Source organism: Muscardinus avellanarius (genome assembly GCF_963383645.1).
Source record: "Muscardinus avellanarius genome assembly, chromosome: 14".
NCBI lineage: Eukaryota > Metazoa > Chordata > Mammalia > Rodentia > Gliridae > Muscardinus > Muscardinus avellanarius.
In genome coordinates this window covers 34,621,776-34,693,864 of record NC_137800.1, presented here as the reverse complement: position 1 = coordinate 34,693,864, position 72,089 = coordinate 34,621,776, and the positions used below count along the sequence as shown (strand labels likewise).

The 72,089-nt window shown below is 37.9% G+C and overlaps 2 protein-coding genes across 2 annotated transcripts in view; one reads left to right on the top strand and one right to left on the bottom strand.

Annotated features, from left to right (window-relative positions):
* Positions 1 to 15,967: 15,967 nt before the first annotated feature.
* TRAPPC11 (trafficking protein particle complex subunit 11) lies at positions 15,968 to 67,282 on the bottom strand (the record flags this gene model as incomplete). Its single annotated transcript, XM_080710797.1, has 29 exons — positions 15,968 to 16,012; positions 23,775 to 23,942; positions 26,020 to 26,153; positions 27,375 to 27,466; positions 32,956 to 33,067; positions 37,174 to 37,330; positions 37,443 to 37,508; positions 39,682 to 39,801; positions 41,801 to 41,922; positions 42,493 to 42,641; positions 42,983 to 43,170; positions 45,711 to 45,866; positions 47,907 to 48,037; positions 48,627 to 48,759; positions 48,891 to 48,952; positions 49,192 to 49,337; positions 49,672 to 49,726; positions 49,811 to 49,889; positions 49,980 to 50,059; positions 50,979 to 51,072; positions 53,023 to 53,170; positions 53,845 to 53,978; positions 54,604 to 54,700; positions 55,587 to 55,660; positions 57,428 to 57,527; positions 62,830 to 62,944; positions 63,382 to 63,452; positions 64,243 to 64,412; positions 67,079 to 67,282. 29 exons carry the CDS (start codon positions 67,280 to 67,282, stop codon positions 15,968 to 15,970), a joined length of 3,402 nt encoding a protein of 1,133 aa, XP_080566923.1.
* Positions 67,283 to 71,116: 3,834 nt separating this feature from the next.
* RWDD4 (RWD domain containing 4) overlaps positions 71,117 to 72,089 on the top strand; it is a gene marked incomplete at both ends in the record, with an annotated part of 17,520 nt that continues 16,547 nt past the window's right edge. The window contains one exon of the mRNA XM_080710001.1: positions 71,117 to 71,140. Coding sequence (XP_080566127.1) covers positions 71,117 to 71,140 — 24 coding nt within the window. The remainder of the gene's footprint in view (positions 71,141 to 72,089) is intronic.

The window sequence follows — 72,089 nt, the reverse complement described above, 5'->3', positions numbered from 1 at the left end:
GAGCTACATCCCCAGCCCTTTAGTTTTTGTTTTGAAACAGGGGCTCTATAGGTTGCTGAGAATCTTGCTAAATAGCTGAGACTGGTCTTGAACCTGCAATCCTCTTGCCTCAGCCTCCCAAGTACTGGGATTACAGGTGTGCACCACTATGCGCCGCTGCAAAAATTCTTAAAAGAATGAAAAGACAGGTTACAGACTGTCCAGTGTCCAATGTTATTCAGTGTGATTTCCCAGACATTCATCTGAGTTGTAAGTATCAATAGTCTATTCCTTTTTATTGCTGAGTTCTATTATGTGATGAATATACCACCATTTCTTTGTCCATTTATGTCCTGGAGGTATACAATTCACCCACATGATCAATAAGAAGTGGTATCTAAGCCAGGTGTGGGGTGCACACTTGTAATCCCAGTTGCCGAATTTATAGAGCCTCTCAGTAACCTAGTTCGATCCTGTTTCCAAATAATATATAATAAAATCAGACTAGGGGGTATAGCTTGGAGGTAGAATGCCTCTGGGTTCAATTCCCAGTACCAAAAAAAAAAAAAAAAAAAAAAAAAGAAAAAAGAACTGGTATCTAAAATACATAAAGAACTAGGCATGGTAGCACATACCTCTAATTTTAGTTCTTGGAGGGCTGAGACAGGAGGATCTCAGCTTGAAGGACAGCCTCAGCAACTTAATGAGACTCCCAGCAATATAGTGAGACCCTATGTCAAAACAAAGGTAAAAAACGGCCGGATTGTAGTTTGGAGGTATTATGCCCCTGGGTTCAATCCCTAGTACTCCCCCCCCACACACACACACACATATGAAAAAATAAAAAATATAAAGAGCTCTCAAAACTTGGCAGCTTAAAAATTAGAATCATAAACCAGGCATGGTGGCGCACACTTGTAATCCCTGCACTTGGGAGGCGGAGACAGGAGGATCACGCAGGTTTGAAACCAGCCGCGCTGGCTTAAGAGACCCTGTTTCCAGATAAAAATATAAAAATGGGTCTGGGAGTGCAGCCCGGAGGTGGAAGGGTTTCCAGGAACCCCAGTACCACCAAAAAAATAAAAAAAAAATCTAATCATAAAATGGGCAAAAGTCATAAACAGGCATTTATTGCACTGAAGAGAATATACAGAAGAAAAGTAAGGATATGAAAAGATGTTTGACACCATTAGCTACTAGGGGAATACAAATTAAAACTTGTAGGTATATTACTCCACACCTATAAGAATGACTAAAATAAAAACTAGTGGCAATACTAAATGCTGGCAGGGATACAGAGAAACTAGGTCACTCATACGTTGCTGGTGGAAATATAAAGTGGTTCAGTCACTCTTGAAAACATTGGCAGATTATTGTAAAACTAAACATGTAATTACCAGATGATCCATAATTGCACTTGGGAAGTTACTTCAGAGAAATTAAAGCCATGTTCACACCAAAATGTGTACAGAACTGGAATCAACGTAGAAGGGAGAGTGGGTAGGTGGTTAGTGTGGTACATTCATCATGTATGCCTCTAGTAAGTGAATGGGTAAATGAACACTGGTATATCCATCATGTTATAGAACTCTGCAAGAGAAAGGGAAGGACTGTTGACATACACAACAACTTGGGTGAATCTCTGGAGAATTGCACTATGTGAAAAATGCCAAGCTGGGCATGGTGGTGCACGCTTATAATCCCAGCACTTGGGAGGCTGAGACAGGAGAATTGCACAGGTTCGAACCCAGCCTCAGCTATATAGTGAGGCTCTCAGCAACTCAGTGAGACCCTGTTATAAAATAAAGTATAAAATAGGTCTGGGAGTGTAGCCCAGAGGTAAAAAAAAAAAAAAAGCCTGTGGGTTCAACCTCCAGTACTACCAAAAAAGAGAAAGGAAGAAAGAAAGAAAGAAAGAAAGAAAGAAAGAAAGAAAGAAAGAAAGAAAGAAAGAAAGAAAGAAAGAAAGAAAGAAAATGAAAAATGCCAATCCCCTAAGTTACATATTATATAAACCTATTTTATTTACATAACATCCTTCGAATAATAAAAATATTGAAATAGAGGACAGATTAATTGTTGCCAGAAGTTAAGTACCCCATGGGAGTTAGGAATTAGACATAGTTAAAAACGGACAGCATGAGAAATCTGTAGAGATAGGTCTATCCTGTCTTTTAATTGTGATGGCGGATACCTGCATAGGTGACAAAATTACCTAGAACTAAACACGTGTGCGCACGTGCGCGCACACACACACACACGGGAAATCTGAATATCAATGTCAATATCCTGCTGGAATCTTGTGCTCTTATTGATTTGTAAGATTTTACCACTGGGAAAAGGTTCAAAAGATCTCTCTGTAATATTTCTTACAAAGGCGTGCGAATCTATAACTGTCTCAAAAATAAAAAGTGTAATTTAGAAAATGCACCGGTCTGGGCTAATCCATGTTCTTAAATTAATATTTAACATAAAAGAAATTTCACCAATGATGACAAAGTCGACGGTGGTGGTGATGGTGATATGATGCTAATTACCTTTACTGAGCAGTCACTATGGGCTCCAAGAGAGTGAGAATTGATATTATTATTATTCACTACTAATATTCAAAGGCTCTCTAATAAAAGTATTTGTTGGAAAGTTGACATTGAGCAAATACTTGCTGAGTAAATAAACAGTTCTTCAAGATAACTATTATTATTCTCATGTTTCAGATGAGAAAATGGAAACTCATGAAATTTAAGTTACAGCCAAAGGTCAAACAACTAACAAGCAGAAAAGCCAGCATCGATGGATCTCAAAGTCTACAGTATTAAGAGCTACGTGATAGTCTCCCAACCCAGCATGAATATTCTTTATTTTAGCAATAATCACTTTGCTGCCTAGCACCTCTCAGCTGAACCTCATGACAGTTCCTACTTTAGTTCTTATTTATAGCAACGCAGGCTCAGCTCTCCTCCCTGCCTTATTGTTCTCAGAACGTCATTGTGAGATATTATTAAGGCCACTGTATTGGAACAGAAAAAGAATGGTAAGAAGGGAAAAAGAAATGGTAATTTTACGTACCTTCAGAAAATCTGCCAATGACTACAGCATGTCTAAAGCATGTTAGGCACATTGGGAATTCTCATTAACTTCTGAGACTATGCTTAGAAATCTTACCCAATGGGTTTCTATTATTCCAATTGAAGTAGGCCACATAGAAATCAAATGGGTCTACTGTCTGGCATGAGAGGTAGTTTGAAAATAATAGATCTGACAGCTTTGTGGAAAGACTACTTAGAAAATAAATAATCACGGGCTGGGATTAACTCAGTGGTGGAGCAATTGCCTAGCATGCAGAAGGCCCTGGGTGTTCAATCCCTAGCAACACACACAGTCATATATATGTGCGTGCACACACACACGCACACACACACATGCACGCATGCACACACACATTGGCTCTTGATGTAAAGGATATAAACTGGAAAGGAAATTCTCTAGAATATTGAAAGTCTTTGGATTAGAAGTTTCATTTTATCTTTATATTTTTCTGCACATTTCCAAATTTTCTATTATGAGCATATATTGCTTCCATAAATAACATAGTAAAGATAAGAAAATAAATGATGTAGGTAAAAAATGTTAAAAGTTTTTAACTTGACAAAAGAATTCAGGTTAATCTGAAATAAACCTATCTTATCCTGGTTCTCTAGTTACCAGAACTAAAGACAAAGCATCTGTGTCACTATTTTACTTGGGGAGGAGACAATCCTAAGAAATAGTGAGAGGGAAAGAGGCAAGGAAGGAGAGCTAATACAAGGGCTCTACTGAGTGGGTCACATGCACAGCTGACTTCTGTCTTACAGGATGTCTTCAGAGAAGCTGAATAAACTATATGTTATGCAACCTGAGGAAGGAAGAAATAATTTATTCCTCAACTCCTACCTTTGACTAAAGCTTGCCCATGGGATGCCAACTCCTCATCTGCTCTCTCAGAGGGGTGTCACTAGACAGCCACCAGGAAATCAGATCCCAAGATAGTTGCAGGCAGCCCCCTCTGCCCACCTGCAGCCTGAGCATCAGAAGCCTGACCAGGTGAGACAGTGGATGCTAAGAAGTTCCCTGAAGCCCCTGCCCCTGCTTCAACAGAGAAGTGTCAAGCAGGAGGCAGGAGGCAGGAGGCAGGCCAGCTGCTGTCTACTGGTTGCTAGGAACACCAGAAACACTCAGAGCACTGCTCCAGCCCTTTTTGGCTACGTGAGCAGAGAAGATGCTTGGGATAATGCTGACATCGAGAAGCTCAACATGCCTCCCTCCAGCAGAGATGGACAAGTGGGTCGTTTAGAGATCCTGGACAGAGTGGATCCTCATGCAAGACTCCCCTGGTATCTGCTTGGGCACATCCTGCCCAAAATGGTGCCTCTTGGGAGCTTCAAAGGCATGGATGGTGAGGAGTCAGAAACACAATGTTCCATGTACCTGTGACTGATAAATCCTCGATCACATCCTTGTCCCTTGTTTTTAATGAGAAAACAGAGTTCATCCACCATCCCTCAGCATCTTTCCAAAGTAATTAAAGTCAGAATATCAAAACAGTACACTGGTACTCATATTTATAGCAAAACAACCCACTGTAGCCAAGACATGGAACCAACAGGGATGTCTGTCAACAGGAAAATGGATAAAATAAATGCGGTATATATGTAAAATTTACTCGGCCAGAGAGAAGAACAACATCATGCCATTTGCAGGAAAATAAATGAAACTGGAGAATACCATGCAAAGTGAGATCAGACAGACTCAGAAAATCAGGGGCCACAGTTTTTCTCTCCTGTGTGGGAGCTAGAGAGGAAAAAGGAAAGAAAGGGGACCTCGTGCAAATGAGGAGAGAGGCCAGGGGAGTCGTGGACAGCGATGCGGAAAGGGGAGATGGGAGAGGTACAGGGAAGGAAGCAGACCAAATGATGTTATGCACATGTATGCGTGCATTACAGTGAATCTCACTACCATGAACACTTATAAAATTTATTTTTAAAAAGAAAATATAAGGCATCCCCTTGTTTGCTGCAGAGAAAATAAGAGCAAAGTCTTGTAAGTGGTTTTCACTGAAAGGGTACCAGTCCAGCAAAGATGCTCATGGATGTGGCTCAGATGGACGTGTGCCAGCCTCTGCCTCTCCAAGGCCTCTCCAGTGTGACCACCAGCCCGGGGATTCAGTGCACATAGCACGTGCAGCGTGCAGTCCCCTCTGCACCTCCTTCTATCAATAGGGGACATCAACACTTCAAATGTGGGAAACACAATTTCCTCGTAGACTGGAGCTCCGGAGACACGAACAGAAAGAGCACAGAAGAGAAGGAAGAGTCGGTCTCATCTGTCAAAGCCTTTGTCCAGCTCCTGCTACAACTGTCCCAGTGCTTTAGGCCGTGGCCATGTGACTTGATGCCCATTTTTTGTGATCAATGAAAATGCCATGGGGGGTTTTAAAAAGTCTCCAAAAAGCAAAATAGTACCTGTATCATACTGTATCTTATCTGAAGTGCCCTTCATGTCACTCTTGTCTCCAGAAGCAGAGACTGCAGCTGAGGTTATCACTGGTGCAAGATACATAAGCAGAGCTTGGTGGAAGACAAAGGATTGTGGTGAAGGGAAATGGGATTAATCAGCCTGTGGGGTCTGAATTACACAATAACACAGCTCTGTGTGTCCAAGGGGTCTGGCAAAACTTTTCATGTTCATGGTTTGATAGAAATCACTGATGTCTTTGAGGCTGATTACTTAGAGGTCACAGTAAATCTCAAATTTATAACAAGCTGGTGATGAGAAGAAAGGGTGCACATAGGATCGTTTGTGTCTCGGTTTCTGCTCTCAAAGAAGCTGCAAGACTTTGTTGTAATGGCACATGGAAGCTTCTAGGTATTATATATGGCAGTGGCCTATAGTTTTACTCATCATTTGAATGGGAAATTCTGGAAAGCAGAGTTTCCCTGAAAAGTGAAGTTTCTCCACTTCCATCAGGCATCTAAGCCAGGTGAACAGGAAAGTGCTGGGGGTAAGGACGGGGAAATGTTTGAGAGGAAAGTGGATGGAGGGGCCTGCTCAGGTGGCAGACACCTTTGGATGGCAGGGAAATTCATATCCTTTTCTTTCTGGACCATGTTTCCTTATGGAGAGAAAAGGTACACATGATACCACTTCTCCTGTGTTAGTCAGCTTTCAGCCACTCTGACAAAATGCCTGAGGCAACCAATGTATAAGGAGGAAAGGTTCATTTTGATTCACAGTTTCAGTCCATGGCCACTTCGCCTGTAGCCTTTGGGCCTGTGGCAGCATGGGGTATCAAGATGGGAGTGCATGGCACAGGGGAAGAACTGTTCACAATCACCTTCTGGCAGCCAGGAAACAAAGAGATACTCAGGAAAGGGCCAGTCTCTCAATATCTCCCTTCAGGACACACCCCCATGACCTAACTTTCTCGCCCTAGGACCCACCTTCTAGAAATTCCACCACCTCCCCATAGGCCAGAGTCTGGGGGCCAGGCATGCAAAACACTGGACTTTGGGGCACTTTTTGCATCCAAATTATAATAACCTCCTAGAGAAATTGTGCAAAACCCTTACAAAACACCTTGTATCATGCCTGGGAAACGTAGCTGGCAGCTGCATCCTGTGCTAGGAAGTTGTCACAAGCAGTGTCCCTGTGCCTCCTGGACTTCCCCTGTATAATTGTTGTGGGGGAAGGTGAGAGGCTTTTGGGGTCCCATCACCCTGGCAGCAAGCCACATCCAGGCTCAGAGGCCCTGCAGAGCTGACCTGAGGCCAGGAGAAAGTGAACCCCAGGGGGTGCACAGCAGGAACCCACTCACTCAGCCTGCACAAGTTTCTGCAGGTTTTTTTCAGCCAAGTACAAGCAACCTTTTTTCATTTATCACAGCTGGGTTCCTATTTTAAAACATAGGAGCTCATTGTCCCAAAGTTGCCCAGCCTGTCCGACCACTTTGGAAATTTCATTAAGCTCCACAGAACTTGGAACCGGTCACCCCACATTGTCCTGGGTGGTGAGACACTGTATTTATTATTATTGCAGGATGGCCATGCTTTTCAAAGAGACCATGGCTAGTTTAATTTTCTGAGTGAAAAAGAAGTGACACTTGAAAGGTCTTACTTACCCAGCGCCTCAGGTAGAGGGAACTGTAATAGCACTGAACACTACTGCCCATGGAGAAGGGTAATGCACCCGCGAAACAAAATATTCCAGGTAGTCCTTATGTTTATTATTAGCCTGGTGTGTGGTCAAAAAGCCATCATTCAGCCATTACCTGCTTTCAAAAAATTAACGCAAAATGTATTTATTAAATATAACCTTTCTCCCATGTCAAGCGCTTGTACTGATTTCTCGTGGCAATTATTGGGAAGAGGCGTAAGTTAATATTGATTTTAAGTGTATGGTGGGTAAAGGTTTTTGTTTACAGAAGCCATCTTGTTGATTTGATCCTGCCAGCTGAAGATGTCTCCTAAACTGTTTTTCTAAGAAGGAGGGCACTGGCTGTCTTTCAAAGAAGGCAAGAGGTGCTACAAAGGGTGCCAAAAAGCCTGCCAGCCCGGGTTTTCAACCACCAGTCATTCGTGTACAGTATTTCTTAGGGATAGGGAAGAAGGAGAGGACACAGAAAGCAAATACTAAATCTCTGCATAACTTGAGAGAAGGGGAGCCAACTCTTTTTTGTGGTACTGGGGGTGGAACCCAGGGGCTTTTCTTCCTCCGGGCTGTACGCCCAGACCTATTTTATGCTTTATTTGGAAACAGGGTGTCACTAAGTTGCTGAGAGCCTCACTCAGTAGCTGAGGCTGGCTTTGAACCTGTGTGATCCTCCTGTCTCAGCCTCCCAAGTGTGAGGATTACAAGTGTGCGCCACCACGCCTGGCAGGAGCCAACTCTTCACCCTGAAAACTGTGGGGGGAAAACTTAGGAAAAGTGTCTTTCCTAAAGGAACTATATTTTAAGGTAATTAAAGACATCTAGGGAGTAAAGGAAAAAGTCAATGGAATTCCAATCAATAAATGCAGAATAACACCTTTTTTTTTTTTTTTTTTTAGTCTGGGGATAGAACCTGGGGCATTCAACCCCCAAGATACAACCCCTGGCCTATTTTTTTATTCTTTATTTTGAAACAGGGTCTCACTAAGTAGCTGAGGCTGGCCACGAACCGCAATCCTCCAGTCTCAGCCTCCCAAATGCTGGGATTACAAGTGTACGCAATCATGCCCGGCTGCAGGATAACACTTTTAAATTACATTTTGCAACTCTGGCTTAAATCTCCGATTCAGATACTTGCTACTGATGGATGCTTAACTGAACCTTATAATGATGGGATTAGGCTGTCATCCATCAGTTTTAGCAACAATAAACGTAAGACAACCAGAAGGGAGGGAAGGGGTGTGGAGGAGCGGAGGGGAACCTGAATTTAAGCACGTTTGTAACTCTTAATTTCCAGCACTTTGGAAATATTGGAGGCAGAGAAACAAACTCAACACCCTGGGGAAGTAATTAGCCAAATCTGAAAAGTGGGATACAAAGAGGGAAAGAACTGCTCTACATTAAGGTTAAGATTTGAGATGTAACTAAATATGATGACAGGCTTTATTTGGATCCTGATTCAAAGAGATGAGCTGTAAAAAGACTGCTTAGTCATTTGGGGGGGAAATGCAAGTATACTTCAAACATTGTATATAATTTCAAGGAATTTTTGTTGATGTTATTAGATGTAATAATGCTTTGTGGTTTCTTTTTAAGTCTATTTGTGGGTGAAATAATTTGAGAGGGCTGAATGTGGATGGTGAAGTATGAATGGCTGAAACCGAGTAGAAGCTTGAAAGCTCGTTAGTGCCTACTTTTGTGGATGTGTGGAAAACTTTACAATAATAACATAAAATGAAAGCTGGGCGTGGCGGCGCACACTTGTAATCCCAGGATTCGGGAGGCTGAGACAGGAGGATCGTGGTTCGCGGACAGCCTCAGCTACTTAGTGAGGCCCTCTGCAACTCAGTGAGACCCTGTTTCAAAATAAAGAATAAAATAGAACTGGGGGTGTAGCTCAGAGGTAGAATGCCCCTGGGTTCCATTCCCAATACTGCAAAACAAAAACAAAAACAAAAAACAAAAAAGAAAAAGAAAAAGGATGGCTATCTGAAGTAGAGAAAATAAAGCCGGGCGTGGTGGCACACACCTGTAATCCCAGTACTTGGGAGGCTGAGACAGGAAGATCACAGATTTGAGGCCAGCCTCAGTAACTTAGTGAGTCTCTGTTAAAATAATAATAAGAAGACTAGGGTGTAGCTCAGAGGTAGAAAGCCCCTGGGTTCAATCCCCAGTATAGGGGGGTAAAAAAGTAGAGAAAATATAGCCTGCCCAGCTGGTGGTCTTGAACACCTCTAATAAAGCACCATGAGCCATAAAAAGTCATCCTGGAGCTCCTACCATCCTGTGCTTAAATAACTCAGTATTTCAACTTGAGCGGAGGGCATCTTCATTTCTCCCATTAGATTTGGCATATGGATTCAATCCTTTGTTAAGATAATGGTTGTTGAATTACTAGCTGAGTTCAGATATTTTTCAAAGTACAATTGTTCAATCTAATGAACATTACCAAACAGAAGACAAACGTTGTCCCTGAAGCCTAGACTTCCAGGAGTATAAAAGCCCTGCTCTCCTCTAAGGTAAGAAAAGCACTAGCTTTGGCCAAGGATGGACAAGTCTGTCTATGCTGGAGGCCGGCGCGCCAGGGTGCAGGCAGGGGCGGATGCCAGGATTCCCTGTCATCACCTGAAAGGTTCTTCTTGCTCTGTTTATTTTGCAAGCATCTATCTGCCCTCCCATTGCAGCTCACATAATGCTATCTGTTCATGGATGATGGAAATGCATTCTCATACAGCAAAACACGGGATAACTTAATTTTGAATATGAAAACAGAAACAGTTTCTATGTCACTCCTTGATGAAGGGCTACCTCCCTGCTGCTCCCTCTGCAAAGGGAACCAGTTCCCTCTCCCTCTGGGCTTTCTATCTGCTTGTGTCTTTTATTTTGGTTATGGAAATTTTCCAACATAGCTGAAAGGAGAGTGAACTGTTGTAATGTACCTCTAGGTACCCTTCATCTTTGATGACTATCAACATTTTCCAAATCTTATTCCATCCATTTCTCTCTCCACCTGGTTTTTGTTTGTCTTTGTTTTGGGGTTTATTTATTTATTTATTTAGGTGGTACTGGGGTTCCTGGAAACCCTTCTACCTCCGGGCTACACTCCCAGACCTATTTTATATTTTTATTTGGAAACAGGGTCTCTTAAGCCAGTGAGGCTGGCTTCGAACCAGCGCCATCCTCCTGTCTCCGCCTCCCAAGCGCGGGGATTACAAGCGTGCGCCACCGTGTCCAGTTTGGGGGCTTATTTTAAAGCAAATCCCAGATATTCCCATCAGCTCACAAGTCTTGCACTCACTTTGTCACTTTTATCACATTGGATTGGACTTTGGTTACATGGCCATTTCTTCTACTGGACATTGCTCTTCGGAATAGGATTCTCTTTAGCAACCAGCGAAGAAACTGGGCCATGGTAGGTGCTTAAGAAATACTTATGCACCTTAGAATCAATGTATAATTAAGGGCAATAGTTTTATTGCTATAGACTTAAGAACAGATCTTAATTCATGCAATGCATGCATAGCTAGCCTAAGACTCATTCATTTAGGCCTGGGCACTGGCTGAGTTAGAATGGTGGCTGTGTGGTGCAGTGGTTAGGCACTCCACTCAGCAGATAGCATCTCTGATAGAAGCCCAGCCCTTGAACCCTCACTAAGTCACTGGGTATGGCAGATTTTGTTTTCCAAAGAGGGATACAACGTCTGTTATCCCACACCTTCTAGGAAGAGAGAATTTATATATTTTTTCTCTCTTGAATCTGGGTGGACTTGTGACCATAGAGAAAGTAATATTGTGTGACAGCAGATGCAAAAAAGTCCATGCTGGTCCTTCTTGCTGGTTCCATTCTCACTGGAGCTCCACACAGTCACACAAGTAGTTCTACTATCCTGCCATGCTGTGAGGAAGCCCAAGCATCCCTTGGACAGGTTCTAAGACTTGATGAACAGAGGGTTTACCAGCCCAAGCTGTTCAGGTCTCCCTACCCCTGGTTCCTACATTCTAACTTCAGGTATTGTCTGACTAGAACTGTGTGAGTGACTCCAAACCTGACGGCTCAGCTGAGCTCTTCCCCAATGCCTGACCCACCAAAACCATTTTAAAAAAGATTGTTTTAAGCCATTAAGCATTGGGATGATTTGTATTGAAGCAATAACCAGAATACTGGGAAAGTTAGCTCTTTGTGCCTCAACTTGTCAGGTGTGGTCACACCTGACTGTAATCCCAGTACTTTTGAGACTGAGTTAGGAAGATGTAGGCTCAAGGCCAACCTCAGCAACTTAGTAAGATCCTATTTCAAAATAGAAAGTAAAATGGGGCTGGGGGTGTAGCTGTTAGGTAGAATATCCTTGGGTTCAGTCCCTAGTACCACAAAATAATTAGCATAATAAGAGTACCTATGCCACATTGGACCATGGAATATTTATGAGTATCAAATGAGATTAAAACACACACACACACACACACACACACACACACACACACACACACACTTGCCTGCACATTGCAGCACTCAATAAATGCTTGTAATTGTCATTTGGGAAAGGTATGTAATTTAGAAACCAACTTCACAAAGATAATATTTGTAGGTTTTCATTTGCCACGCATGCTGATACAATGTGGATAAGGGTGTTTTCTGTAAATGAAAGATCAACTTCAAAGTTGCTGAGTTTAACATTCTTTCATTGATGAAAAAAAGGAGAGTTCTACCAGTTGCTCAGGGTATAATTTGCATGGAACATGCTCCCTGAGATGCAGGCGTACTTGGCAGTTCTGACTTTGGTTCTAATTCCTCCGCTAGTAAAACATGCTTCAGAAAGCAGAAACAATAAGGCCTTGTGATCACTTGCTTTTTTTCCTCAGGCATAAGTAAATTGAGTGGAAGGGAAAGTTTCCCACAAATTTGATCTTTAAGAGAAATTTGAATATAGCTATGAGGTTTTTTTTTTAATGCAAATGTGATACTGTGTGTGTGTGTGTGTGTGTGTGTGTGTGTGTGTGTGTGTAACTAGGGACTGAACCTGAAGGCTACCTCCCAGCTACACCCTCAGGCTTATTATTATTATTGTTAATACTTCTAGCGGTGCATTATAGGTTACTGAGAGTCTTGTTGAGGCTGGTCTCCAACCTGTGATCCTCCTGTCTCAGACTTCCAAGTACTGGGATTATAGGAGTGCCCAGCTGATTTTGTACTCATTTATAGTCAGTTTCATGTAACTCTTTAGTAGACAGTCTGAGAATGGCAGTTTGCTAAAAGAAAGAATAAGATTGTTACGGAACTCACCACAGGACAGTATTGAGTATCACTCTCTAGAAATGCTTCAAATTAATGCTTAAGAGTCTACTTAATCCATAAATTAAAAAAAAAGTAAATACTGGGAGAATGAAACAAAGTATGGATTTCTTATATATCTTAATGCACAAGGCAGTGGTTTTTACTTTGCAGTCATTCATAAATGCAGAAGAGGATTTAGCTACAGGCTGAATTCTTGTGGCGTGAAGAAATGGAGAAGCATTGGTACATTCCTTTTGGTAGCATATATTTCAGTTGACAGTATCAAGTCACTAATGATGCACATAACTGTTTCTTGAAAATCACAGCTAATATTTAATTCACATCAGTTATGAATACAACCCATCACTAAGTGTTATGGTTTGGGCTTAGAATGCCCCTCCCTACAATGTCATGTGTTGAAAGCATGGTACCCAATGCCGGAAGGTTCAGAGGTGGGCATAGCTGGAGGAGGTGGGTCACTGCGGATGCCACCACGTATGTCCTTAGTTCCCCCCTCTCGCTCTCTGCCCCTGGCCGCCATGATTAAAAGCAGCTTTTCTTTTTAATGCACCCTGCCACTGTGGTTTCTGCTTTGGGGCTGGCTGATCATGGACTGAAACCTCTGAAATCATGAGCCCAAGCAAATCGTTCCTCCTCAAAATTGTGCCTGTTAGGTATTTTGGTCATAGCAATGAAAAAGCTGACTAAAAGAGCAATTTATAAACTAGGAGCTGGGACATTTTGGGTTCCCTTTCTGGATTTTGAGAGGGAGCGCTAGGTGTTTGCTAGGACCACATGGACCCTCCCCTTTAAAAGGGTGAGATTAACTTCCCATCTGCTGTGTTTTTGCCTTAAAAGCATTCCCTCTCCATGGCAGTGCCAACATGGAAATTATAGCTCAGAATTTTTAAAGCTATCATTAGGGAGAGTATCAGCTGGGAGACTTTATACTCTGGGTGAAGACAATATTGGCCAGGAAAGAAACAACTGAATTAAAACAAAAGTAATCTTTTCTTCAAGTAATAGAAAAGATTTTTTTTTAACTTAGAATTTATTCTTAGAATTCAAGGATAAGGAAACTTTGACCTTATTAGAACAACTGAGTTTAGAGAATCAAAGTTACAAGTTGATCTATGGATCACAACTATATAAAATTAAGAAAATTATGAAGTATTTTCCTTCCCAAAGACATCATTCTCAACTTCTTGATAATGTTTGGATTAACCATCAGTGCTTAACTTGTGCCCAGGAGTCAAACACTTATACATCCCCTCCCCCAGTATATAATGCCCCATTTAAAAATCTATATCCCCGAATGGTATGTATATACGCTAGGAGACAGCAATGTTGAAGACCCAATGGTGACACAGCACTATTAGACAGCAGGGAGAGAGTGTCACAAGGACAGATGATTGTGGTTGGTGGGACAGAGGAAGAGGAGAAAGACTGGGGTCCTCCCAGATGCTTCTGACCCAGGTGAACCAACAGCTCCTGCACCACTGTGATAGTTTAGGGTTTTTTTTGAAACTGAAAGTAGATCATGATTTTGTGTATTTTTTTAGTTAAAACTTTCAAATTCCAAATTAATAAGCAGAATATATTCATAGAATTTATATGGTATGGGAGAATTCCTGGTTAGGCAAGATTACTCTTATCACCAACTCTAAGATCAAGAAAAACACTGAATTTGTTTATTTAGTTTATTTACAATAGCAGACAGAGTTAAACAAATCACATTAATATCAATGTTAATTTTCAAATATACATCAGTGACATTTGTACAAACACATACTTCACATTTGCCAATGGCCATGTTAACATGAGATTTCTATTATGTACACACTGCATCAACCATCTCAGAATTCAAAGGGATCTTAAAGATCTTTTACCAGTATTCTTTGAACTGGAGTTTACAACCTACTAGTAGGTCAATAAATCAATTTAATAAGTCACAATGAGAGATTTTTTTTAATGAAACACAAGTAGAATACAAAATAGAGGAGGACACAGAATAGAATTATTTAATGAAACTTGTTTACAGTTTTATTTACATACATACATACTTCTAAATATACATGTATAGACTCATATTTGTATTACATTATATAAAATGTTAAACAAAATCTGATAATGTAGCTCTTTTCAGGAGATGCATGAATACCCTACTCAGCCTTCCCATCAAAAGTAATACAGATGGCAACTGGATAAGCATGAACTTTAGGTCAGGCATTGTCCTGAACTCTTCTTATATATTAATCTATATCATCATAAAAAGCCTGACACAGGTCTTATTATAATTTACACCTCACACATGAGAAAACCAAGATATGCAGAGGCTAAGAAACTTGAACAAGTCAGCTGCCAGTAAGAAGAGAGGTGGTATTTGACTCCAGTCAACTCCAGTCAGGTTCCCATGGCCTCTACCTAAAAAGCTGATACACAACAGGGAAGCTCATGCCCTCCTAACACAGCCTAATCCACCGTGCAAGGCTTAGTGAAAGTTGGCAGAGCCAGTTCTGAAATCTGTATACCCATTTCCCAATCCTATGCTTTCTACCACACTTCAAAGACAGTGTTCTCAGTAAAAGCTGTTTCATGAAGCTGAAATGAAACAAACTCAAAATAAATAAAAGATATATAGAAGCATACGTGAAAAAGAACATATTTATTTACACCACGATTTCCTTTTTACAATGCTTCCACTTTTTAAATAGTAAATTTTTCCAAGAAATCAGGCAGTTCTAAATTATTAAGATACTGTAACAAAGAAAAATTTTACCCTATGATTTGTATTTACATGAATTTTTAAGAGTTTATAGTTCTTTTACAACTGTACAGCATAATTGAGACATTTATTCAAACTTTGCATCATTCTTAAAAACTAATCTTAGTTTGGAAAATTATGCTTATAATCATATTCTTGCAAACGGATCCTTTCAGAAATATAAACCTGCTTCATAAGTGATCACATTTTTGTTGTAAGCTGAACATGACACTTTTTGATGTAAGCAAAAATATTTTGATATCTTTAAATTGCTTTGATTAAAGCTTTTGGGAGGTTTTCTGTATCTGTTATACACTGCATATGCTGCTGTGTATATGTTCTAAGTATACCCTGAATTTATGAGGATAAATTATCTCCAGTTTGGCCAACTCTGAAAGAGAATCATGAGGGATTCAGAACTTCACCGGTGCAGATATTTCCTTTCTTTGGTCATATTTGAGATGCTTAACTTTCCTCTGATACTGTACATATGAATCGCTTAATTTGAAAGAATTTACTGTTCATAAAATGGCTTTCAGGGTCTGACATCCTTTCTCACCATACTGACAGATTTCAAATATTTATTAGTGAAACTATAAGAGGATGATTTTACTAATATTTTAAGAATGAATTCCTCTGAATAGTTGGTATAACATCCATTAAAAAATAGAATTAACTTTTTACCATGATCAAAGCTACAGGTCCCAAAGAAACATCTATATAGCTCTGTCAGATTCCTCTGTAAGAACAGCCAAGGGCTGGCCTTGACATCATGCAGCAGCAATAGAGGTATCATCCACGAGTCGACCCTGTGGCTATGAAGTAAAAGAAACAAAATAGGATTACAAAGTCATAATGACAACAAAAGCTCTAGCAGATGAAAGTTGAAAGTTCCAAACTGAAGTTCTTGGAACTACTATGCAACTATCTTTAAAAACACTGTTACTCTCCTTCATCCCCCTTTCTTTCTTCACGTGAACGGAGGGTGGCAACTGCTCAGCCTGGTGCTGCCCCTCTTCCCTCTGGCGCAATGGTGGACACCACCAGCCCACCTGTACCTCCACCTGCTGGATCCACTCCAGTAAGCACTCCTCTCATTCCCGTGTTCTAGAGCTCCTGTGAACCGGAACCTAGTTACCATTCCTACCTAATTTTTATTCTCTCTCTTGCTTAAGGTCCTCCTGTGTCTCAAGCTCTATTTCCAAAACCTGAACTAATAATTCCTTTTGAGAATTCAAGAACTACCAATCTCCTATTTGGGAAGAAAGTGACTTGCAAGAAACTCTAGAGAATCTAACAGTGTATAGTACAAGGACAGAAGCAGGACACAAAACCAAAAATTTCTCTTCTCTGCCAACCAAACAAAATACCAAAAAGTCATGACTAGGAATGATAAAAGGTATTATAATCTGTTTTGTTTTGTGGTACAGGGGATCAACATTAATGATGTATAGCTACAAAATTTCTGATAAATGAGCAACAGTCCAGAGAATTATCCAGTAGTTAAAAGAAAAGTCTTGCAAGCAATTTTACCATACAAATATATAATAGCAAACTTTTACAGGAGAAACCATGAGCGATGGTGACCAGGAATCTGAAGAGAATAATTACAACTTCACAATCAAAAGCCATTTGCTATGCTTTAAGCAGAATGATTCCTGAGGAATTCCATGAGGTAGTGAATATCTGTGTATGCATGAGTATACATGTACATGTACATATGAGTAGAGGTCTCTAACATTCAAAGCAGGAATGGAATGAGTGAAATAATAGGTTCTTAGGCCTTTTATTCTTCCCTTAATTTTTTTTTACTACTGATGGAAGTTACTTAGTTTTAGAAACAAAATAATTGCTTCATATAGTTAAATCCTTACTCAATGTAGTATTACAAGCAGGGGCAGAAGGTAAATATATGATGCAATTAAAAAACTAAATTTAAGCCAGGCGTGGTGGTGCACACTTGTAATTCCAGCATTTGGGAGGCTGAGACTGGGGGATCGTGGTTCACGGACAGCCTCAGCTACTTAGTGAGGCCATTTGCAACTCAGTGAGACTCTGTTTCAAAATAAAAAATAAAAAATAGGACAGGGGGTGTAGCTCAGAGGTCGAATGGCCCTAGGTTCCATCCCTAGACCCGCAAACACAAAAACAAAAACAAAAAAAACAAAAAAACTAAATTTAAGCCAGGTATGGTGGTGCATGCTTGTAATCCTAGTACTTGGGAGGCTGAGACAGAAAGATTGCAGGTTCATGGCCAACCTCAGCTACTTAATGAGGCCCTCCGCAATTTAGTGAGACCCTGTTTCAAAATAAAAAATAAAAAATATGGCTAGGGGTGTAGCTTAGAGGTAGAATGTCCCTGGGTTCAATTTCCAGTTCTGAAAAAAAACCACCTAAATTTAATTATTCAAATATTGATCCAACCATGCTCTAAGACAGCACTGTCAACATAGTAGCCACTAATCACACATAGCTACTGAGCTCTGAATTGTGACTTGTGAACCAAATAATTTTAAATTTTAATTTAATTTCAATTAATTTCAATTTAAGTCTTAATAGTTGCAAGAGGCTACTACATTGGACAGACTAGCTGCAGAGTTGCATAAAGGTGTGCTGGGATGTAAATTTGGTCAGTGATTGTTTAGTAAGTAGGAAGGGGTAAATCTTTAGTCACTCTCCATACTGTGACAAAAAATTTTTAATTGATAAAAAGTATATATATTTATGATGTACAAGATGTTTTAAAACATGTATATGCTGGGAAATGGCAAAAAAATTTAAGATTCTCTAATGGAATCCAGCCTACTCTTGTGGCAGCAGTTACTAGAAGTTACTATGAGGTGGCACTTGTATTTAGAGAAAAGGTTTTGGCAGTTGGAAAAGAGGCATACTTGGTGGGCATAATGACATACTTCTGTAAATACCAGCTACTCAGGAGGCTGAGCAGGAGGATTGCAAGTTTGAGGCCAGCTGGGCAACGTAGATCCTGTCTCAAAATAAAACTTTAAGAAAGAAGTGGGTATGAAGTTCAGCAGCAGAGCACTTGCCGTGCATGTGTGAAGCCCTAGGAACAATCCCCAGAACCACAAAGAAAAGAAAAAGGCATATTTGTTATGTGAAAATTTATGTGTGTGTTTTTTCTGGAACCTGTCCTTGATAAACACTAGCCAGAAGAGGTTAGCCATGAAAATTTAAAAACTGAACTAGCATTAATTGGGATTAGATATGGTGCCTGGGCACTGCAGAGAAGGAAGTGAAAGAGATTAATCAATGGAATCTAACTCTCTTATTTCTTAGTCTAAGTAACTGTCAAATCTCAAATAAGTTATCTCTGTATAGCTTGAATATAGTAAAGTCTGTGCACTGATGCATAGCTTCACAAAGGTCAAACTAGGACTTTTGAGTTTAGAAATAGCAAACTTCAAAAAGTCCAAGAGCTAAAAGGACTTAGAGACCCACCCATCCCGTTCTTGCCCAGGTTGTGAGATTTTCTGGAGGACTCCGGAAACGACAGTGAGTGGCAAGGGAAGTGTCGGGGGACCATGCTACTTTGAAACACTGGGAAATCAAGACTGAAATTTTTCTTTTGTAATTCAAAAGTATGGTGTGAAATAAAAAATTTGGAAAAATTACTAAAATCACTCTTTGTAGAGGCAAAAAACTTTAAGCCTGAAGAGGTAAGACAAGCAAAGTATAGAGGATACATTAACACAGGCTAGTTTATATAAACTTATTAAAGTTTATATAATTAATCAAGCCCTGAATTACATAAACAAGGAAAATACCCTCAAAATTTGAATAAGAAAAAGGTAGTGAGCAAAGTTAACCCATCATTCCAAACGGGAGTATGTATTAGAACCATCTTCAGGGAAAGCCCTAGCTTTAGGCATTTGTGAATTATTTAAGCAAAACTATTTTTTGTTTGTTGTTTGTTTGTTTGTTTTTGTGGTACTGGAAATGGAATCCAGGGGACTTCTGCCTCTGGGGTACAGTCCCAGACCTATTTTATTTATTTGGAAACAGGGTCTCACTAATGTGCTGAAAGTCTAAGTTGCTGAAGTTGACTTCGAACCTGTGCGATTCTCTTGTCTCAGCCTCCCAAGCACTGGGATTACAAGTGTGCAACACTATGCCCAGCACTTAAGCAGAACTAAATAAACCAACACTTGTCTTATCCAATTCACTTTTACATGCAGACTATGCCCATCATATGCATTCTTTTACTGCAGGAACCTGAAAATTGCATAATTCTTTAAAATCAAAATACTAAACCAGAGTCTAGTTTATGATATGATAATTTCAGAAGAGATCCATATCCAGTATTAAGTTATTGGAGGCCAGGCATGATGATGCATGCTTGTAATCCCAGCATTCGGAAGGCTGAAACAGGAGGATCATGGTTCGTGGACAGCCTCAACTAATACTTAGTGAGGCCTGCACAACTCAGTAAGATCCTGTTTCAAAATAAAGAATAAAAATAAGGGAACTTCTGGGAAGATGGCAACGGAGGAAAGTGGGGCTTATGAGCCCCGCTAACAACCAATCTCTATTAACACAAAATCAGCGTCTTTCATAGCCAGAAAACACCATCAGCAGAGAAACAAAAAATGTAATTACAAGGGACAGAGAAAAAGAGGGCTGGAAAAACGAGACACCAGAAAGAAACCAGACCGAAGTGCTACGGCCGGAGATGTGGTACGGAACGGCACGGGTGCCATCTTTTCTTGCAGCACCAGGCCCCAGAGAGGAGGGGAACTCAGAACGGAGATCAGAGCCACAGAGGAGATACGCCGGCCTCATGCCTGAGGATGCGGCAGCAGCGCCTTACTGCCGGTGGCAGCGGTGAGTTCACCGGATGGCACCAGACCAACATACTCAACAGCCCACCAGGCTCCAGAGAGGAGCGGTGGACAGCGAGCCAAGGTGAGCCGCTGCGGATCAGTTGGAAGGAATTCGGCAGATTTTTCGGCGCAGGGAGCATCTAAAGCTCCCAGGGGCTGGGCTCAGCACACCCTGCAGGGACAGAGAGCGGAGTTCAAAAACAGAGAAGAAATACGCCAGCCTCACGGCCGAGGGCATAACAGTGGTGCCATATTGACACCGGCGGTGGAAGCAACAGCGAATTTACCGAGTCCACTACAGCTCCATCAGTGCACTCAACAACTGTGAGTCAAACTGCGGCCCCTAGAGGAGAAAACCCACTACTGTACTCCCAGGGACTTGACCCAGTGGGGGAGTGGCGGTGGCAGAGATATCATACCATAGGAGAACGCCCAATCTGGCACCCCCCATGGTCTAAAGCAGCCTCCATTGACTCCCTGGGTCTGAGACTCTGCGATACAACCCAGTAAAGGAGTAGTGGGGACCGAGATACCACAGACTCGAGATCCAGAGCACCTTAAGTGAAGTCGTAGTGACCCAAGGGAAGAACCCAGAGAAGGCATAAACTTCCGAAATCATGGGAAAGAGGAATAACAATGGAGCAATGAATGCCCATAACCCCACAACATCAGAACCTGATAAAACAGAAATTCAGAGATTTCTAGAAGATCAAATCAGGAAAATAACTGTAGAAATAATAGAGGTGTTTCGAAAAGAATTCAGAGAGAGCCAAAGAGAGATAAAGGATGCAATGAATGAAGTAAAGGCCTCAATTCAAAGTACAAACAACTGACTAGCCCACATGGAGTATAGAATCTTGATCTTAAAAGATCATTCAAAAAATGAATGTATAGTTTCTAATTTAGAAAAAAAAATCCGACAGCAGGAATCTGACATTGAAGAAATATGGGCCCATTTTAAGAGAGCTAACCTAAGAATAATTGGAATAGAGGAGGGAAAAGAAGGTGAAACCAAAGGGATAAGTAATATCTTCAAAGAAATAATAGCAGAAAATTTTCCAAAAACAGAGCAAGAGGTCAATACACAGGTCCAGGAAACTTATAGAACTCCCTTTAGACAGGATCAGAGAAGAGGATCCCCATGCCACATAATTGTCAAAATGACCAATGTGGAAGCCAAGCAGAGAATCTTAAAGGCAACAAAAACAAAGGGCCAAGTGACATTCAGAGGCAACCCAATTAGAATCACTCCAGACTTCCCAAACCAAGTCATGAGAGCCAGAAGGGCTTGGAGTAACATATTCCAAACTCTGAAAGAAAACAACTTCCAGCCAAAAATTTCCTACCCAGCAAAACTTTCTATCAAATTAGATGGGGAAATAAGAAGCTTCCACGATAAACAGAAACTGAAGGAATTTATGTCTTCAAAACCAGCACTAGAGAAAATACTCAAAGAGATTAACTACAAAGAAGAAATAGGTAACACACACCAGAACCAGAGAAACAAGATTATCCATCCAAGAGACAACTAAGATTGGTTTTCTGTGGAGATTCATTATTTATGTTAGTCTTTTACCTATCTCTAAATTGTATTGTTTGCTTTTATTGTTGCTCATTTTTAGGATTTCTAGTTGGAATATTAATATACCTTCAGATATAGCATTTGGAAATATTTTATCCCATTCTATCAGTAACTTTTAACTCTGTTTACATTGTCTTTGGATATACAATATATTTTTATTTTTTAGGGAGTTTGTTTACCCTCTTGTTACCTTTGCCATTGAAATCATATCTAAGAAATCACTGCCAATTTCAATGTTGTGAGGTTTTATGACCCAGATTTTCTTCTAAAAGTTTATAGTCTTAAGATTTATATTTAGGTCTTTTATCTATTTTGAGTTAATATTTGTATATGGTGTTAGGTAAGGGTCTGATTTTATTCTTTTTCATGTAAGTATTATTTTTCAACAATATTTAGTGAAAAGATTATTATTTCCTCCACCAAATGTTCATGGAAACCTTGTCAAAAATAACTTGACAATATATGGAAGAATTTATCTCTAGGCTTTTATTTAACTCCAATGGTTTATATATCTGCCTTTATAACAGTACTACACTGTTTCAATTATTGTAGCTTAATATGGTTTGAAATCAGAAAATATACATCTTCTAGCTTTGTTCTTTTTTGAGATCGTTTTGGGTATCTAGAGTCCATATTCCATATTAGGATAGATTTTTTGTGAAAAATAAATAAATAAATATATGATAGTTTCACCTTAAAAAAGAAAAAGAAAGAAATATTCTTTGGTTAGAAAGAAAGCAAAAAGGCAAAAAGAAATATTGAAATGTTATCTTTAAGCCATCAAAAGCATGGTATCAGACAAATCAAACTGTTATGTGAGATTATCAATGTTAATATTGGATAAATTGCTATAATACTAGATGCTAGATGTCAACCACTAAGCCAAGCATGGGAAGGAGGGATGGGGAGGGAACGGTGTGGGGATCGGGTAGGGGCTAACTGGGCGATATGTGCATGTATGTCTACAAAAGTATTATTTTTATCCCATTATGATGTATGAATACAGTGCATCAATAAAAAAATAAAAAATAAAAAAAAATAAAAATAGGGCTAGGGGTATACCTTGGAGGTAGAATGCCCCTGAGTTCCATCCTCAGTACTGCCAAAAAAAAAATTAAATAAATAAAGGAAAGGCTTAATGTTTAAGTATATCTAGAAAGTTAACCCATTTGATTAAAAATGATTTACAAGTCAGGCATGGTGGCAAAATCTGTAATTATAATACTTATGTGACTGACACAGGAGGACTGCAGGTTAGAGGACACCATTAGCAACTTAGTGACACTCTTAGGAACCTAGGTAATATCCTGTTTCAAAACAAAACATAAAAAGAGATGGGGATGAAGTTTGGAAGTAGCATGTCCCTGAGTTTAATCCCCAGTACCACAAAAAAAAAAAAAAAAAAAAAAAAACCTATAACAGAATAAAACAAAAAAGCTAGTTACACACTACATTTTTTTTTTTTTTTTTTGTCCTGGGGATGGAACCCAGGGGCATTCTAACTCCGAGCTACAGCTCCAGCCCTATTTTTTATTCTCTATTTTGAGACAGGGTCTCACTGAGTTACAAAGGGCTTCACTAAGTAGCTGAGGCTGCCCATGAACCGCCTGTCTCAGCCTCCCAAATGCTGGGATTACAAGTATGTATCACCATGCCCAGCTTACAAACTAAAAATTTTAAAATATGCTTTACTAAACCAAAGAGCAAGTATGTTCAAGGCTATCCTAAGACTAAATCATTAATTATATAATGCAATAAAATATTTAAAATCAGATGCTATAAAACAGCAGCAACTTTATAGAAATGAATACCAAAATTGCCAAGTTCATATAAAGAAGACAAAACATTCACTGCTAGTCCCAAAATATTCTTCAGTGACATTTACACAAAAAATGTCTTATTGTCTGCTTTTTTTTGGGGGGGGGGGTGATACTGGGAATGGAACCTTTCTACCTCCGGGCTACACTCCCAGACCTATTTTATATTTTATTTGGAAATAGGGTCTCTTAAGCCAGCAAGGCTGGCTTCGAACCTGCATGATCCTCCTGTCTCCGCCTACCAAGTGCGTTGATTACAAGCATGAGCCACCACGCCCTGCTGATTGTCTGCTTTAAAGAGAGTGAATTTAAATGGCGGAAAATTCCTAAGCCTTACCTTTACAAAAATACTGGTGGGTATAAAACGCCTGAGCAGCTGGTTTGCGAAGTTAGGAAATCTCAGCAAGTTGATGTTGAGAGATGGCAGTTGCTGGTACCCAGCCATTAGAGGATAGTAATTATATAACATTTCCTGTTCAGTGCCTGGTAGAATACGTAACCGAATCTAATCAAAAGACGATATAGAGAAAAATAGTCAAACACACATACTTGCAATGTTTATGTTGTTACTCCTCTTTTATTTACAAAAGATGAATACCCAAATCCTTCTAGAAAATATTCACTCTCTCTTCTATCCCATCTTCCAGACAAATTCCAAAATGTAGGGCTTATTAATGAGTTAGGACGAGGCAGATAGAAAACGTATAAAAAGATATGTACATGATTCTACCAAGATCTAAAAGGCAAATTATATTTGCTTAAGAATAAGAACAATAGTCAGGTTACTATTTTATGCCTTAGATCTTGTAGATTTCATGTTCATAATATGTTATAGAATGATTTATTAAAGAAAGTGTCTAATTGTGGATATTATGTCAATATAACATAAACTTGTTGTCTCTAGTATTTTACCATTTGTATTGGGATAATTTCAGAAGCCAAGAAGTGTTTGAAAATCTTTAACAATACTTTTGAAAAGAATACAAACTTGTAAAACTTTAGTATATTTCTATTTCCTAAGCATTTACAAGCAAATACCTGGAAAGATCAAGACACTCAAAGTTTATTCATTTGTAAATGAGAAATGAGTACACATATGTCATGAGATGTCAGGGATAATATATGTACAGACATACCAATATGCTATAGCTGATATTTGTGTCAAAAACTTAAAATGGTACATGAATATATAGTATATGTCATGTATAATTCTATTTGCATTTAACAACAAACATAGCAGCCAAAATCAATATAGCAAAGCTGATTAGACGGTGCATTAAGACATGTTTGTTCTCTAGTTATAATTATGCACTTATTAACAAAAGGTATTAACAACTGAGTGGTATCTCAATTATCCCTCTGACAGTGAAGGACAATACTTTCATTGGAATATAATTTTGTCTGAATGTTATGTTTATTAACTTATTTATTTATTTATTTATTGTACTGGGGATAGAACTAAGGGGCATTCTACTCTGAGCTACACCTTAAGCCCTATTTTTTTTTTAATTAAAAAATTTTTTTGCGAGTCTGGGGATGGAACCCAGGGGCATTCGACCTCTGAGCCACGACCTCTGCCCTATTTTTTATTCTTTATTTTGAACAGGGTCTCACTAAGTTGCAGAGGGCTTTACTAAGTAGCTAAGGCTGTCTGTGAACGACGATCCTCCATCTCAGCTTCCCAAATGCTGGAATAACAAGCGTATGCCACCACACCCAGCTTTATTTTTTATTTTGAAACATGTCTCAGTAAGTTGTCAGGGGTCTCACTAAGTAGCTGAGGCTGGCCACGAACGTTGATCCTCCTGTCTCAGCCTCCCAAGTATTAGGATTAAAAGCATGTGCCACTATACTCGGCTATTAACTTTAAAGCTTGATAAACTTTCTCACCTGATTTGACTGGAAAAAAATAACCTAGATAATTTATTTTTAAGTGTAGACACAAAACTGTATCTAAATATACCAAATATAAGCAAATTCTATGTAAGGTTAAAAATTTTACAAAAGTTCACTGATGATTCCAAAGAAAAACAGCCTTGTAATACTGTCTTCAGGCCTCAAATCTTTCTCTCACTTTATGCCTTACTCTCTCTCACACATACATGTAAACTTATCAGTAGACAAAAAGACTTAAGATTTTTAGAAATTCTAACATAATATATAGTCCAAGGATCTATCAAATTTTATTTATTAGACATAGAATATCCAGAAGCCTTAGCTGGGCGTGGTGGCGCACACTTGTAATCCCCGCTGGCTTAAGAGACCCTCTTTCCAAATTTAAGAAAAGTATAAAATAGGTCTGGGAGTGTAGCCTGGAGGTAGAAGGGTTTCCAGGAACCCCAGTACCACCAAAAAAAAAAAAAAAAAAGAATATCCACAAGCCTGATTTTGATAACGTGAAAAGGGTAACACACCTGTACAGAAAGGTGAACTTAATCATCTTTAAACGTACTTAAAAATTTACTCCTGCCAGAATAGGATCCATTGCCTTAATCAGTTCATTGATAAAAACTAGATGTCCAGCTCTCTTTTCCTAGTCCCGCTTTTATGTCTACACAATCACCATGAAAGATGACCTGTACCTGTTTGAGACCTGAGAACATGAAGGCATCACTGGGCTCCACAGAGATTTCCACATCTTGAACTAAGTCAGTCTTATTCTGTAGGTGATACTTGACAGGTAAGGACTCTCTGACCCGCCCAAACGATGGCAGATCTACAGAAAAAGATGACACATTTCTCTTGGTTGAAAAAATAATTAGCTCATCATTTATGAGTTTTTTTTCTTAAAGTAAGTATCATTTTGGAGACATAGTAATATTTAAATTTTTAATGATATTGTGATATTCTTGCCAGATAAGAAAATTATTTGATTGGGTAATAGCTATTAGACTATGACAAAACAGGCTAAGAAAATAAATCTTCTAAAAATGATTGACTTAGGAAGGAGTTAGCCAACAGGAACTAAATTATAATTTACAAATAATTTAAAAACTCTTATTTCTCAAAATATCATGGTTCCTAAGCTAGAAAAGACAAAAGTTGTGTTTTAGTAAAACTTCCATTCACTCTTCCATATATATATTAAGTGCTGCTTGTGTGCGTGTGTGTTTGTGTATGTGTGTGTGTGCGCGCTCATGCGCTTTACAGATCTGCCATTTTATTTTTTCTTGGATATACAATGTAGAATGCTTCATGAATTTGTGTATTATCCTTGGATGGGGGCATTCTAACTTTCCCCATGTCTTTCCAATTTTAGTACAGGTGCTGATGAAGCAGACCCTATGCAACCAGCATACCATGTTATCATATGTAATCATCAGAATCCAAATCCAGGCTGTGGGAAGCTTTACAAGACAAATGACATAGTCTGACAAACAGCAAAGAGGAGGGAGAGGCAGTGGAGGATGGTGGTGGAGAAAGTAGTATTGGAAGAAAGAAAATAGAAGGGTAATATTGGAAGGGAGAAGAATGCGTAAGGGCGACAGAGTCAGCCTACTTATACATTTAGTATGAGGATAATGAGATTTACTCATAAGTTGTAGTTTATAAGACCTTAAATTGAACATTCAGGGTAAACCAGAAAAACTTCAACATTGGAATTTGATGATATTCAGAATATATTGCAGATACTTAAGTCACAATAATGGTATCAGGTTAGAAATTTTCAAAATGGAAAGTTAAAAAACCATAGGAGCTAAAATATATATTATCATGAAATTCTTTTTTATTTTTTTTTGGTGCTGGAGATTAAACACAGGGGCACTCTAACCTCCAAGCTGCATCCCCAGCCCTATTTTACTTTTATATTTGGATATAGAGTCTCACTAAGTTGCTGAGGCTGGCTTTGAACCTTTGATCATCTTGTGTCAGCCTCCTAAGGGCCATCATGCACAGCTTTTCAAATCCTTCTAAGTCAACTTTGAATTCCTGTTACCTGCATTCACATGAAGAGGGATATTTTCTACAATTACATGTGGCAGCGTGATGACAGTACTGATGACAGGGATGTTTTCCATGGCCGAAGTCCTATGGAAGAAAAGTCCATCTTTTAAACTTACATTTTCTATAAGAAGTCAATAAATTCAATACAGGGAACATGTGTATTCACCTACATGCTTCAAAGGAAATATAAATTATTCTTTCCCAAGACTTTATTAATAGAAGTAGTACTGTAAGAGCTTTTAGAATACTACTTTTGTTCTAAATATTTCTGATGAATAAATGATAGCATCTATGGCTACTATTTGTGGCCAGAAGTTGTGTCAGACTGTCAATCACAAAGCCCACCATTTATTTCAGTGTTGTGACAGAAATTTCTCAATGCAGGAAGGAGTGTGGCAATTTACATTATGATACAAACTCCTTGTCTCATTGAGGTGCTTCATAGATGGCCCCAGACCACTTCAAAAGGCACAGTTAGAACTAACTACAAGTAGATGGTGGGAACTGAAGAATTAAAACATAGCTCACTATTAGTCAAAAGACATTTACTGAAATAAAGTAACATTATGAAACTGTTCAAGATTTCCCTACATCATGCTTAGGGGAGCACTAGGAGTCACTGGCAGCTACATGACTGCCAGGGATATCCCTCATGAGGGGTCTTCATCTGGAAAGGAACAGTTGACATTAGTGCAAATGACTACAGAGAAAAGCAACAGGCAAAGCATCTAAGCCTCCATCGATAATAAGTTTACCTTTATTATATTACAGAAGCATGCTAGAATAAGTAAGCAGTGCCTTTGATGTGTTATTTTAACTCTTATAAACATACAAAATAAACTAAACATCAGTATGATAAATTCAGAAGTACAGAAAAGAAAAAGCAAGTTAGATTAGTTTTTATTTCTTAGTAAAATTATATAAAGAAGACTTCCGGGAAGATGGTGACCGAGAAAAGTAGCGTTTACAAGTCCTACTAACATTCGATCCCTATTGCCACAAAATCAGTACTTTTCATAGCCAGAAAACACTATCAGCAGAGAAATAAAAAATGTAAACCCAAAGGACAGAGAAAAGGAAGACTAGAAGAACCGGAAACCAGAAACCAACCTGCATTGCAGTGGCAGAGCTACACGGCGCCATCTTCCCTCACAGCACCAGGCTCCAGAGAGGAAAGGTAAACAAGGAGCTTAAGTGAGCAGCTGCAGATCATTTGGGTGAAATTCAGCAGTTCTTTCAGTGCAAAGAATGCCTAAAACTCCCAGTGGCCAAGCTCATCACACCTTCCAGGGACTCAGAACGGAGATCAAAACCAGAAAAGAAATACACCAGCCTCATGGCTGAGGGCATGGCAGCAGCGCCATATTCCCAGCAGCAGTGGCGTGTTCACCACACCCGGGACAGCTCCAGATCAGCGCGCACAATAACCGTAAGTGAAATTGTGGCTCCTACAGGAGGAATTCCAGCACTGCACCCCCAGGGATTTGCACAGCTTTGATAAATCTCCCTGGGTCTGAGATTTTGCAGTCCAACCCAGTGAAGGAGTAGCGGTGGCAAAGATACCACACCCTAGTTGCAGCTCCCCATGGGAAAACGCCCAGCCCAGCACCCCCCACTGTCTCATGCAGCCTCGATTAACTCCTTGGGTCTGAGACTTTGCCAAACAAACCAGTAAAGGAGTTGTGGCGGCTGAGATTACCCAAAACTCGAGATTCAGAGCACCCTCAGTAAAGTCATGGTGACCCAGGGAAGAACCCAGAGAAGGTACCAACTTCTGAAATCATGGGAAAGAGGAACAACAATAGAGCACTGAATGCCCACAACCCCATAATATCAGAACCTGATAACACAGAAATTCAGAGATCTCCAGAAGATCAAATCAGGAATATAACTAGAAATAATACAGAACCTTCAAAAAGAATTTAGAGAGAGTCTAAAAGAAATAAAGGATGCATTCATTGAAGAAAAGGCATCAATTCAAACTATAAACAATCAATTAGACTACATGGAGAATAGAATCTCGCTCCTACAAGATGATCACTCCAAAAACGAATGCATAATTTATATTTATTTATTTATTTATATATATATTTATATATTTATTTTGGTGGGCCTGGGGGTGGAACCCAGGGGCTTTCTACCTCTGGGCTATCCTCCCAGACCTATTTTATATTTTATTTGAAAACAGGGTCTCACTAAGTTGCTGAGAGCCTCACTCAGTAGCTGAGGCTGGCTTTGAACCTGTGTGATCCTCCTGTCTCAGCCTCTCAAGCGCTGGGATTACAAGCATGCACCACCACGTCCAACTGAACGCATAATTTATAACTTAGAAAAAAAATCAGACAGCAGGAATCTGATATTGAAGAAATATGGGCCCATTTTAAGAGAGCTCTAACCTAAGAATAACAGGAATAGAAGAGGGAAAAGAAGGTGAAACCAAAGGGATCAATAATCTCTTCAAAGAAAAAATAGCAGAAAAATTTCCAAACATAGAGCAAGAGGTCGATACACAGGTCCAGGAAACTTATAGAACTCCCTTTAGACAGGATCAGAGAAAAGGTTCCCCATGGCACATAATTGTCAAAATGATCAATGTGGAAGCCAAGCAGAGAATCTTAAAGGCAACAAAAACAAAAGGCCAAGTGACATTCAGAGGTAAACCAATTAGAATCACTAGACTTCCCAAACCAAGTCATGAAAGCCAGAAGGGCCTGGAGTAACATATTCCAAACTCTGAAAGAAAACAACTTCCAGCCAAAAATTTCCTACCCAGAAAAACTATCTATCAAATTAGATGGGGAAATAAGAAGCTTCCATGACAAACAGAAACTGAAGGAATTTATGTCTTCAAAACCAGCGCTAGAGAAAATACTCAAAGAGATTAACTACAAAGAAGAAATAGGTAATACACACCAGAACCAGAGAAACAAGATTTTCCATCCACCAGACAACTAAGTAAAGAAGAATAAACAATAATTCAAACAAAAATAAAATCTTAACATGTTAGGAATTAAAAGTTATCTCTCAACAATCACACTGAATGTAAATGGCCTCAATTCCCCAATAAAAAGACATAAAGTGGCAAAATGGATTAAAAACCAGAATCTATTCATGTGTTGCTACATCTGTAAAGAAACACACTTTACAGGTAAAGAGAATACCAAACTCAAGGTAAAGGGCTGGAGCAAGGTAATTCATGTTAAGTAGCCATCCTAACAAATGTGAAGTAGTATTTCACTATAGTTTTTATTTGTATTTCCTTAATGATTAGTTATATTATGATGATGATGAATGATATACATGTGTTTATTGATCATATAAAAATCTTTGGAGATTCATTATCTATTTTAGTCTTTTACCTATTTCTAAATTGTATTGTTTGCTTTTATTGTTGCTAATTTTTAGGATTTATATTTGGAATATTAATATATCTTCAGATATAGCATTTGGAAATATTTTATCCCATTCTATCAGTAACTTTTAATTCTGTTTACATTGTCTTTGGATGTACAATTTTTTTTATTTTTTTATGAAGTCTGTTTATTCTTTTGTTGCCTGTGCCTTTGGAATCATATCTAAGAAATCACTGCCAATGTCAATGTTGTGAAGTTTTATGACCCAGGTTTTCTTCTAAAAGTTTATAGTCTTAAGATTTACATTTAGTTCTTTTATCTATTTTGAGTTAATATTTATATATGGTATTAGGTAAGGGTCTAATTTTATTCTTTTTCATGTAATTGTTATTTTTCAACAACAATTAGTGAAGATTATTATTTCCTTCACCAAATGTTCTTGGAAACCTTGTCAAAAATAACTTGACCATATATGGAAGAATTTATTTCTAGGCTTTTTATTTTACTCCACTTTTTTATATAGCCTTTATAGCAAAACTACACTGTTTTGATTATTGTAGCTTTATAAGGTCTGAAATCAGAAAATGTACATCTTGTAGTCGTGTTGTTTTTTGAGACTGTTTTGGGTATTTAGAGTTCATATTTCACGTTAGGAAAGATTTTTTCTGAAAAAAAAATAAGTGTATGAGAAAAAGAATTATATAAAAAGATTTCTGATTTAAGTTCAAGTATGGTAAATATTGATGCATATAATTCATATAGCTAGAAGCTTTTAAGCATTCTCAATGATTTTTCAAAGTGTAAAGGTATATTACTGCCCAAGTTCTTTTTCTGAAGTGTCTTGACTATTTCTGACTTTTTGCATTACCATGTAAATTTTAGAATTGAGTGTGAAGTTACATAAGAAACAAAAAACTTGAAATATTAAACAAATTTCATTGAATCCATAGAAGAGTTCAAAAGATTAAATTTTATACAAGACCACTCTGTATCTCTCACATTTAGGTTTTCTTTTAATGTTTTAAAGTTTTATAATTTTCTCTAAAAAGGCAAGACAAATCTATTAGGTATAGTCCTAGATATCTTAGAATTGTGGTAGCTATGTAAATGATACCTATTTTTAAAGGACATTATCTAGAAGCTTAATTCTGATATAAAAAATGCAACTGCAGCCGGGCGTGGTGCCACATGCTTTTAATCCTAGCATTTGGGAGGCTGAGACCGGAGGATTGTGGTTCGCAGACAGCCTCAGCTACTTAGTGAGGCCCTCTGCAACTCAGTGAGACCCTGTTTCAAAATAAAGAATAAAAAATTGGGCAGGGGATGTAGCTCGGAGGTCAAATGCCTCTGGGTTCCATCCCCATACCCGGGGGAAAAAAAAAAAAGCAACCGTAGCTGTGCATCATGGTGCATGTTTATAATTCCAGTACTTTGGGGGCTGAGATAGGAAGAGTGTGGGTTTGTGGCCAGTCTTAGTTCCTTAGTGAAGCCTTCCATAACTTAGTGAGACGGTTTCAAAATAAAGAATAAATAGGGCTGGGAGTGTATCTTGGAGGTTGAATTTCCCTGGGTTTAATATCTAGTACCACCTCAAATGCAACTGATATCTATATATTAGTGTTATATCCAGTAACATTACAGAAAAATCTTAATTCCCTCGAGTTTTCCATGCAGATAATCCTACTGATTATAAATGAGAATAACTGTCACCTGATGATGTTCTTCCACAGTCCTATCTTCAGATTTAGTTTGGCTAAAATTTTATTACTATATATGTCACAAATTGTGAAAAAGACAAATTAATGTTTAATTTTCCTTCTTAGTCTCTGTTTTAGCAAATAATCGATCATATTCATATAACTTCTGCTTTTCAGAATGATAAATGACAATGAAAATAATAAAGGTATTAGAATAACAAAATAGTCTGGTACAATGGCACACATCTGTAATCCCAGTACTAGGGAGGCTAAAACAGTAGGAATTCAGGTTCAAGACCTGACTCAGCAACTTAGTGAGGCTCTCTGCTGCTTAGCAAGACTCTGTGTCCAAATAAAAGTAAAATAAAACAGGGATGGGGATGTAGCTTGAAGGTAGAATGCGGGTGGGTTCAATCCCCAGTACCAAACACACACACACACACACACACACACACACACACACACACACACACAGACACAGAGAAATAACAAAGACACTGAAGAGAGTTGATATAATTTTTACCTCTTCCAGGAGATAATATAATGTCCAGTTGCTACTCCACCTTCAATATTTCCAACAGATGGGCATCGAAGACAAAAACATTCACTAGCACTCTCTCCAGTCTGTAAGACAACTATAGGAAAGCATCTTTATTATCTGATATAATGATTTTTTTTATCAATAAAAGGATGTTCATACCCAAGTAATGCAACAAAGAAGGAATATCTTACAAATTATATTTATAGTGCTTTAGGAACTAGAGCCCAGAAATTTTAAATGACTTTTTCAAAGTCACAAAATCTAGTGTTATTTATGATAACCTAACAATATTTCATTATAACACAATTTATATGTTTGGGACAAAGCCCTATTAAAACTAAAGAATAGCTGGGTGTGGTGGCACACGCTTGTAATTCCAGCATTCAGGAGGTTGAGACTGGAGGATTGCAGTCCGCAGAAAGCCTCAGCTACATAGTGAGGCCCTTTGCAACTCAGTGAGACACTGTTTAAAAATAAAGGATAAAAAAATAGGGCTGGGGGTGTAGCTCGGAGGTAGTATGCCCCTGGGTCCCATTCCTAGTACTGCAAAATAAATAAATTAATGACTAAAAATATTGGGCTAGGGGTGTAATTCAGAGGTAGAATGTCCCTGGGTTCAATCCCCAATACCACAAAAATAATTAAGTAAATAAATAAATAAAAACTAAAAAACAGGAGAAGCTTGGAGGGTAGAATCATACACTATGGTGATTAACTTTTCATTTTCCAAATTATTTCATGTATACAAAGAAAAAATTGGGGGATAGAGAAAAAGAGAAGAGAAAATTTCAGTTAACCTCAAAGTGTTTAACATGTATTCTAAAAAATACTGGCTTTCTCTGAGTAAATGTTTATTATTGATACCACTCAAATGAAAATATATCTCATATTACTTTCTTATTGCCTAGCACAGCCATTCACCTGTTTGTAAAAGGAAGCTCTCCTTTTGCCAGGTTTACGGTAAACTCCCTTATGACAAGGTAAGTGCTCATCTAAATGAAGTCTTTACTTTCCTGAACTTCAGAGTGCACGATGTCACCCCTTCAAATGCCAGCAGGCAGTGGTGCCTACCTAACTGCTAATTGACCAAAGCTAAGAGTAGAACTTCAAGATAACTCCACCCCTGAATATTAGGAGGTTGTTTTAAACAGATGTCTGATTATATATCAAAAAAGAAAAAAGATGAGTCAACTTTGCTTTAATCAAGTTCTTTTAAGTAATCTGAAGAACTAAGAACACTGTAGACCAATGTAACCATTCAAACCTGTGAGGACAGCTTTTTAAAAACTCAGGCCATTCAAAGTAAACTCTCCCAAAGTCCACCCTAAATCCAAAGTCAACCAGAATGATCACTATGCTTACTCACAATTAGCATTATGGTCCATTTGTGACACAGAAGTCCTACACTGTTGATTTTGAAGATGAAGGAGGGAGCCATGAGCTAAGGAATGCAACTGGCCCCTAGAAACTGGAAAAGGCAAAAAAAAAAAAAAAAAAGGATTCTCTCCCAGAGCCTTAAGAAACAACACAACCAAACTAACACCTGGTTAGTAGGTCTTCTAATCTTCAGGATTTAAGCAACAAATTTGTGTTGTGTTAAGCAACTAACTTTGTGGTCACTCTTGCAGCAGCAACAGGACCTAATATATTGAAATTTCAAACCAGAGGTGATTCCATAATTTAATAAACACTTAAGTGATGCTATCAAAACAAAAATGAAGAAAACACATTTGATGTGAGCTATGTGAACTCTATGAAAGAGCTCACAGTCTTTTAAGAAAGCCATATTAATAAATAAGAAAATATCGTGGGATAAATGTTACAAAAGAACTATGTAGAAAATGCCATGGGAGTAAAGGAGGAAGAGAACTTATCCCTGAGTCGGAGACTCAGGAAGTCAAGGCTTACATGAGCCATGAAAAGCAAGCAAGGGTGCACCAGGCTGAAGAAGAGGAGAGGGTTTTAGGCCAAAGTGGTAACATGTTCAGGAGTGTAGTTTTTCTATGCAGTGTCTAGCTTGGATCAGGTGTAGTGACTCTTCTTAAGTGGACTAGGGATGCAGGCAGCCAAAGAAGGCAAGGCAATTGAAGACTTGCAGAGGAAAAAAAGGAATCAGTCAGGATCTTGGAAATGACAAACATTTAAAGGGTAAGAAAAGAAATCAGCAAGAATAAAGTAACCAGCTATTACTGAACTGGTAAGCACTGAGCTAGTTCACATAAACACATATATATTTCATTATGTCACATGTATAATCTGCTTTAATTCTGCAAAATGATGAAACAAAATGAACCATACAAGTTAACAAAAGAGCTGATTTAGTTCAGTCTGACTCTAAAGCTCGTGATTATTACGAACTAGTACAGTGGGGAGGAAAGGAAGGAGAGGACAGAAAAGCAGAGTAGAACCAGGGACAATGATGGCCAAAAGCAAGAGGAAACCAAGTTTCAGGAGAGATGGAAAAACTTAAGAAGCAATTCTGAAAGCAAAACATTTTTAATGATTATTACTTTATAAACATGATTTTTTTTTTTTTTTCAGTACTGGGGATGGAACCCAGGGACATTTTACCTCTGAGCCACACCCCCAGCCCTATTTTTTATTCTTTATTTTGAAACAGGATCTGAGTTGCAAAGGGCCTCACTAAGCAGTATCTGAGGCTATCCTCGAACTGCGATCCTCCTGTCTCAGCCTCCTAAATACTGGGATTATAAGCATGCCCCACCACACCAGGTTAAACATGCAAAATATTTTTAGCAATTAAATAGACACATGTTTGATTTTTTTGTGATACTCAGGATTGAACTCAGAGGCTTTCTAACTGTTATTACACCCCCAGCCTTATTTTTATTTTTGAAACAAAGTCTAAGTTGCAGAAAGCCTTGCTAAATTGCTGAAGCTGGCCGCCAACCTGTGATCCTCCTCTCTCAGCCTCCCAAGTACTAGGATTACAGGTGTTTGCCACTTTGCCTGGCTACATGTTTAATTTCTATTGATTGATCAATATAAAGACTTGATGCCCAGATTTTCTACAAAAACCCAATTATTGTATCATTCCAAGGGAAAATAACATCTTCTTTTTGATAAATTTTCTGGACACTAAAAGAGTGAATGGAGAATGCCTGATCTTTTTGGTATCTTCTTGAGAACCTACCCTGTAGTCTTAGTGATGCACTCAATAAATATTTGTGGATTATTTATTGAAAGATACTGAAACACATTTTCAGGCCAAATGCAAAAATATACTATAATTCTGAAAACTGACCATTCAATTTTTGTCTATATCACAAGTCAACTATGAATGTAGCAGTGTTCAGTGACTATAACAGGTAAGTGAAGAAACAAAACTCTTTAATATGTAGTTGTATGAATATATCATGATTTATTCTTATAAAACAGTTGAATATAATTTACTTAACATCCAAATTAATTTTTATTACCTCTTGCAACTCAAAAAGCATACAAGCACAAAGTACACTAAATTAAAAAGGTGTCATCCTGGGTGTGAGCCTGTTTTATAAGTGTTAGTTGGATGACTTAGGAAATTTATCTTCTACTTTTTTAAACATTTCATCCCATTTCAAATTATAAACAACAGTAAGCAATTTAATAATACAATTTAATAAAAAAAATTAGTAAGAAAAAACAATCTTTAAAAAATTCAAATATGGCTGGGCGTAGTGGCACATGCTTTTAATCCCTGCGCTTGGGAGGCGGGACAGGAGGATCGCACAGGTTCAAAGCCAGGCTCAGCTACTGAGTGAGGTTCTCAGCAGCTCAGTGAGACCCTGTTTCCAAATAAAGTATAAAAATAGGTCTGAGAGTATAGCCCGGAGGTAGAAAGCCCCTGGGTTCCAACCCCAGTACCATCCAAAAAAAAAAAAAAATTCAATTATGAAAAAAATCTAATTTTACTTAAGTATATTTTTCAAAGTATAACTTCCTCAGAGTAAAAAAAAATATCTGATCTTCTAAAATAAGGTATGCTCAAATGGTAAATGATAGTAATTCTACCTTAATTACCTTAATTCTAAATGAACTTGCTTTTGTAAGTATAAGTCTCAATTCCTTCATTTAGCAAAAAGCTAACTCTTACATTGCTAGCTCAGACACATGCATGCACATGCAAACACACACACACACACACACACACACACACACACACCCCTCTCCTTATGCCAGACTCATGCAAAGTTTCACCTTTGTCCACTTGGGACTCGAGCTGATCCACTGAAGTCATAGAGGGGGCAAGCTGTAGCTCGCTGGACACGACAGTGAGGGCCCAAGGTGAAGCACTTAGAAGGTCCGTCATCAACAGAAAGGGGATGTCAGCATAGACTCTGTCCATGTGCTCAAACTGTCACCAATGAAGATAAAAGGTCTGTCAGAAATTACACTAACCCATTTTATTTTTGCCACCAATTTCTATAACCTAAATGATTTTTTTGGTATGTACTAAAGAAACAAACCTTTGTAGAAACAAATTTAATGGCGACATCAAATGGAAAGACAGTTTCTATTGTCACAGTTTCATCCTGCAAGAAAATTTAAAGTATAAGAATAAATGGCTTTTCTAAATCCTTTTGTATAAATAAAATTTGAAAAAAGAAGGCATACAGAATGCAATCTATAATTGATCAATAATCCCAGGTTATATATTAAGAGACAAAGTCTTTTTCTTCAATTATCACATTCGTAAAAATGTGCATAGACACCTGAGTTCCATTTCTAATGTTACCTATGGCCTTATGACAATTCACAGTGCAAAGTGCTTTCTTCTACATGATTTATGTATCTCATGATCCAGTGAGCAAAATGAGCAGGGAAGGCATCATCACCACTTCACAGAGGAGGAATCAGATATTAAGAAAGATAAAATGACTTGTCTAAGGCCACAGAGCTACTGGTGCCACACCTAGAGTCTGGGCCTTCCTCTAATGCAAGTACTTTGCCTCACCTTGACTCAGCTGGTAAAATAACAACAACAATGAACATAATAAAGTAATATAAGGCATTATTAGAATCATTATACATGTTTAAGTAATGTTCATAATAATTCCAAGGAAAAAGGCGGTATTTTGACTGCCGCTTTAAGAGGAGGAGGTGGGAGCCAGGCGTGGTGGCGCATGCTTGTAATCCCCGAGATTGGGAGGCAGAGACAGGAGGATCCCGCAGGTTCGAAGCCAGCCTTGCTGGCTTAAGAGACCCTGTTTCCAAATAAAAATATAAAATAGATCTTGGAGAGTAGTCCGGAGGTAGAAGGGTTTCCAGGAACCCCAGTACCACCAAAAAGAAAAAAAAAAAAAAAAAGATGAGGAGGTGGCATAGCTAGAAAGCAAGTGACAAAGGCAGAAAGTGAACTCAATCTGATCCTGGAGCCGTGCTTTTTTTTTTTTTTTTTTTTTGGTGGTGGTACTGGGGTTCCTGGAAGCCCTTCTACCTCCGGGCTACACTCCCAGACCTATTTTTACATTTTTATTTGGAAACAGGGTCTCCTAAGCCAGCGCGCGCGGCTGGCTTCGCACCTGCGCGATCCTCCTGTCTCTGCCTCCCAAGCGCGGGGATTACAAGCGTGCGCCACCACACCCGGCTGGAGCCATGCTCTTAACCAACAGGTTATTTCCCTCACTAAAAAAGTCAGTTGGAAAAACAAAGGGTTAATATATTTTCAAAATAAATAACCTGCGCTGTTGGTGAGGACTATTTTTAAAAGGTTATGTTGGTTAAGAGCTGAGGCTATATGACAAATAATCGATCTAGATTTTTTTTTTTGGTGGTACTGAGGTTCCTGGAAGCCCTTCTACCTCTGGGCTACACTCCCCGACCTATTTTATATTTTTATTTGGAAATAGGGTTTCTTAAGCCAACGTGGCTGGCTTCAAACCTGCGTGATCCTCCTGTCTCCGCCTAGCAAGCGCAGGGATTACAAGCGTGCTCCACCATTCCTGGCTCGATCTGGATTCTAATCCCAGCAGGACACATGCTTACTAGCTCTGTGGCCTTGGACATAGAATGTGACTTTGGGAAAGTTACATTCCCAAAAAGTTGCTTTGGAAAGTCTCTTAAAGTCTCAGTTTCTATAATCCTTACAGGGTTGCTACAAAAATTAAATGAGGTTAAAAAAATATATATATATATAGTATTGAGATTGGCAGCCTTATCTCTCTCTCTCTTTTTTTTTTTTTTGGTGGTACTGGGGATGGAACCCAGGGGCCTTCTATCTCCAGGCTACACTCCCAGACTTATTTTATATTTTATTTGGAAACAAGGTCTCTTAAGCCAGGCTGGCTTCGAACCTGTGCAATCCTGTCTCAGCCTCCCAAGCACGGGGATTATAAGCGTGCGCACCACGCCCAGCACCTTATCTCTTAATTCATTATCTTGGTTCTGCACTATAGCAGGCTATGTGAAATGTCCAAAAGTGTATTATGTGCCTTCCTCTCTCCCAACTGGGAAATACAGCTTACCCTTTTACCATGTTTTTTAATCCATATGACTTATGAAGAGCCCATCATCCTGAATCTGTACAATAACCAAACTACAAATCCCCAATTTCTAGGCCTTTTTCCTTGCTGGGCTAAGGACTGATTCCTAATAAAAACCTGAGACACACTACTGCTAAGACCAAGAAGATATTATCTAGAATAACACAAAATAAAGGACTGCTCTATATGTGATCTTTCATGAAGCAGTTATGACAGATAATACCTTGTGACACTTGCAAACAATTTCTTTTTCTTCAACAGCTGTATTGATTAGGTAAGAAACATACACAAGAAACATTCTTGAGCCCACTGTTCCACAGCGAACATATAAGGTTTTTTCCAGCTGTAATAAAATATTAAATCTAGTTAGTATTACAGAGACTTCTTGAGATATTCTAGATAATGGCCCTAACTTTTTTTTTTTTAAATTTTTTTGTGGTACTGAGTTTCCTGGAAGCCCTTCTACCTCCGGGCTACACTCCCAGACCTATTTTTACATTTTTATTTGGAAACAGGGTCTCCTAAGCCAGCGCGCGCGGCTGGCTTCGAACCTGCACGATCCTCCTGTCTCTGCTTCCCAAGTGGGGGGATTACAAGCATGCGCTACCATGCCCGGCTTTTTTTTTTTTGGTGGTACTGGGGGTGGAACCCAGAGGCTTTCTACCTCCGGGCTATACTCTCAAACCTTTTTTTTATATTTTATTTGGAAAAAGGGTCTCACTAAGTTGCTGAAAGCCTCACTAAGTAGCTGCGGCTGGCTTCGAACCCGTGCGATCCTCCTGTCTCAGCCTCCCAAGTGCGGGGATTACAAGTGTGCGCCACCATGCCCGGCTTCCTTGGCCCTAACTTTTAAATTTCACTATGCTAACTGGCTAAATTCTTTTTTTTTTTTTTTTTTGGTGGTACTGGGGTTCCTGGAAGCCCTTCTCCCTCCAGGCTACACTCCCAGACCTGTTTTTTTTATTTATTTGGAAACAGGGTCTCTTAAGCCAGTGAGGCTGACTACGAACCTGCGCGATCCTCCTGTCTCCGCCTCTCAAGCGTGGGGATTACAAGAGTGCGCCACCACGCTCGGTGTAAATTCTTTATCACTTAAAATTTTTTTTTTTTTTTTGGTACTGGGGGTTATTCTACCTTCAAGCTCCATGCCCAGCCCTTTTTATTTTTTATTTTAAAATTGGGTATAAGTTGCTGAGGATCTCGCTAAATTGCTGAGGCTGGCCTCAAACCTGCATCATTCCTGTCTCGGTATTCCCCAATCCTGGGATTGGAGGCACACACTACATGCCTGGCATATTTCTCAAATTTATAGGCTGTTACTTTCTAACTAATTAAACTAATAAACCTCTATGGAGAACCCTGAGTATTTTGTAAGAGTAAGATCATTATCAATCGTTACTATAGTGTGTGTGTGTGTGTGTGTGTGTGTGTGTGTGTGTGTTACCACCCTCAACTTTCCATGAGTTTTTCCACTTGATTTGTAAACAGAAGTTGAGTGAGTGTTTATTCCACTAAGTTGTAGCCAACATTTATTTCATCTGGCAACTAATTCTCCATATTAGAGTCCTTTGTTCTAAAACCCTTTGTATGAAAGTTTGCCTGAGATATTTTATACATTTAAATATGTAAAATGTGCTGTAAAATGTTCACTAGTTAAGCCACTTTTTAAATGCTAGGATGTGCTATTAAAATGCTTTGGCCAGCTGGGCGTGGTGGTGCACACTTGTAATCCCAGCATTTGGGAGGTGGAGACCAGAGGATCGCAGTTCACATTAAACCACAGCTGCTAAGTGAGGACCCTTGCAACTCAGTGAGACCCTGTTTCAAAATAAAGAATAAAAAAATAGGGCTAGGGGTATAGCTTGGAGGTGGAATGTCCCTGAGTTCCATCCCCAGTACAATAAATAAATAAATAAATAAATAAATAAATAAATAAATAAATAAATGACTAAAAAAATAGGGCTGGGTGTGTAGCTCAGAAGCATTGTAGTGCCCCTGAGTTCCATCCCCAGTACCGAAAAAAAAAAAAAAAAAAAGCTCTAGCCAGGCTTGGTGGCACATGCTTGTAATCCCAGCATATTTTGGAGGCTGAGACAGGAGGATCGCAGGTTCACGGTCAGCCTCAGCTACTTAGTGAGGCCCTTTGCAACTCAATGAGACCCTGTTTCAAAATAAAGAATAAAAAATTAGGGCTGGGTCATAGCTCCGAGGTAGAAAGTCCTTGGGTTCCTTCCCAGTACTACCCCCCCAACACACACACAATCCTCTGAAGCTGTGGAATGTTTGCTGTGTATTTACAACTACATTTGACTTCTTCTCCAATCCCAGCTGGCTAAATTCACCTGTTCTCCTGGATGTAAATCTCCAACAGGAATGTCAGTGAGCAAAGCCGGGTAGGACTCATCACACAGTTCTGTTCCATGAAGAGTCACATGAGTCTTCTGAGTTAAGTTGGCATCCTGTCCTAAGAGGGTTAAATATATTGATGTCTTAAGACACAGAGCACATTCAAACATTATAACAATCAATACTGTGTGAAGAGCACTATATTATGCTTTCCCCCCATTTTATAAAAAACAGAAATGTATTTCCCATAGTCCAGAGACTACAGTCTAAGGTGAGGATACTGGCAGGCTCAGGTCTGATGGTCATGACTCTCTCCACTTTCTGGAGGGGGGGGGGGTTCTGCTACATCCTTTCAAGGAAGGAATGCTGTGTCTTTACATCATACTATCTTTTTTTTTTTTTTAGTACTAGGGATGGAACCCAGGGGCATTCTACCTGTGAGCTACACCCTCAGGCCTATTTTTTTATTCTTTATTTTTGAAACAGAGTTTCATTGAGTTGCAAAGGGCCTCACTAAGTAGCTAAGGCTGTCTGCAAATGGTAATCTTCCTGTCAGCCTCCGGAATGCTTGAATGCCGGGATTACAAGTGTGTGCCACTACACACCCAGCTTTAAATGAACATTCTACTGTTGATACCATGGCACTTATTTTATGTTGAACTTTGAAAAATAAAAAGTCAACACTTACCTGGTTTTAAACCAGCAGTGAGTTTCACATCTCTGATTTGGGTCTTTTCATGGGATTGAACAGTCACCACCAAACAATACATTTCATTCATCAGGGCAGGAGGCTCATGCCGCAGATGTACAGAAATATTTGGAACTCTGGAAATAATCCTTTGAAAAGAAACTTTACCTAAGTAACTCTTATTATTTTTTATTTTTTTGGCAGTACTGGGGATGGAATCCATGGGCATTGTACCTCTGAGCTACACCCCCCACTTTTTTTTTTTTTTTTTTTTGAAACAGGGTCTGAGTTGCGAAGGGCCTCGCTAACCAGCCAAGGCTGTCTGAGAACTGTGATCCTCCGGTCTCCACCTCCCAAATGCTAGGATTATAAGCATGTACCACCACGCCTGGCCTGGAACTGATTTTTTTCTTAAAGGGACTTAAAGAAGATATTTAAAAGAAATAAGAGATTGATTTTTTTTAACTTTCTGCTCACAAAGTAGACTTACATTGTGCTTGCCTGGATTATTATGCTATCCCAGTGAACCTCGTTGTTGGGGAGCTTAGGTCGTCTTTTGAAAGAACGCGCAGCCTGCAAGGCTTCCTGGGAGGAAGCAGCATCTCCTCCGCCTCCCTGCCAACTCAAGACCACACACCTGCCCGTCTCACTGCCCAGGACCAGATCCACAGAAGTAATCTGAAACAGGAAGCCGTGTCAGAAATGGCACCTCATACCTCTTGCCTGCATGGCCTCTCAACAGAGCCACGTTTAGGATTACTAGCATTCAAGGGTCATCTAGAGACCGACAGTGTAACAAAAGACAGAACACCTGTTGTCAGAGTCTTCTTCTGGCTAGGACATATATTCACTGTATTCTGGACTTTAACTTCATCTTTCAAACAGAGCTCACACCCTGACTTTCAAGGTAAGAGACTGTAGTTATGACATGAAGCACATGGGACAGTACTTGATATACTTAATTTATTGGTGCTGAAGAAATAAGTATTTCGGTGATCACTGATATATCTAAAACCTGATTTCTAATTCTACAAATATTTTTCCTGAAAATATTTATAGAACTAGCAATGAAATGCTTTGTTAATTGAATATTTCTTTCAACTAAATCCATTAGTAAAAGGTCTCAAAAAGATTATTATGATTTAGCCGGGCGTGGTGGCGCACACTTGTAATCCCCGTGCTTAGGAGGCTGAGACAGGAGGATCACACAGGTTCGAAGCCAGCCTCGTCTATTTAGTGAGGCTCTCAGCAACTTAGTGAGACCCTGTTTCAAAATAAAACATAAAAAAAAAAAAAAATAGGGCTAGGAATATAGCCCGGAGGTAGAAAGCCTCTGGGTTCCACCTCCAGTACCACACACACACAAAAAAAAGATTATTATGATTTATATCTGGCAGGCTTCCTTTGATAAGAACCTTGATAGGTTCCTCAAAATAAAATAATTATTGTGAGGGGCTTTAAAAAATGAATACGCAAAAATCTCTGAGTGATGCAAGAGGTATAGCTCAGTTGTAGTGAACTTACATAGAATGCACAAGGCCCTGGGTTCTATCCCCAGAAACACAAAATAAAACAAAGCAAAACAAAAAGAGCAAAAAATATTCAAGATCCTGGTTAATAATAAAATCAACAGCTTCACAGAAATTTTTATGGAAATGGCTGATAGTACAACCTTATGTACCATCTATTTTAGCAATGATCCCAAGTTTGAAATAGCTAACCAGTCTCATCCAAGTCAATGAAAACAAGCATTTAACAAGAACTTAATTCTGTACTGATCACAATTTTAAACAATCTACATTACTGAATTAATCCTCATGAAACTCTAATGTGTAGATACTATTATGATCCCCATTTTACAGATGAATACACTGAAACATGAAGATATAAAGCCACTGCCCAGGGTCAGAAGCTGACTTGAAAAGATGGAATTTAAGCCCACTTAATTTGGCTTCAGAGTTTATGTATAATAAAATATTACTTTCATAGTCTATTTTGGAAAGTCCCTTCAATTATCTATATTAAAACAATCTTTTAAAATATTTGTTTTTCCCTCAATACATGCAATCAGCAATGTTTAAACACTAATAGGATAAAGATATTTAGTCTGAATTTTACCATATTATGTGAAATATATTTGCTATGTTATGTAACATGGACTGTTTTAAAACTTCTTAAATAATTATAGTCATTAAAAATTAGATTGGGCCGGGCGTGGTGGCGCACGCTTGTAATCCCCGCGTTTGGGAGGCAGAGACAGGAGGATCGCGCAGGTTCGAAGCCAGCCGCGTGCACTGGCTTAGGAGACCCTATTTCCAAATATAAAATGTAAAAATAGGTCTGGGAGTGTAGCCCGGAGGTAGAAGGGCTTCCAGGAACCCCAGTACTACCAAAAAAAAAAAAAAAAAAATTAGATTGGTGCCAGGCATGTTGGTGCACACTTGTAATCCCAGCATTTGGGAGGCTGAGACAAGTGGATTACGTTTTTGGCCAGCCTCAAGCTACTTAGTGGGGCCTTTGCAACTCAGTAAAATCCTGTTTCAAAATAAGAAATAAAAACTAGGGCTGAGGGTGTAGCTCAGAGGTAGACTGCCCCTGGGATCAATCCCCAGTATTGCAAAAAAAAAAAAAAAAAAAAAAAAAGTTAGTCTTAGTCAGGCATGGTGGCACACAGCTGTAATCCCAGTACTTGGGAGGCTGAGACAGGAGGATGAAAAGTCTGAGACCAGCCTTAGCAACTTAGCAAGACCCTATTTTAAAACAAAAAATTAAAGGGCTGGAGTGTAGCAAAAAGAATGTCCTGGATTCAATGCTCAGTACCACACACGCACACACACGTGCGAACACACACACACACACACACACACACACACACACACACACACTAATAGTAATAATAATAATTTAAAAACCAACTAGATTGGTCTTATGTATTAATAATATCTAATATACACTATTAAATGAAAAAGCCAGCTTGAGAGCATTATATACAGCATATTCCCAACTGTTTAAATTAAAAATCTGAACTACAATATATTCATAGAAAAATGTCTAGCAAGAAACTTACCAGGCTGTTATGAATGGTTTCCTTTGGGAAATCCATATAGAAGATTTTCACTTTTTTTTTACTTAATATATTTCAGCATTATTTAAATTTTTTGACATAAACATACTGATTTTGTCATTGAAAATATTTTTAAATGAATTTCATAACTAACCTCAATTTTCTTTCCCACATCTTCAGTTTTTGCAACAAATTTAAATAACAGTTTTCTTGTTTTACCAGGAACTAAGCACATCTTTCCTTGAGTCAAATTTTCTAAAACTTCGCTTGCTTTAGATGCTTCTTCTATTACACAAAACTGGTTGTATTCCTGAAAAAGAGGTTAGCAGGAGTAACAGTTTACAAATGTCAGCTGGGTTGCTAACACTAAAGGCTAAGCATTTGAGGCTCTGTTTAGTTTTAACTCCACTACCACTGAAGCATTATTAAGGGTTATTGATAAAAGAAAGTACTGTGATGCCAGTTTAGGCACTTGAAACACTCATTGCTGCCACAAGAAGAAATGATTCACTCCATAGCCCACCTTCCTTCCTTTCTTCCTTTCTTCCTTCCTTTCCTTTTTTTTTTTTTTTTTTTTTTTCGGTACTGGGGATGGAACCCAGAGGCATTCTACCTCTGAGCTACACCTTCAGCCCTATTTTTATTCTTTATTTTGAAACAGGGTCTCACTGAGTTGCAGAGGGCCTCACTAAGTAGCTGAGGCTGTCCGCGAACCACGATCCTCCTGTTTCAGTCTCCCAAGTGCTGGTATTACAAGTGTGCAGTACCACAACCAGCTTATTCTAACTTTTAAAACTACTTCAGCCAGGTGTGGTGGCTCGCCCTTGTAATCCCCGCACTTGGGAGGCGGAGACAGGAGGATCGTGCAGGTTCGAAGCCAGCCGCACTGGCTTAAGAGACGCTGTTTCCAAATTAAAAAAATATAAAATAGGTCTGGGAGTGTAACCCAGAGGTAGAAGGGCTTCCATCCCCAGTACCACCAAAAAACAAAACAAAACAAAAAACCAACTACTTCATATCTTATTTTAGCATTTTTATTAGTTTTTAATTGTGAAAGTAGTTGATATTTTATTTAAAAAAGTAAAAGAAAGAAACTTTAAAAAGTAAAAGAAAAAAGTAAGATAGTAAGGGAAAACTAAAGAGCCTTGTATTGACCCTCTAATTCCACACAGATTTAAACCACAGCAATCACTAGTACTATTAAGGGCTATGAGAAGCCAGTTGTAGTGGCACATGCCTGTAATCTCAGTACTTGGGAGGCAGAGACAGGAGGATTCCAGATTTGAAGACAACGTCAGCAACGTAGTGAGACTCTCGGCAACCTAAGGAGACCCTGCTTCAAAACAAAGGAAGGGGTTGATATTCTAGACGCTTTCAGGTTCAGAATGCTAAGAACACTGTAACTCTCAATAAATGCTTGTGGGTTAATGGCTTGATATACTTTCTGGAGACCAAAAGATAATTTTCTATTTCATGAACTCATGAATGAAAAGAGCTGAAATGTAATCAAATACTTGACTTTGTTATATCATACTTCAAAAATGTTCAAATGCAAGATAAATGGTAAGATCTCAATTCTGCAGGAAAAAAAATTGTTATATACGAAAGCACAGAAATGACTAGACTATTCAACAAGTTTAGAGCAGACCTCTAAGAGGACAGAGGATGGAATTGAAAGATCATACATCAATACATTTACATTTCACATCTATTGTATTTCAATTTTTAAACATTAAACATGAGCCAGGTGTGGTGGTGCACACTTATAATCCCAGCCTTTGGGAGGCTGAGACAGGAGGATTGGGGTTCGCGGACAGCCTCAGCTACTTAGTGAGGCCCTTTGTAGCTCAGTGAGACCCTGTTTTAAATAAAGAATAAAAAATAGGGCTGGGAGTATAGCTCAGAGGTAGAATGCCCCTGGGTTCCATCTCCAGTACCGCAAAAAATAATAATAATAAATAAATAAATGAGTAAACAAACAACAAACATATATTTGTCCTACAACCCAAAAATAACGTTAAATTTAAAAATTAAGCAAATAATTTTTAAAAGTAGATTATATTCATTCTGAATAAATCTTATTTGAAATTCAAGTTACACATTATAAAAATAGATAACAAAGTTCTTGGATTTCATAAGCATGAAGTGAAAAAACTCGAGTAGGGAAAATATAAAACTTAAATTCTAGTCTAAAAACATAAATATACTTATATTTATATTACATCATAGACCTTACTAAAGCTAATTTGTTACTGTGAAACCATTAGAACACAAAATTTACTAAGCTCATTTTATGTTAAGCTACAATAATATACATACACAGTAAAAGCAAATTAAAAAGTAGTATTACCTGATTATTAAAGATGACACAGAGCTTGGAAAACCTAATGGGGTGTGGACAATCAGCCTTTAGATAAATATCAAATTGAACAGGAACATCAACATGAAAACTTGGGGCATGAAACTTGGCTTTGCATTGTACTAGAAGTCAAACAAAAGAGCTGAGTTATACATTACTAGTTACTCAAGAACCATATACATTATTCTGTGAGCTTTATTTACTTTTTAGAGAAGTTACATCTTCATTCTTACTAACTTCTTACCTAAAGTATTCTTATGGGCTTCTGACTCAAGGCAGTTCAACACACATAAATATAACTCACTTTTTTAAAAAATGAACAAACATTAAATAAATATAGCTTCAAAGCTACCTTTAATTTAAAAAATACAGTTGCCCCTAAAATATCATTGGTAAGATTTCAAAGAGCAAAGAACCATTTGTGATTAACTTATTTCAAAAGACCTACAAAGATATTAAAGTACAGACCTTTTAAATAAATGCTTTTTCAAGTACCAGTTGAACTATACATGAACAAAGTATGTTTTAATCATAATAAAATATTTAATGTCATGATTATTTTTGTAAAACAAGAAAGAAAAAAATCAATTTATCCACAAACTAATTGTACTCTGAAAATTATTTCTTCTGTATTTATTATTCTGCATCTATTTATTTTATAGAGAGAAGGATGATTTCTGTGCAATAATAATGTAGATATTGACTACCTACCAAATGGCACAAAGTCCTGTACTCCTATTGTGAAAACATTGCTGCCAGCCAGAGAAACTCGGTCCGCCCACAGCTTCTGAGCAGTTTTCACAGCTAAGAGATCGCAGTCAGGCTCAGGATCAGGAATTTCATTCTAAACCAAACACAGAGTTAAACATTTGCTCAACTAGTTGAAAAAAATACAAATATATATATATACAGATAAACATAGATCTAAGTATATGTATCCCTGTAACATATATAGTGCAAAGAATTGCAACCTACCATTAAAACATTTATGAGGTTCTTTTCTATCCGAGATTTCTGGTCATCTTTCAGAGTTGAAGCTAAAGTCAAGAAGTAGTAAAATTAGAACTGTAGGATAGGCAAGTAAGTCCACTGCCCCACTTAATGATTCTAAAATAGTTTAAATACCTCTTCCAAGATGCCTATGCACAATGATTTACACATAATAAACGTACCACTGAATATTTGAGACTGAATCATTCTCCCAATTAGAAAGCTTGAGATGTTATAATTTTGTGCATTCAAATTTTACTAAAAAAAAAAAAAAAAATCAAATGACCTCTTCCCAGGAGTTCTAGAGAGTAAGTAATGTAATCCTTTAATTGGGCCATGAGGTAGGAGCACTTCAGAGCTGTGGTCAATATAGATGTGAGTAGAGTCCACCATCCTTCACTCCGATAATCACACATCACATAATCCAGCAACCTAAGAGACAACAAGATTGAGGCACACTGCAACAGTGCCACCAGAAGGGTGTGAAGCGTTTTGAGAGAAAACATAGAGTGCTTTTCTCAACTTACATATACACAGGAAAATCTACTGAGGTAGTTAAGCAGGTATTTTTCACATTTGGCTAGACTTGAAGTTTCCTAAAACTTTGAACAAGTCATGCCACCAGATGGCACTTGAAAACTATCACAGTAATGGGATTTAATAGATATAAACATGGAGAAAATAAACCCTTCAATACAAAGTCTATCCCAGTTTCACTGTAAGGTAAACAGAACACTTGTAAAAATGAAGAATGAGCAGGACTCACTTCAAAGCTTTGGTATAATCCTTTGCATAATAATATTCCTCTCCCATTTGAACCACTAAAAATGAAAAAACAATATTTATGTACAAAATTTAAAATTATTTATAGATATATGAAATTGTAGTATTCTATGAATACATACTTAGATGACTTTTCATTCTTGGACATTTATATTTCTTGAATTGTGCAACAGCATTGCTCAGAAGAGTTATTATTATTTCCTGTAAAAAAAGATAAATTGTGAAACATTTAAATACTTTCATATTGTCCTTGCATATTTTACATTGGCAAAAAAAAAAAAAGTAACTTACAGAGTGAACAACACTTCTCTCCTTCAGCTGAATGGCAAGGATTCCCACTTTCTCTTTCTCGGGATCAGAAAGATCAAAACCTGTGTAAGATAAGATGCAACCCATTTTAGAGAGCTCATTTAACATAAATCTTCACATGACTACTGTATGTGTACACTCCTTGATTCCTTTACTTTAATATAATGTATTAAAGATTCTTAAACATTCTAGAATTTTAAGGATTCTATGATACCACTTTATTAACATGGAAACTTCTTTGTGATCTTTGTTCCATTACTAAGCTTAGTGTTCTTTTACCTAATGGAACCATTATATCTACACAATTCTCTAGGGATTAAAATGTATAATTTCTTAACACTTAAAGTTTGACTGCCATAATTGTTGTTTGAATTAAATATGTATAAAACACAAAGAAGATGCAGATAAGTTGTTTTGTTTTAGGGTTTTTTTGTGGGTCTGGGGATGGAACCCAGGGGCATTTGACCTCTGAGCTACACCCCCTGTCCTATTTTTTATTCTTTATTTTGAGACAGCGTCTCACTAAGTTGCAGAGGGCCTCAGTAAGTACTGAGGCTGTCCGCGAACTGCCATCCTCCTGTTTCAGCCTCCAGAATGCTGGGATTACAAGCATGCGCCACCACGCCTGGCTCAGATAAGTTGTTTTTAAGGTGATACATGTTAATGCTGTTTTAAAAGGTCAAAGAAATCATTAAAGTTAACTGGAATCAAGATTCTTTTCCACAATGTTTACTCTGTCCTTTAAGACAATAAATGCCCAAATGTTTTAATCACATCCATATCTTTAATGAGAAAGCTTAAGACATAAGGATACAAACCATTTAAAAACGAAGAAACCGTAAATTTAAAAAAGGATTAAAAAGCATACGTTTTTAGTTTAACATAATTTCCCACTGGCTACATTAGGCATAAGAAATTATAAAGGTAACTATCTTTGCCTTTTAAAATTGAAAGAAAAGGGTATGAGGAAAAATTATTTACTTAGTATTCCTTGTCGCCATGGCCTTTGCCCATAAAAATCAAGAACGCCTGTTTGTGTTTCTAAGGGATCTGGATTGGGATACATTACAGAAGCCTGTAAATTAAAAACAAACCTACATAAGTTAACGTGACCCATCACAAATGGACCTATGTCCAGCCTTTGACTGACTAAAGAAGTTTTCACAAATATGAATATCAAACACACATCTAATATCACAGCTGTGAATATTTTAACATGAATTAAATTTTAACAAAACTAAAAATGCTTCATCTAATATTTAGAAGATTGTATAAAATTGAACAAATCAGATTGCAACAAACTATTTCATAGTAACTAACTACATTTTCTTATCTTTGCTATAATAAACAAGTATAAATACATTACAAATTATTTTTGGTACTTATTCCATATATTCTCTGTATAAACAAAAGCAATATTACTCTTTTTCTTCATTACTTCTGTATTTCTGATTGTATTAAGGGAGGGAGAATTTTTTTTTTGAACTGACATTTATATTTCTTTAATTTTTTTAAATAACTTTCCCCTCCAAAACCAAAATATAATACTGGTACATTGTTGAAAATCATCTAAATTACCAAAAGGAAAATAATTAAAATTTAAATTACAAGCTGGGCATGGTGGCGCACGCTTGTAATCCCTGCGCTTGGGAGGCTGAGACAGGAGGATCGCACAGGTTCAAAGTCAGCCTCAGCTACTTAGTGAGACCCTGTTTCCAAATAAAATATAAAAAGGTTTGGGAGTATAGCCCGGAGGTAGAAAGCCTCTGAGTTCCACACCCCCAGTACCACCAAAAAAAAAAAAAAATTTACTTAGCTGGGCGTGGTGGCACAAGCTTGTAATCCCCATGCTTGGAAGGCTGAGACAGGAGGATCCGCAGGTTCGAAGCCAGCCTCAACTGGCTTCAGAGACCCTGTTTCCAAATAAAATATAAAATAGGTCTGGGAGTGTAGCCCAGAGGTGGAAGGTCCTTGGGTTCCATAACCAGTACCACCAAAATAAATAAATAAATAGATAGATAAATAAATATTAAAAACTTACTACCACTTGTTAGCAAGTGTACATTATTCTTAGATTATTTTCAACATTTTTTCACTTAATATTATTCTGTACATTTCAGCACATCATTAGACAGTCTTCTACACACTTTTCACAACTGCTTAGTTTCATGTTATAACACATTCCCTATAGTTGTATTTCTATTTTATATTATAATTAGCAAATCTGAGAACTTTAAAAATAAATCTTGGTACTTAAAGGATTATTATTTGCCTTAATATTTCTGGAAATGAAATTCTGGATTAAAAGATATGAATAGTTTCAACATTCTTTAAATTCTTTTTTGACAAAAGTATTATTTTACATTCAATGAATATTTATTAATGTCAGTTTTCTTGTATCCTTGATACCTTGTTTAACCATTTTTTAAAATACTATGTTCAGTGCTGAGGATGTAGTTCAGTGGCAGATCACTTGACTAGCATACACAATTCCCTGGGTCGATCCTCAGCACTACAAAAATAGAGAAATAAAAAATAATACTGTGTTCGCTGGGTGTGGTGGCGCACGCTTGTAATCCCCGCACTTGGGAGGCGGAGACAAGGAGGATCGCACAGGTTTGAAGCCAGCCGTGCTGGCTTAAGAGACCCTGTTTCCGAATTTTAAAAAGTATAAAAAAATAGGTCTGGGAGTGCAGCCCAGTTGTAGAAGGGTTTCCAGGAACCCCAGTACCACCAAAAAATATATATATATACTGTGTTCAAATGATACCATGTCCAAGTTGAAAATATAATACATGTAATAAAGTTATAAATAACATATACAAATAGAGAAACTTTTGCTCAATTTACAGATAAAAATAGAGTACTTTGGCAAAAAAACGAGCAGTCATAATCCCTGAAACTGTAAGATAAAAATAATATATCCAAAGATTTGGACAAAAATATCAATATCCATTCTAGCTTCTTTCAAGAGAAGATTAGTAAATTCCCTAAATTCTTGGTAACACAGGAATGGGTAACTTACATCATGGTTACAGAGAGATTTTGCATGCTGTTTCCGCTCCTGAGCATAATAGGCTGCCTGCTGATAATAGAAACCAGGATTCTGAGTTTGAATAGCTGTTAACCCTAACTTAATAGCTTCATCAAATAAGTCTCCAAAGGCCTGGAATCTTAAAGAAAAAAAAAATCAAGAAATAAAAAATAATGAGAAGAAAAAGCAGTGTACTTACAGTGATTATCTATCTTGAAAACAATAATCTCATTATTAAAATGATGTTACTGATTAACAATATTTGGTATAATTTCTTGTAAATACTATGACACACTAACCTAAGGTTTACAGATAAATTCCATGTCATCTCTTCTGTCCTAATGAGTCTTTAAATATACCATCAAACTAGATCTTAACATAGTTCTCTACACTCAAATACATCCCAGTTTCTGGGAACAATTTCATTTTAGCAACTTTTTTTTAATGGTACTGGGGATGGAACCCAGGGGCCTTCTACCTCTGGGCTACACTCCCAGACCTATTTTATATTTTATTTGGAAACAGGGTCTCTTAAGCCAGCGAGGCTGGCTTCAAACCTGCGTGATCCTCCTGTCTCCGCCTCCCAATCACGGGGATTACAAGTGTGTGCCAGCATGCTCAGCCATTTTAGCAACTTTTAAATTGTACCAATCAATACATTTGATTACCAAAACCATACCTATGCTCTATCATTAAAAACCTACTTACTGAAAAAAAAAACTTCAGTTAAGAACCAAAGTCCATGATAATGACATTTTTCTAAATTCTACCTATTATTTAAAAAATATTCTAAAAGCACAATTTAAAACATACTGTTTAGACATCCATGCAGCATGCTCAAAAGACAACTCCGCACTTCCAATTTTTTTCTTACACAAGTCAATGTGTTTTCGGAACTGAGCAATAGCATCCAGTGGCGTGTTGTGTTGAAAACACAGCCTACAAATCTGCAAAATATAAAATGAACATCAAAATAAGAGGGGAAATAAAAGGCTCATGTGTGTGTTTGTGTGTGTATTTTTTCCCCCCCTGGTGCTGAGGGTTGAACCCAGGGGCATTCTACCACCAAGATACACCCCCAGCCCAATGAATGTGGAAAAATTAAAAGCAAACAAGCATCTCTTATTTGCCTATTGGGGGTTGGGAAGATCTCTCTCTACAGTTTATAATCTTAAAATGCTCAATGATCATAAAAGTTTCCTCTAGGATGGACAGATACATAGTTATTCAGATGTTTAGATATATCTTTTCTATAGTTATTCCATTAAACCAAGGAAGGCTTGCATAGTTCTAATTTGTTGCATCTTCTAAAATCCAATTAAATACGCAAATAGTAGTTTTCTCACTACTTAGACACCAAAAAACTTTCCCAATACTAAACTAGAGCCTATAAACTAAAAAATCCAACCATTACTATTAGGCTGCTAAGAACCAAGGCTATACAAAGGATATAAAAAAGGAGAGCACATTTAGTCAAATACCAACTTTTCAGAGCAAGAAACTAATTTTATTTTTTTAATTTGACAAACAATATTTAAAGACAAATTCTTTTCTTTGGAAGTAAAATATTACCTTGTAGTTTATGAATCCTGCCATAGTCTTAATTTCCAAAATATTTGTTTCATGGGCTCTCAATTCATGTACAAGATTATAGGCAATCCTATAATTCCTAATATAAACATAAGAATAGTGAGTTATGATAAAAATTAATTAAGAAAACAATTCCTAAGATTAAAATTATTACCAGTAACAGACACAATATTTACTCAACATTTCTTAGTACTTAATGGCTTAATACATATACACATCAATCTCCAGTATCCTGAAAAATGCTTATTTTTATGTGCATTGTTTGTCATTAATATCTGTCAATAGCATTTTAGTCTCACATCATAATGTAAATCATGTTAATAATGACATACATGCACACAGCATTTGGTACCCCCCCTCAGAAATCAGTCTTTTAATACAAGAATTCCACTGAATATACAAAGGAGAAACAGGAAGATGGGAAAATTTCTAATCTATTTCTTTAGATCATGAAATGTAAATAAGATCAGAAAGCTAATTTATGATCCTGAAATTTACTTCCAATTGTAAAATTAAAACTTTTAAAAGCTGGGTATGGTGGTACACACTTGTAATCCCAGCTCTTGGGAGGCTGAGACAGGAGGATCATACAGGTTACAGGAGGATCATACAGGTTCCAAGCCAACCTCAGCTACTGAGTGAGGCTCTCAGCAACTTTGTGAGACATTGTTTCCAAATAAAATGTAAAATAGGTCTGGAAGTATAGCCTGGAGGTAGAAAAGCCCCTGGGTTCCACCCTAGTACCACACACACACACACACACACAAAAAAAAAAAAAAAAAACTTAAAAATATCCTCAAATATTATATTTCATTCATCTCTGGACAAAGTAAATATTACATACCTAAATCTAACCAACATAAATACTTTAATTAAAGTTTAGCTAAGATTCAAAAGTTATAATTAATATGTTGCCATTAGCATAAAGATAAGAGAAATTTAGTAGAAAACTGTTAGAAACTTACTTCAGAGCATTTTGTGTATCTTGTTTCATCTCACTGAAGAAGGCTATTTTGAACTGATGTCTAACAAATAAAAGCTAAAATAAAGCACGAAAAAAGCACTGTCAAATACATATTTTACATGTAAAATTATAATATTTTATAAGACATTAAATTATGAAGAAAATATTCTAAATTAAAATTGAATAATTATTTCAACAAACATAAATTTAGTTTTTAAAAAGGCTCTAAAAATCTAGCCTTAAGATATTTTAAGGACTAATTTCTAAGTCTTTGATCCATCTCTAGTTGATTCCTGTGCATGGTGAGAGGTACGGAGTTAGTTACATCTTTGGATAGCCAGTTCTCCCAGCACCATTTGTTGAAAAGGCTGTCTTTTCTCCAGTGTATGAGTTTGGCCCCTTTGTCAAAGATTTATTGACTATAGGATCAAAGAGTTAGAAATTAGACCAGGACTGTGAAATTATTAGAGGATGGCAGAGGTTCAACACTCCAACATATAGGCACAGTCGGTAACTTTCTCAACAAGACTTTCAAAGCACAGGAAATTAAAGCAAGAATTAACAAGTGGGATGGCATCAAACTATAAAAAGTTTCTTCTCATCAAAGGAAACCACCAAGAACCTAATGAAGAAGCCTACAGAATGGGAGAAGATATTTACCAGCCACCACTCTGATAGAGGGCTAATATCCAGAATATACAAAGAACTCAAAAGACTCTACACTAACAAAACACATAACTCAATCAAGATATGGGCAACTGAACTGAATAGACACTTCAGAAAAGAAGAGATACAAATGGCCAATAGATACATGAAAAGATGTTCTACATCATTAGCCATCAGGGAGATGCAAATAAAAACTACGCTAATATTCCATCTAACCCCAAGCAGAGTGGCAAACATAAAGAAATCAAATAACAACAAATGCTGGTGAGGATGTGAGGAAAGAAGAACTCTTTTACACTGTTGGTGGGAGTGCAAACTAGTTCAGCCGCTATGGAGATCAGTGTGGAGATTTCTTAGAAAACTGGGACTAGATCCACCATATATATGATCCAGCTCTACCACTCCTGAGTATTTGTCCGAAGGGGTTGAAATCAGAGACCTGCAGTAACATATGCATACCCATGTTCATAGCAGCACAATTCATACTAGCCAAAATATGGAACCAACCCAGGTCTCTATCAACAGATGAATGGATTGCAAATTACGGGAAATACACACAATAGAATTCTATTCAGCTATAAAGAAGAACAAAATCATGCCATTCAAAGAAGATGGAAAGATCTGGAGAACATTATGTTAAGTGAGATCAGCCAAGCACAGAAAGAGAAGGGACATATGCTTTCTCTAATATGCCCAAATTAGGAAGCATTGGGAATACCAAAAGGACTCCAGGTAATGGAGGGGAAATCTCAGCAAAGCTAGAATGAAAGGAGAGGAGAGGAAGAAGGCTGAGGTTGATTAATGGAGGAGCTACATCCGAATATGTGTAAAAGTATAAATATTGCATGGTTAACCTGAACACTTATTGTTAGGAGGGGGAAAGAGGAACAGGGTAGGGGGAGAAGGCACCAAGCACAGTCTAAATTATACCATTTTCAATATGTTACACATATAAATAAAAATTTTAAAAAAGAACTTTTAAGGATAAAGAATTTAAGACAAATTTTATGGGCAAAAAGTTTTATTTAAAAACAAATTTGTTTTAAAAGTTAAAAAAAACTTTATTAGTCCTAAAGTCATTGAAAATATCAAAATACTAAAAACATGTAATAATCATTTCAAAAAATCAATAATAAATAATCTTCTCCAAATGCTTGTATTATTTTAAAAATGTACCTGGTGTGTTGTTTTATTCAAAAATTCTTTATGAGATTTTACTCTTCTTAACTCAGTATAGTAATAAGTCTGTGCATGTTCATAAAAGGCATTTTCTAATCTGTTGAAAAAAAACATTTACATATTAAATTTTTTTCACTACTGGGGATGGAACCCAGGGGCATTCTACCTCTGAGCTACAACCCAGCCCTATTTTTTATTCTTTATTTTAAAACAGGGTCTCATTGAGTTGCAAAGGGTCTCACTAGGTATCTGAGGCTATCCTCAAACTGTGATCCTCCTGTCTCAGCCTCCCAAATGCTGGGATTACAGGCATTCACCATCACACCTGGCTAGTTATTTTAAACCAAATTCTCAAGAATCCTATTTGTGAGATCTGAAAATAAAATCCTGATAAAGATGTCTCTTTGATCTCATGATTATGATAAAAAGTGAAGTAAAGTATAACCTGAATTTCTAGACAAAAAGTCCAAGGTTAAGACTTCCCCAAAGCCATTTAATATTTATAACTGATAAAAATAAACCTCTTCTGCCGGGCGTGGTGGTGCACGCTTGTAATCCCTGCACTTGGGAGGCAGAGACAGGAGGATCACACAGGTCCAAAGCTAGCTGCGCTGGCTTAAGAGGCCGTTTCCAAATTTTAAAAAGTATAAAATAGGTTTGGGAGTGTAGCCTGGAGGTAGAAGGGTATCCAGGAACCCCAGTACCACCAAAAATTAAAAAAATAAATTAATTAATTAAAAAAATAAACTTCTTCTAATTTATATAATTAGGTGACTTATAAGATTATTTTCAGCCCTAGTATTTTATAACTTTATAAAAAGTCAAAAAATTTTTCAATATTCAATTCGATTTTAGTAATTTTTGTGATTTTAATATTTATAGTTTAAAAGGATAAGAAAACTAATGGGAAAGAACTAAAAATGATAACTAACAAATGAGGTGAAAATAACATTTGTGTAATTTGAATCTTGTTGTGTTTTATGATTACGTAGAAAGAACAACCAAGCCTGATCCAGGCTCTAGAAACAACTTAAACTTTCTCTAGAGAACAGAAGCACCATCAGGACTAACTGCTCAGGGCCTTAAAGAAAGCCTAGTTCATAGTAAGATAAAAGATAAGCGTTAAGTGTTTCCTCATCAGGATAAAAAAGAATTTTAAACCTATAATCAAAGGGCTTAAACATATCTAAAGAAAATAAGTCAAAATTTTTAAAAGTCATATGCATTTTAGCTGGACTTTCTGGGCTAAATTTTTATTTTCAAAATTATAGTTTGGAAATGTTAACACATGAAAATAATTAAAGATTCTAACCCTGAGTCAAATTATGTTTAATGAAATACAGTAACTTGTCTGTGAAAGTGGGAATAAGGAACTGACATTTGGAATGTCTAATTTTATGGCAGCTAGAAATATGTATGTAGGTTATACTATATGATTAAAACAAAAACCAAAAAGTTATTTTAAATAAAAAATTAATATTATTAGAGTATCTCAGCAAATACCAAATAGATGCTTATTTTCATTTTCAAGCTGACTGTGTATTCAGAGATAAAACATACTTTAAATAGTTACCGAGACCGGAGAGCCAGTCAGCCTGGTTAGTCTTATTTCCTTTAAACCCCTTTTAAATGTAGCAGATCAAATGGTTATACAAATATGCCTGGATATGGAATAAGTATTATAAATTTTTCACTTTTTAATTCATACCTCTGTATTACTTAGGATCTTTTTCAGAAAAAATATATTAGCAGTTTTAAAAAGACAAATAAAAGTAAATCTGTCAAGAAAGGAATTGGTGAATTTCAATAAGTACTAAAATTTACATTTTAAAGTAATATTAAACAATTAGGAATACTATTTTGGAGAAACACAATGAACTTCTTTGTTCTAAAATAGAAAATCCAACTAATTCAGATTTTTGTGTGGGGGGCAGTACTAGGAATTGAACCCAAAGGCATTTTACCTCTGAGCTATGCCCCAGCTCTATTTTCAGTATTTTCAAGTTTGCAAATGATGATGACAGCAAGTACTTATATGTATCACACATTTAATTACTAATTAAGCCAATCTCAGGAGAAAAGAATCATGGTAAGATTTCCAAATGGCCATTTTCACCCTGTTCTCTTTACAACACACTTTGCTCTAAAAATAGAATCTGCTTTTTATTCATTATTAAAATGTCATCTTTGTTTTCAAAAGCAGAGTATGTGTAGAGTTTTTATAAAAACATTTGCTAGTTAGCATAACACTGATAGCCTATTATCCTAAGAGGAAGAGCCTGATAATTTGGAACACATATTTTCATAAAATAAAAAAGCTTAACTTATCATTAAGTTTGACAACTCTCCCAAAAATTTTGCCTTCAAGTGGTTGATGAACCTCTGCAATACAAAGGATTTTTGTGATCATTCTCCAAGTATTTATAAAAGTTTTATAAGCATCTAAGACTTTAACACATTTTTTAAACAATCAAATCACTGACATCCTATAACATGTATGCTTAGAACATAAAATTAACTCTGCAAGCACATGATTAAGTTAGGCCATCATCAGAAATTCTGTACCTCCCTCTGAGAGCAATGAATATTAAAGTTTCCTGACAGTTTTCTCTTAAAATATAAATATGAAGAAAAGTCTAGTGTCTTTCCTCATCTCCAGTGGACTCTCATGTACTCCCGGTGCTCAGATCCATATGTTGGAGGTCATGGACTCAGAGCACATGCTTTTTATATCAATCATTTGGACACTCCACTGCTTATTTAAATGTTTCCTTGGCAGATGTGGTTGTGCAAGTTTGTAATCCCAGGACTTGGGAGGCAGAGAGGAGGATTACAGGTTTACAGTCAGCCTCGGCAATTTAGTGAGGCCCTCTGCAACTTAGTAAGTCTCCATTTCAAAACGAAAAATAAAATAAGGCTGAGAGTATAGGTCAGAGGTAGAATGCCCCTAGGTTCAATTACTAGCACAATAAATAAAATACATACATATATACATAAATATATAAATGCATGTTTCCTTATTCCCCAACAAGACCAAAAAGGAAAAAAGCAGAAACTACTGATTCCCTTATATCCGAGATCACACTAAATTGAAAGCTGAGGAGGACAGGGCTGCTAGTGGTTAGGAAAAGGTTGCTCAACTCAACACTACTGTTACTGTGGACAAGGTGATTCTCTGTTGTGCAGGACTGTCCTGTGCATTATAGGATGTATAGCAGCATCCCTGGCCCTGAAGGCTGACATATCAGCCTCCTTCGCCATCACAATCATAAATGTCCAAATGTTCCCTTGAAGATGAAAGAGCCCTAGTTAAGAATTATTGGGTGAGGTTGGGGACGTAGTTCAGTGGTAGTGTACTTGTCTAGCATGGGTAAGGCTCTGGGTTCAATCTACTGCCCTATAAAAAACAAATACAAGAATCACTGGGTTAAAAGAACTATGGCTTTCTCAGGAAGGCTATGTGTGAAATCAAAAACTGATTAAGACAGAGCCCAAAAACAAGGAGCTAGAAGGTAGAACTAGAAGGCAGAGCTAGTATAAAAATAAACTGATAAACAGCACTGTGAACAAAGAAGTACTGAAGTACTAAGTGCAAGGAAGAACTGCCAAAGCCTCATGGCTAAAGGCCGACTATAAGGCTAGGGTGAGCCTCAATGGGAAGAATACTTTGTATGGACTGCCAGTTATTTGTACATTGCCCCTCTCTTCTCCTATGCCAATACATTTGTATCAAACACCGAAATTCACCATTCTTTCCCTCTGCTTTCTTTGCAATCATCTCAATGTTACATTAGTCTGACTGTCATATCAATTCTACTGTTTACTGCTTCCAACATGGAGACTTTGCTAACTGCATTTACTTTTGGTTTTTTGCTTGTTTGTTTGTTTTTGGTGGTTCTGGGGATTGAACCCAGGGGCATTCTACCTCGGAGCTACACTCCATCCCGATTTTTTATTCTTGATTTTGAAAGAGGGTCTCACTAAGTTGTGGAAGGCATCACTCAGTAGCTGAACCTGGCAATGAACCTGAGATCCTTCTGTCTCAACCTCCCAAATACTGGGATTACAAGCATGCACCACCACCTTGGCTTGCTAACTACATTTAAATGTTGCTGCAGTTTATCTTTTTACTTGATTCTGTTGCTTTTATATGCTTCTTCTAAGTTTATACTTTCTTAGAAGCTATGTTATTTATACCAATAAGAATACCAGACAATAACCTCTAGCAGATAATTTTCAGAAATTTGCTTCCAAAAATGAAAACAATTCAACAAAATAATCAAAGATAAAATAAACTGGCTTGAGTTTAAGAATACTTTTACAGAATGAAAAACCATTTTATAGTCAAAACTCAGTAAAAATATTCCTGTCTAAATATATCCTAACAAAAAAGTAATACTGTAAAATTTCTTTGCAACAATTTTTAAATAAATTTGTATCCATAGGTAATTTACTGTGTGTGGGGGAGGGGAGAATAAAGCAGATTGAATCCAGGGGCATTCTACTTCTGAACTATATCCCCAGCCCTGTTTTTTTTTTTTTTTTTATTTTTAAGTTTGAAATGGGATCTTACTGGGTTGGTGAGGGTCTATTTATATGAACCTTTTTTCTTAGATGGGGTCTATGTTGCCCAGGTTGGCTTAGAAATTGTGAGCTCTAAGGATCCTCCCACTTCGGCCTCTAGAATAGCTGGAACTATAAGCACTTACCACTTCATCCAACTAAACAATTTCTTAAAAACAAAGTTTACCTAGATGTACACATGGAAAGGTGTCAACAAGGTAATGCTAAATGGAAGATCATTAAGTAGTCTATCACATTTATTTTTGTCTGTTTGTGTGTGTATATGTGTGTTATAAATATATACAGAGACAGATTTGTTCTGCTGCACAAGATATTTTTTGGAAGAAAACTTAAGGAGTTGTTGATAGTGGTTACCTCAGAGAATTAAGAGAGTTAAAAAGTTGACAAAAAAGGATTTTAATTTTATTCCATATCCATCTAAATTTTTTAGCACATTTTATTTTATTAAAAATAAATGGATTTAAGCTGGGCGTGGTGGCACACGCTTGTAATCCCCGCACTTGGAAGGCTGAGACAGGAGGATTATGAAGGTTCGAAGCCAGCCTCAGCTACTTAGTGAGGCTCTTAGCAACTTAGTGAGACCCTATTTCCAAATAAAATATAAAAAATAGGTCTGGGAGTATAGCCCGAAGGTAGAAAGCCTCTGAGTTCCATTCCCAGTACCACCAAAAAAAAAATAATAAAATAAAAAAATAAATGGATTTAGCCAGGTGTGGTGGTGTACACTTGTAATCCCAACAATAAAGTTGTAGATTTCAGCTACAACTTTAATTTCTAAGAAACAATACAAAAAAAAAAAAAAAAAAGACTGTTACCTTATAATGTAGCCCACAAGGTGGTCGGTGTGGGGTAGCACAAATAAAGACTTTCCCGAGAGCTCACACGCATTGCACAGAGCTGCGGCCCTTTCAGAAGCAATGACGTCCTCCCCTGTTGACAAGCCACAGGAAGACAGAGGTAAGTAGAGGAGATTGAGTATTTTTCTCTATGAATATTTCCCCAACCCAGGATTATGTGCCATTCATAAGAAGTTCTCTGAAACAGTGGCAAGAGGTAAATAGTTATTTGATACAACAGCAACAGAAACTACCTCTTGAATGCTAGGAAATTTATATGCATTCATCTCATTCAGTATGCACACCACCCATTTTTAAAATGAGGAAACTAAGGTTTATAGAGAGTAAATAAATTAATATTTACAATAATTATTTTTGAGTTTTTATAACAAACATTTGTTCATGCATTATTGGAAATTTTTAAAGTTAACACAACCTCAGCCAAAAATGCATAAAATATTTAAACATTAATAAACTCCTGGCAATAAGAACCGGAGGTATAAAGCAATTAATTAGCTAGCCCTTTAATACCTGGGGGCAAAGGAGTTTTCTTCTGAATCAGAACTACTGCAACTTTTGTGTTTCTTCCTTGTAAACTTTGCCTGCAATAAAAAATGACAAATTAAATAATTAAATTATTTTAACTAAATGTATTGAAGGCTTCACACAAAATATCTCTCTGATAACTCATTTGAAAATAAATTTCAACTAAAAGATCAAGGTCACAGTAAATCTTTGCCTGCACGTAAAAATATCTATACGCCATGATAAATGCAATTTTAAAAGTATCATCTTATACCAAACTTCTAATACTTAAAAAAATCTCCTTATAGCCAGGCGTGGTGGCGCACGCTTGTAATCCTTGTGCTTGGGAGGCTGAGACAAGAGGATCGCGCAGGTTCGAAGTCAGCCTCAGCTGGTTTAAGAGACCCTGTTTCCAAATAAAATATAAAATAGGTCTGGGAGTGTAGCCCAGAGATAGAAGGACCCTGGGTTCCATCCCCAGTACCACCAAAAAAAAAAAAAAAAAAAAAAATCTGTTTATGACACTCTATTAGTCATCAAAAAGAATTATCTTAAGACTGAATAATGATAAAGAAATTTTGTCTTATAGAACTAAATTGTAAATTATGCTGTTTCCAAAAAAGATCATAAACGCAAGAGGAAAAAAAAAAACCACTGGAAATTCAAAACAATTTTTCTTCTAAATTTCTCCACGTACCCTAGCATTATATACAGTTAATTCCTGTACTACTTATGAGAAACTGAACAAGTTTCACTAGAGGTCAACATCCCCAAAGTGACCACTGCAATCTAATCAGTATTGAGTTGATTTCAATAAAAGTTAGTAAACAACAGGTATTTGCACCTGATAAACAGAACAGATCATACCTGACGATCTCCACTCTGGTAGCACACTCAGACTGCTTTTCTTTCCACTGAGGTTCATCCCAGTCCAGTTCATAGAACACAACTACCAGGGCTGGCACCAGATTCAGATGCTTATTCATCCACCCAGTCTTTAAGATTCCTTTAGGAATATACCATTCATAAGACGTTCTCTGAAACAGTAGCAAAAGGTAAACAGTTATTTGATACAACAGCAACAGAAACTGCCTGCCAGTGTCAGGCAACTTATATGCATTCATCTCATTCAGTATGCACACCACCCATTTTTAAAATGAGGAAACTAAGGCTTAAAGAGAGTAAATAAGAGCTACAAATGTTGGAAGTACAATCTTGAGCCTGGAAACATTACACATTCCATTTAAGGAAAAATGATCAGAGCCAAAGAGCTCCTAGTGATGTCTAGGATCTCAAATACCCTGTAAAAAAGTATACTGCCCTTCCCAGGTAATGTGTACTTCCATTCTTCACCGGGCCAGTGCCTGTTATTGTAAAAGCTGCTCAAATACAATACTGTATGAAAACCAATATGGCTTTACTTGTTTCAAAAGCACATTGCCAAGATAGCAATTCACCTTACTATGGATGAAGTAAAAGCTAAAAGACAATTTTTAAATATAGAAATGAAGCAGCAGTTACTTGGGTGGTAGAAATAAATGCCATGCAATAGGAAGAGGACGTGACAGATTTGAGAGTCGGACCCTGAAGAAGCCAGCTGAAGTCTCGTATCACTTCCAGTCACCTGCACTGACTCAGACTACTCTTACTTATGTTGTCCCAATGTTTACTTCAAATAAGGAAAGACAAGGACAATACAAATTAAGCTGGAGATTCAGGAAAGAATTGGGCGTAGAAATGAAAAGCATCCTTAATTGGAGAATCAAGGGAGGAACAAAGGACAATTAACTGTGCTGGGCTCTCCTTTGACATAAACACCATATTTAAAAAACAAAAACAAACAGGTGTGACACACACTTGTGATTCTAGTACTTGGGAGGCTGAGACAGGATAACAGGTTCCAACAAGCCTCAAGCTATTTAGTGAGGCCCTATGCAACTTAGTGAGACCATCTTAAAATAAAGAATAAAAAATAGGACCGGGGGTGTAGCTCGGAGGTAGAATGCCCCTGGGTTCCATCCTCAGTTCTGCAAATTAATTAATTAATTAATTAATAAATAAAAAGCAAAAACAAAACAAAAAATGTATAAAGACCAGGACAGGTCTAAGGGTGCTATCACTTACATAATTAACAACTAAGAACTTTTAGTGAGCTCACAGTTTCTAGGGATGGATAAATGAAACCAAGTCACCAGTTGTGTAGTTCTTAACATTATAAGCAAAATAACCAGCTGACTTGGGTCCTACTCTACCAGAGGTTTGTTTTTCTGGGGTTTTTCTGTTTGGTTTAGCTGGTTGGTTTTACCACTGAGGATTGAACCAGAGGCATTTCACCTTTAGTCTACATGGCCAACCTTTTTTTAAAATTTTTTAAAAGTGTCTAGATAAGTTTTGTAGGCTAGTCTTGAACCAAACCCTCCAGTCTCAGCATCCCAAGCACCAAGATTACAGGTGTGCACCACCATGCCCAATTCCCTCCCAGAGTGATGATGATATATGGTCTAGAGGTCACTCTGTCAGAAACACAGCTCCAGGGCAAAATAAAAACAAAACTCATATATGTACATATGTACACACACACCCCAAAAAGAAAATATCAGGGGATTTAATATAACTACAAATCAATCAATATAAAAAAATTGCTTAAAAAGTAAGATCCAGCCGGGCATGGTGGCGCACACTTGTAATCCCAGCATTTGGGAGGCTGAAACTGGAGGAACGTAGCTCGCGGACAGCCTCAGCTACTTAGTGAGCCCTGTTTCAAAATAAAGAATAAAAAATAGGGCAGGGGGTGTAGCTCAGAGGTCAAATGCCTCTGGATTCCATCCCCAGACCCCCCCCACACACACAAAAAAAAAAAACACAAAAAAAAGCAAGATCCACATTTAATACATATTAACTGCTATTATTACTCTAATTATTATTTTTCTAAAGCGCACTGGAATCTCAAATCGCCTTCAAAGTCAGATTTGAACTTAATGCTTTTACTAATTACACACTGAGTAAACTTTTATTTTATGTATAACTCCCCAAGGACAGGGAATGTGTCTTATTTATATTTATATCAATAGTTTGCTGCATGATTCCAATTATCTAACACAAAGTTCAAAAAATATGTGTGAAATTGAACCAAACTACAAAGACCATAGATTCTATAATGATATTGATAATAATGAATGAGAAATGTAAGATCTTCCTTTTAAGAAGACTTTGTTAAAATAGTAGAGACATGGGGTTCTTTTTCTACAAATAAAAAAAAAACGAAAACATGCCAGGCATGATAGCGCACGCTTGTAATCCCCGCGCTTGGAAGGCAGAGACAGGAAGATCAAGCAGGTTTGAAGCCAGCCGCGCTGGCTTAATAGACCCTGTTTCCAAATAAAAAGTATAAAATAGGTCTGGGAGTGTAGCCCGGAGGTAGAAGGGCTTCCAAGAATCTCAGTGCCACCAAAAAAAAACAACAACAACAACAAAAAAAAAAACAGGATTTAAAACTTTTAAAGTAACTATTCCTCAGAGGTTTAAAAACAACTTATTAAATATGTTTATAGTATAGTACATGAAAACTCCTAAGATTTTCTTTATGCACCATGGTTAACACTGCCATGATAAACTCAGAGGCTTTTCTAGCATACATAATGGGAACTAAAAAGATATACATAAATAGAGAAAGAGAGAATATGTTATATCCTAATGTCATTACCTTGGGTCTACATTTGGGATATTCATGGTCACCTGGTAGCACCTTGAAAGAAATTGGTACCCTATCAGCTCTTCGATTGGCACAGAAAGCATCCCACACAGCTCGGTGGACAGCATTATAAACTACATCTAGGCCAGTGAGTGTAACAAAAGCCATAGGCCGACAGCACAATTCCACAGGAAAGTCCCACTGTGTGGGGCTCATGTTGAAGGTGTCACAAAAAACCTGAAACACAAATGTTAATACATTCATAATTAGCTTTTAAAAACCAACATCCATATATAGAAATATCCACCATTAAAAGCAAAAGGCTTTTAGTGTCTACAAACCATCAAGCAAATACAAAAGAAAGCAAAAAGGAAAACCTTCATTCCTAAGTCAGACCTATTAAATTAGCTATATTAAAATAACTTCACATTTTAAAAAAGTTACAATCAATAATCTCTTAAAATCCACACTAAACTTTGGGTAGTAAGGTAATCAAAATGGGTCTACATGATCTATTTCAACTATAAATAATAAAAACAATAACTTACATACAGTATGAAGTACAACTTCTTCTAATTTCTCTGTAATTTCTAACATTTAATTTCTCAGTGCATAGGATATTATTAAAATATGCTTATCATCGGCATTATTAACAGTTCTCCATTCCCATTTTCCACAATTAATAGAATATGTACTATTTAAAGGAAAATCTACAAGATAAAAAAAGAACAATGAACAGAAATCCCCAGGAGGGCATTTTTATTGTTTCATTTAGCTGAGTCTGCAATATATTGAAGTATGCACTGACTTTAGAAAAGCAATTATATAAAAATGTGCTTATTCTAACCAAAATTGTTGTTACATTTTTAAAATAATTTGTCATTTTCAAAAAATGTATCATAAGCTTCTTTAAAAAGCAATCTCAAGCCGTGAGTGGTGGCGCACACTTGTAATCCTAGCATTCAGGAGGCTGAGACTAGAGGATCATGGTTTGTGGACAGCCTCAGCTACTTAGTGAGGCCCTCCACAACTTAGTGAGACCCCTTTCAAAATAAAGAATAAAATATAGGGCTGGGGGTGTAGCTCAGAGGTAGAATGCCCCTGGGTTCCATCCCCAGACACACACACACACACACACACACACACACACACACACAATCTCGAGCAATTTTTAATACAGAACTTAAATACAACTGTGAAAAGGTGCACTTATGCCACAACTTGATCCCTAAAACACCATGTATTTCTAATTGAAAGGTTAATTTTAGAAAGAGTGTTAGACTATTAAAGACTATTATGTTCATGTAATGAAAGAACAATAGATAATGAATAATTTGGAAAGTTTGCCAGAATGATAAGTATTAGTTGTAGGATTGTTTAAATAGATACTTCTAGGATACTATTAAGCTATGAGGGCAAAGAATCATCCGAGTTCTAGGAAATCTGAGAATTAAAAGAAGTAGTCATAATATGGGTACCTTTAATACCAAAGAGTCTAGATTAGAGTTCTAAAGGCCCATTTCCCTTAATAATCCCAGAAACTCAAAAGAAATCACTCTAGCCAGCCGGGCGTAGTGGCGCATGCTTGTAATCCCAGTACTTGGGAGGCTGAGACAGGAGGACTGTGCAAGTTCAAAGCCAGCCTCAGCTACTTAGGCTCGCAGCAACTTAGTGAGACCCTGTTTCCAAATAAAATATAAAAAAATAGGTCTGGGAGTGTAGCCCAGTGGTAGAAAGTCCCTAGGTTCCATCCCCAGCACCACAAAAAAAAAAAAGAAAGAAAGAAAGGAAGAAAGAAAGAAAGAAAGAAAGAGCTCTAGTCTTTGAGCATGGATTGAAAATGAGGGGGACTAGAAATGACTTACAAAGCTTTAAATCAGTGCCACCCAAGAGAAATATAATATGAATCACATAAGTAATTTTAATTTTCTAGCACTGATTAAAAGTAAAAAACAACCGGGCATGGTGGCACGCTTGTAATCCCCGTGCTTGAGAGGCGGAGACAGGAGGATCGCGCTGGTTCAGAGCCAGCCTCACTGGCTTAAGAGATCCTGTTTCCAAATAAAAAAATATAAAATAGGTCTGGGAGTGTAGCCCGGTGGCAGAAGGGCTTCCAGGAACCCCAGTACCATCAAAAAAAAAAAGTAAAAAACATATGAAAGTTGCTTTAATAACATCTCATTTAATCTAATATATGAAAAATGTTATCCAAATCTCAATATATATATATATATTATTATTAATAAAACCATTTACTTTTTGTATTGTCTTCTAAATCGAGCCTGTATTTTATAATCATAGCACAGATCAATTCAAACTAGCCTATTTCAAGTGCTCAATAACCACATGTGGCTACTGGTTATGGTACTCAACAGTGCAACTCAAGTTCTGGTAAATCTGTTAAAAAATGATTGTATAAAAAGACTGTATCAGGCCGGGCGTGGTGGCGCATTCTTGTAATCCCAGCATTCGGGAGACTGAGACAGGAGGATCACGGTTTGCGGTCAGCCTCAGCTAATTAGTGAGGTCCTCTCCAACTCAGTGAGACCCTGCTTCAAAATAAAGAATTAAAAACTGGGCTGGGGGTGTAGCTCGGAGGTAGAATGACCCTGGGTTCCATCCCCAGTACCCCCTCCACAAGGACTATATTAGAAATTACTGCCACATTCTACCTTAACAGTTTGACACTTGAAATGGTCATGCTTATTCTAACTAAAGGGATGGGAATGGAAATAACACGGTAAAGGACAAGTGCAAACTGAGATTTCTATGACAACCAGGGGAGGGGAAACTTCTAGATATCCTGGAAGTAGCTAATGGAGCAAATAACCAAACTATGACCAGGAAGAACTTGCAGAAGTGAGCATTGGGATGGAAGTCATGTGGTGCAAAGGAAGTAATCTGGCTGCCAGCGTGGAAGATAATAACGAAAGTGACCCGATCAGAGAAGTACGTGAAAAGGAGCGTATGGTTATTATTCTTTAGTTAACTGGGGGCACGGGGGTGCGGGACATGTGTTATTAGGAATTAGATTCAGAGATGTCCAATTACAGAAAGATCAAAGGAAGAACGACAGTTTGGGGCCGAAAGGGTGATGGTAAGGAGGGCAGGTAAACTGATGTTGAGGATGAGAAGAAACACCTAGGAGGAAAAGCTGCTTCTCCAAGGTCGCAACATGGAGCTGCCTTGCTAGCTCCAAAAAGCAGGGGAGAAGAAAATCACTTTGCAGCCCTAAAGGCAGACAAAATTTTCCTCCTCTACCACCACCCACCACCCGGAAGTCCCTGGAAATAAGTGCGTTTTTTCTTCAGCACTGAAGGAGAAACACCAGGACTGCACCGGTTGACGCTTTAGGAAAACACAGCCCCCCACCCCCCACCCGCCCCAAACCAGCAGTGATAGCCACCAGCCCTCTTCCTCGGCGGCCTCGCCTGGCCCCGCATATTTACGAGCCCGGACTCACCCAGGACGCACGCCCTGGGCCCGCTGCAGCGATGGCCGGTCGCCTTCTGCAGGGAGAGAAGAAGGAGAGACAGACGGGGATGTCACGGAACGCCAGAAACCGTCCCTACAGCCTCGGCCCTAGAGCTGGCTTCGGGAGGCGGGACTTCCCTTTCCCCGCCTCCGCTGGCACAGGAAGCACTTTCTTGGCCTGAGTGACAGCGCACTACACCAATTGCCGCTCCGGAACTTTACGCCTTTTCTCAAAACGTAAGTGAGGGGCTCCTCTTCCTAGTGGAGAAAGAGCTGGGGGCGGGGAGAGAAGCAGCCAATAAAAAATGCAGTAAGTGGCAAGGGGCGGAGCCTCCTCCGGTGCCGCCCCTCAGCCTCTTCCGAGACGCCCGTGCGCCCCTCCAGCCGCTTGGGCACCCTAGCCCACACCCCATCGATCGCTTCTGGGTGCTGCAGAGGGCCGGGTTTACGGCCGCGAAGAGAGACTTCCCACCCTGCAGCCGAATCGCGGAAGGGGAACGCCCCGGCCTCGGGGCCACTGTCCTGGCTTTCTCTCGGTTGTAGCGACCGCTGTCCACCTGGGAGGCGCCCGGCGCGATGGGTGCCAACGAGGACCAGGAGGTGAGTCCTCGGGCTGGACGCCCCTTTCCCCGCGGTTTCTAGGTAGGGCAGCTCGAGGCCCCGCACGTGTGTCCTTCGCACTCAGCGCCTGGCCAGGGTGCCTGGTTTTTACTACTGGTGCCCAGAGGCCAAGCGGGCATGAGGTCAAGCAAACATGAATGGGTACGAGTCCTCCTCGGCCTCTCCTGCCCCATATTTTTTTTTTTCCTTTCAGTTTTGCAAACCTGGGACTCTATCCAGAATTTCTTATTAACAAAGATGAGTATCCTTGGAACACAACCCTAAGGTGCTTGGTTCCGCATAGGTCCCGTGAGTTGCTTAGTACTTGTGTACTGAGTTTTGCTGACTTGGAAAGAGATCACCTTTAAAATTTAAAATCCGTTGGCTGGTAGAGAAAGGGTTAATTGAGTTAGTTAAATTTCTGGTGAAGGGAGATAAAAGACCCGAACATCTCCATCAGTTAGTTGTCCCGTGGATACAAAGTTTGTTCTGAGCATAAATGTACCATCTGAATTGTAAGGTTTATGTTTGTTTTCTTGCAAAATGTCAGTGTGACATTGAATCATATGATAGAGTTGAAGAGGAGGCCATCGGTAGGAGAACCTTCTAACTCTGTAGGGTGTGTAAATGAGGAAAAGTGTCTACAGTGGTAAAGTGAGATTCCCAGGGATATACGGCGAGTGTGTGGCAAAATTGGGATTAGGACACAAGTCTCCTTGGATAGCAGATACTTAGTTTATTTGGAATATATTGCTTGAAAACATTTTCTATGATGGATGTAATAGGATTTCTGGGTTGAAAGTTATCTTTAAATGTCCCCAAGCCCAACAAACTAGTTGATACCTGTCTAAAATATTCTTACCAGTGAGTTTCTAAATGAAGGCATTAATAGTTCTGACTCCTGGGGATAGGAGAAGGAAAGATTAGTCAAGGGATACAAAGTTACAGT